This window comes from Urocitellus parryii, chromosome 1 (genome assembly GCF_045843805.1).
Source record: "Urocitellus parryii isolate mUroPar1 chromosome 1, mUroPar1.hap1, whole genome shotgun sequence".
In the NCBI taxonomy this organism is placed as follows: Eukaryota; Metazoa; Chordata; class Mammalia; order Rodentia; family Sciuridae; genus Urocitellus; species Urocitellus parryii.
This window is the reverse complement of record NC_135531.1, coordinates 200463723-200535811: the sequence shown is the minus strand read 5'-3', so window position 1 is coordinate 200535811 and position 72089 is coordinate 200463723.

Below are 72089 nucleotides of genomic sequence, written 5' to 3'. Positions count from 1 at the left end.
CTTTTGCCTTTTGCTTTCAAATAACAAAGAGCATTCCTCCTTTTTTTTTTTTTTTAAAGAACATGAGGGTGTGGAATAAGGAAATGGCTATAAGCTTAAGACTGTTGTAAGAAACTGAATTAATGTGAATAACTTTGTAATGATTGCTCCTAATTAAATAAGGATAATGTTCAGAGTGTTCCTTTTTTTTTTACCCCCCTTTAGAAACCACTAGTATTTAGGTAGTATGCTGTACATTGCTTTCTTTCTCTAGACACCCCTACCCTAAATAAATGACAGCATAAATAGATACATAAACTCCATACGAATCATTAGTGTATGAGATACTGTTACCCTGAGGCTGCTGTAACTCACATATATTCCCTTCTATTTCAAATCTTTAAAATATTTTCTTTTCAAATACTTATAAAAGCACGTATGGTTGAAATAAAAATAAAGCACATACAGATGATATTTTTAAGCATAGCATTCTCATACCAGAAGGGAAGTAGTCAGACATGTTCTGTTTCTCTGAATCCTATATGTGTCCAGGAAAAAATGAGAGCTTAAAAGCAGGGAGGACCAAGAAGAGCTTGTAGAAACACTTTGAGGTGTTGCAACTGTCATTTATAAAAGATTTGACATAGCCCATGCAGTCTACTTTCTTAACTTTAACATTTATGACAGAATGTGCATTCCATTATCAAAATGTAAGTGTGTAAAAGCACGTGTGCCCCACGTGCAATCACTATCTACAGATGAGAGGTCCCACACAGACCTCAAGCAGTCAAAATTATATTAGGATAGAAAAATCCCTTTGTTTAAAAAGAGTAGTGAATAGTTTGGTCTAAACATATCTGTTCATCAATGTCATGTTTCAGCCAACCTCAAGTTATTGGAAATAAGCTTCAAGGTAAAGACTTCTATAAATCCTGCAAATGCAACACATGAAAATCTATTTTCTGAAAATGAGGGACCTTCTATTAAACTCGTACGGCCCCTCCCACTTCAAGTCTTTTCCAAACTATTAGCATGCAAGCATTCTCGTGAGAGTTAAGCCAAATCCTGACAGCATGTAAGAAGAAGGTTGAGCATATACCTGAATGGTTTAGCGCGTGTGTGTGTGTGTGTGTGTGTGTGTGTGTGGTGTGTGTGTGTGTGTGTGTGTGGTGTGTGTGTGTTTGTGTTTGTGCGCACGTGCACGCAAGCGTGGGCACACACGCTGCAGAATAATAAGGAAATTCTATAGGACTCCTTGAAGACAGCAAGAAAGCTCATTAGTAGGTTTTTTTTTTTTCCCTAATCTGGCAGATATCTATCTCCCTAAACTGCACTTTCCTTGACAACATTGAGATTTAAAGGAGCAACATCCTTTCCATCTAAAGGATTATATATCAAATGCCTTGATCACCACACAAAACTACTCATAATGAAGACAAAAGAGTGCAAAGTAGGTGCTACATTAAAATAAGAGCCCCAAGTCTGCACTGCCAAGCTAAGTCCATGCACTGAACTCTTGAAAATGTTGCAGAGAGGCTTTCCTGAAACAAGAAGGCTGTTGCACAATAGAGCCACAATATAGCGTATATTTAAGCCATACAATCACAGCAATGTGTAACTTGGCCAAATAGATAAATAAATTAACTAGAAAAGTTCTGCTTATGTAGAAGGCAATTCTGCCAACTCTTTCTACAGAATAAGCATGAAATAGAAGCCACTCTTGCATCAGCCACTTCTGGTTCTCCGTGCCTCTCATATAGTAAACAGCTTTCAGCACTGAGGTGATGCTAGCATTTAGAGATAACCATTCTTTCTTACAGCATGACCCTAAATACAAGCCAACTACCTTATTTATGTTCAAGTTAAAAAAAAAAAAAGTCTATTCCAGTTTTGGAGGAAAAACCTAACTATCTGAGACTTAAGAAACAAAATTCAAGTTGACTGAAGTGGCAGCTTCCATGAGGATTCCTAATACAATTGCCTAACATTCTATTCTCCTTGTGCCCTAACTTCAGCTCTTTTCCATCTACATAGAAAAGTCTCCATACATTCTTTTTTTTTATTTTTTTACACAAACATTTAACGTTGCCAAGAGAACTGATCACTGGTACTCATTAAATAAACCAATTGGCAAAACAAAGAGATTTTAATGAGTGTCTACAGTATGCCAAGCTTGATGCTAGGGGCAATAAAAGAAAACATACTATATGATATCAATCCTCAAGTACTTAAAAGATCATGCATGAATGAAATTGCAGAGACTAGATCAATATTTTAGTATATAACAATTGTGAATCATTTGTGAATCATTGTATTCAATGAATAAAGTTCTAGAAAGGATAGGCTAAACTGTTTTGCATGCTATATGGTATGATCCAAGATTGTATGTACACGGTGCTCAGGAAGAGTGTTTAGTGAGGAAGTAGGGATTAGACAGAGTGAATGAAGTTCAAAGTTAAATGACCAATGAGGTCAAAATAGATAATCTAGTTTAGAACAATTTCTTAGCACTGAAATAATGATGAGGAAGAAAGCAAGGCAATATATTCAACTATAACAAATTAATTATCCATTCTATTTGGGGATTCAAACAGGAAATATTTTAATGACATTAGAATGTTCTTTGACTTTCAGAGGAAACCATTGGTCTAATGCTGTGCACTTATCAGTAATGGCCCTTGAAAGTTTCACCAATGAATTGGGAACGACTCCACCTACACACAGAGGAGGGTTTTGTGGGTTTTTTATGTTTTTGTTTTTGTTTTTTTGGTACTGGTGATTGAACCAAGGCACACTTTACCACTGAGCCTTATCATCAGCCCTTCTTATAATTTATTTTGAGATAGGTTCATGCTAAGTTTATTAGGGTCTCATTAAGTTATTGAGGCTAGGCTCAAACTTGCAATCCTTCTGCCTTAACCTTCCCAATCTCTGGGATTACAGGTGGGTTCTACTGTGCCTACCTCCTAGGAAAAAGATTTTTTGGTAGGAGTGCAAAGACAAAAATTCATGGTGGAAATCCTGAAAAAGATCAAAGTAATGAATGTGCATACAGTACTATTAAAAAATTATTTTAAAAGCCAAGATTTTAACAGAATACCCCCAAATAGTCATTAATTTCTATTACATTGGAGAGAGGCTCAAAAAATGAATAAAGCATTTATAAAAAACTACAGTATAAGGAGGCTGTTTCCAGTTTTGAACACCTTTTTAACCAACAAAATATATGACCTATCCAATGATATCCATGAGAGTAAGTATGGAATGGCACAAGCAGCAACATTTCCTTCCATCATTTTCAAAAAACATATCTGCCATTCAGGTACAAATGAATATACTCAAATCAATCCACTGTTATAGATGTTAGTTGGAGCTCTGTTAACTGACCACATGAAACCTGAAATATGGCAGAGTTTACTAATAATCATCTCCAAAAGAACAACAGAATATACTCAGCAAAAATCAACTGAAGATGCTCTAGTCGTCATGAAATAACAATATCTGGAAAGAGATAGGCCATTAGTGAGGTTGCAGCAAGTAGAAAGGAAGGTATCTTATTTTGATCAAAGTTACCATGATCCCCCAAAAACAAAGAAACAGACCAGCAAACAAAAGACTCTATAATAAACTGCAACAAATCTCAGAAAGTCTAGAGAAGCAAAGAGTCAAGCAAGAATTGATTGCAGGAACCTGCATCTCTCTTTCTGGGATTAATGCCCATAAAGATAGCAACACCACCATCAGTGTCATCTTCAAAACAAAGGGCCACAGTATAGAGAGAACAATATTAATTATTGTCAAAATCACTTGTGCACTCAGCAATCTCAATAGGAACAATCAGTTTAAGTGGCGGTGGCAACTTCTCAACGTAAAACACACTCCCTGCAATCCAAACTGGATTTAAAGAGAGGTGAGCAAGCGCTTTGGTTGTTTAATCTGGTTATATTTGAGCTAAAGTAGTTCACATTTTTAGAATGAACGAATCAAAGGCGTAATTGTTTTTGTCATCTGCACAGCAATTTTACTCCTGAATGCATTGTTTTAGGCAGGAATTAATAAAAATTGCATGCGCTTCAGGTGCTGGGTAGATCACCCTTTTCCACACAGCCCAGCCTGAAGCTGTGAATGCTCCTTTTCTTATTATCAGTTAATAATTCTCTCTCATTGAGGCAAATTAGGAACTTGACTGTGTTAGAGAGTCCAGAACACTGCTAGAGGCAAAAGGGGGCTAAATGGCAGAAATTCCTCTCTGAGCAAGATGCATGAAGCACGACATTGTGTCCACCACAAAAGCCGCTCTGTATTTTTGATCCTTTCTAATTTAATTAGCCCAAGAGGTAGCGCATTAATTTGCCAAGAATTCTTCTGATGCGAAAGCTGCCCTTATTGCAGTGAAGGGAAAAAATAACCTGCGTGCTACAGTGGCATGCCAGTAATGAAAGGGGGTTATTTTTGTGTTACAAATGGCATTGCAGGGTTACAAGAGACCTTTAAACCTTTTTATCTCTGGTTAGGTCATATGTAACACAGTGCAACACAAAGCACTAATTAACCAATTCTGGTCCAGAAATCTTTTAGAACACTTAAAAGAGTTACCCAGTTAGAACCCAGGTCAAACGAATGGCTTTGTTTTGCAATAAGAACTGAAAACATCTTCTGGAGTATATGTTAAAAAATAGAAGAAGAAAAAAATCAACAATCAGCAGTTCAGTTACTCTACGGCCTCAGCACACTAGATATTTATTCTGGTCTTTGTTTTCTTTCTGTTTAATGATATTCTTTATGTGGGCAAGCTGGAGCCTTGAAGTCCCTTAGAAGGTCTCTGGGCTCTTTATGCTGTATTTATTTGGTAAATTGTCTCCATGTTAATCTTCTTCATCAAATACTTGGAGTCAGTTTTGAAAAACTTTGATCAGATCCTCCACCACCAAGCTTCTTCGCTGCCATGTGCTTCTGATATGTGCTCGTGCATCAAATGGGTCATTTACTCATTAAAGAACAAGAAACATTCGTCCTACCATGATAAGTTCTCCCTATTACTTTGAACTGTTAATTAAGCCTATGTAATCATGTCTGCTGTTTGCAGAACTATTTCTTTTCTGGAAATTACAGGATCCTGTTTAGGGACTTTCAACACCCTTGTCGCTTTCCCTCGCCACTTTCCAATCCTGCTGCCCGGACGTGGCTGGGTAAAAACACTCACTTCTAGAAACACACTCAAGAAAACCTGATGATTACTATATTTTACATTTGATTCTCTTGTTCCTTTAATGAAAACCAGTGGAAGACAATGGCTTTAATGTAAGGCACAGATATTTTCCTCCTGGACTGCTTCTGGCTAGAACTAAGGAATGAGGGCATTTTGAGGATTTTTGGTGATGCCTTATGGATACCCAGAGGCATCAAGAGTAGCCGGTTTATGGCATACTGTGAGATTTAGCAGCCAGGGTAAGAGGAGGAAATTAGCATTATCAAGAGGTAGGACAGGGCAGATGTAGGCGGGAGGGAGTGGCCAGGGTGAGAGGGCCAAGTACTGAGGAGGGAGAAGGAGGGAGGGATCTTCTTAAAAAGCATTTCTGTGAGCAAGAAGGTTTTAAAAAGTGAGAGTAAAACAAAACAAAACACCATAGTAATTGGGTATTAATTGCAAAGGAAGGATAAAGGTTGGGGGGAGAATTAAATAGAAGACGTTCCTAGTCTGGGAATATTTTCTTAAAGACAAAAATATAAATTAATATAAATATAAATATAAATTAATCTAGTTTCTTAAAACAGCAATTATCTTTTCAAAATATATATATGTATTTTTTTTTATTTTCAAGATAACTTGCTTCCTTGTGTCTAGATATTTTTGCCCCAACCTAGAGATACTTTTCAGATTATACTATATAAATTTTTTTAAAGTTATTCTGAATATTTTTTTATATTTTATATTTTCTTTTTCAGATTATGTTTAAAAAATCCATAACTTAAATAGTAAAATAACATTTTTTTTTCAAATTTACAGGTTCTTAAATAGTATTATTACTAAGAACAAGATAACTTAGCTGAGAATGTGCCTTTATAGATACATGTTAAACTGTTCTGAATTTTTCCAGGTTGTCCAAAAGATTTGAAAGGGTAAAAAGATTTTTTAATACACAGTAAATACTTCTGAAATAGTGAATTAAAATGAAAAACAGATGACACATTTATTCAGCTTTTGGCTTCTGTAACATCAAACAGCACATTTTCTTCAAATGGTTTCATCAGTGGACCGGTAACCTCTTAAATTGATTGAGTCTAACCTGTCACTTATTTGATGGTTGGAACTTCATAAAATAGTCTCTAGTTTTTTTCATCTGTTAACCTGTTACCTATTTCTCATAAGAGACTAAAAGGTAGCATCTATCTTCATGCTTTCCCGACATATAACTTTAAGTTTTTAACCAAAATGAAGATGCAAAGCAAAAAGGAAGCATTTGATTTCCATTAAAGTGATATCTTAGAATTTACAGTTAATTGCTTTTAATAAGAGTTTTTAAAAACATTGATAAAGCCAATCTAAATTCTGCTCAAAAATAAAAAAGCTGAACAATTTGCTTTTACCAGAGTGATATGCAAGCAAACAAACTAATTGAAAGCAATAGATGATATAAAAATGATAGGCAAATCTACATTTGAGAGGGAAAAATATTTATTAATTTGAGCCAATGTTTGATAAGTGGCACATCCATGATGTGACAAAATAGAAGTTTCTTCCCGTGAATTCAAGGTACCTCTATAATCTTACTGAATACACAGCAGAACTCAATTTACCTACATCTGCTTTCAACATAAACCCAGTACCTTCAAATCTCAGTCTGTCTTCCTGAAATACCATGAAGCCCACACCAGAGCACTCAGTCTGAGAGCATGTGGGTATTCCTGGATATCTTCTGGAAATCTGCTGATATTTAAATCATAGCACTCTCGGCTGAGAAAAGTTGAAGAGAACTAACAGCATAAAATCTTCCCTGGAGAACAAGGAAGAGTGAGAGATCAAAAGCAAGAAACAGATTTCCCCCTAAACATGCCAGGAATGAAAAGCCCACTTACTCATTTACACATTGCCCATTTAGCGTGGACCCGAGAGAAATGTTCTGAAGCAATGATCAGATGGTGCCTCAGCCCAAGCAGATGACACAGTTGGAGGTCGGGCTCAAAGAGATGGGCAGGGAAACGACCCAGGGATGGGAGGCACCTGGGCAAGTGACAGCAACGAGCTGGGACACGGGAGGCCTGAAGAGTCAAGGGAAGGAGTAGGTTACCTGAGTCCAAAAGGTGGTCCGTACCAAGGATGACTCAATTAACAGCAGCTATGGCTCTGCTCAAAGGTCTCAGTCAATCCACAACCACTTACTACAGAGGGAAGTAAGGGGACAAATACCCTGACCCTGCTTTCCTCCCTCCCTTTGCTCTACCATTACTGTCAGTCTGACAGAGACCAACTAGAAGGCAGAGGGCAGTCTTGGGTGTCAAATTCTCCAGGAGAGAGTGGACTGAAGGGCAGCCATAAGATATCCAGCGCAGGTGAGTGACTTCTAATATTTAATTGTGGAGAGGAAATATTTTGTATCTTATCAGGGGAAAAAAAAATCATATCCTTGTAGAAAGAACATGTGACATTACATAGAGATTAAAAATGCATAATAAATTATTTTCAACACAAAATTGAAAGTCAAATGATAAATTTAAAATATTATAGGATAAATTGTTGATGATTATAACAATAAAATATCAGATTAATTTTATTCTTCTACAACCAGCCTCAGTTTTTCTGCTATTAAGACTACAATCTAAAAATATCTAAAAAAAAAAAAAAAAAAAAGACTACAATCTATCCTGTAAGGTATTATGGCATCTGAGGACCTTAAAAGAATAAAGAGGGAAGAAAAAGTAAAACAAGAATGGACAATCAAAGGGAAAAAGGAAATGAGGTATGGTTCTTTTCATTTTCCTGTTCTGGAAAGTTTAATTCCTAGAAACAGGAATCCAAGTAAGCCCTGAATTCAACTTCTTTGTAGGCCACGTCAAGGGATGAAGATGCTCTCCCCTACTTTCCTAAACAATCTCAGAATGAAAGCACCTAGCGACATAACCGTAGTGTTCCCCAGTCAGTGGGAGATGAGGGATGCTGAAAACCTATTTTCATAACCAGTGAAGGTGGTCCAGATCTCTATTTCTACTTTCTGTCCAGAGCCTCTATTTCTACTTTCTGGCCATGAAGGAATCCAGATCATGGGTCATCTCAAGACAGTCCTTTTGTGTGCCTTGTGGCCAGTATCTGCTGAAGAGCCTTCTTTCTATCTTTCCTCACCCTGCCACACATATGTGACTTATTCCCTCCTGGTGCAGAAGTAGGTACTAGTGCCTAAAAACATCTAAATCATTTATTCTGTCCTATCATGCTAGATACGATCATCTTTCTTCCTTTCTCTTATCCTTTCCCCCTTCCCTCTTTTCAACATGCATGCATGCATTTCACCCACAGATACTGAGCACCCATATGCTAGCCATCCTGTGAGGATGAAGATACAAAATAATAAATCAGGATCCCCGATCTTGAGCAGCACACAGTGCAGTGAAAGAAAAGCACACATTATAACATGTCTTTTCTCACACCCCTGGAACACAGCAACACAGCATAGCATATTTGCTACATATATGTACCATATGTGAGAAGCACACATAGTCTGACCCTGACAGACCTCCAACTCCCCTAGGATCCTCCCCCACTTACCTCACCCTCTCCTGGCCTCTTCCCTATATCTTCTGTCTTTTATGTCAACAGGATTTTAAAGAGCTGAACATATGCAAGGATGCTAAAGCCCACTCAGAATGGCACAGACAGGAGCTCGTTACTAGGGGAGGGTTAACAGTGGTAGGAGTTGTTAATCAGCTCTAGAAGAAAGGGAAGAAAGTAAATAAAGGGACGATATATGGGCATGGGATTATAAAAATGTGGAAGAAGCTAAATACCAAGATTACCTTCAAAGTTGTCTTCCTTCCAACTTGTCTTTCACTAGGAACAGATTTTAAAGTTAATATTTAGGTCCTTGGCACATTTATTGATTGGGTTATTTGTTATCTTATTGTCTAATTTTTTGAGTTCTTTGTATATTCTGGTTATTAGGGCTCTATCTGAAGTGTGTGGAGTAAAGATTTGTTCCCAGGATGTAGGCTCCCTATTTATCTCTCTTATTGTTTCTTTTGCTGAGAAAAAACTTTTTAGTTTGAGTAAGTCCCTGAACAGACACTTCTCAGAGGAGGACATACAATCAATCAACAAGTACATGAAAAAATGCTCACCATCACTAGCAGTCAGAGAAATGCAAATCAAAACTACCCTAAGATACCATCTCACTCCAGTAAGACTGGCAGCCATTAGGAAGTCAAACAACAATAAGTGCTGGAGAGGATGCGGGGAAAAGGGCACTCTTGTTCATTGCTGGTGGGACTGCAAATTGGTGCAGCCAATTTGGAAAGCAGTATGGAGATTTCTCGGAAAGCTGGGAATGGAACCACCATTTGACCCAGCTATTCCCCTTCTCGGTCTATTCCCTAAAGCCCTAACAAGAGCATGCTACAGGGACACTGCTACATCGATGTTCATAGCAGCTCAATTCACGATAGCAAGACTGTGGAACCAGCCTAGATGCCCTTCAATAGATGAATGGATAAAAAAAATGTGGCATTTATACACTATGGAGTATTACTCTGCATTAAAAAATGACAAAATTATAGAATTTGGAGGGAAATGGATGGCATTAGAGCAGATTATGCTAAGTGAAGCTAGTCAATCTTTAAAAAACAAATACCAAATGACTCCTTTGATATAAGGGGTGTAAACAAGGACAGGGTAGGGACGAAGAGCTTGAGAAGAATATTTACAGTAAACAGGGATGAGAGGTGGGAGGGAAAGGGAGTGAGAAGGGAAATTGCATGGAAATGGAAGGCGATCCTCAGGGTTATACAAAATGTCATATAAGAGGTAAGGAGGGGTAAGTCAAGAGAATACAAATGGAAGACATGATTTACAGTAGAAGGGGTAGAGAGAGAAAAGGGGAGGGGAGGGGAGGGGAGGGGGGATAGTAGACAATAGGACAGACAGCAGAATACATCAGACACTAGAAAGGCAATATGTCAATCAATGGAAGGGTAACTGATGTGATACAGCAATTTGTATACGGGGTAAAAGCGGGAGTTCATAATCCACTTGAATCAAACCGTGTAATATGATGTATTAAGAACTATGTAATGTTATGAACGACCAATAAAAAAAAAAAAATAAAAAAAAAAATAAAAAAAAAAAATAAAGTTAATATTTGGAAATATATTTTATAAGGACAAATAATACATAAGAAAACCCTTTTTCTTAATGGAGTCCTCTCTTTCAAAAGCACCTGCGCTTCAGGACAGAATACATATTTCTTCAGATCTATTAGAATCACCTGGGGAACTTTAAACACTATCAGGACCAGGCCCAAACAAACCAATTAAATTAAAATCTCAGGGAGTATGTCCAGGCAGCAGTGTGGTTTAAAACTCCCTAGCTGATACTCATGTGTAGCCATCATTGTATGTAATAAATATATATTTAGACATATAATTATTGTTGTATGTCTATCATCCCTTAGCAAAAGTAAACTATTCTAAGCATTTGTTTCATTTTTGATAATGTCATTATTAGAAATTTATATGTATAGCTTTAAATTCCCTTAAAAATTAAGTAGATATTTAGGAGTTTGATCATATCAACATTTGAATAAGATATGCAAGTTTTTTTAATATTTAAAAATAAAATGAGCTTCCTAGAAAAATAGCAAAGTCTTAGTGAGCAGATGGAGCTTGGGCCAGAATAATGATGCAAAATTTTTATTCAAGCTACTACCTTCCACCCACATCCTCTTTTTGCTCTTCTATTCTATATCTGGGATCAGTTGTGCAGAATTTAGATAATTTAGCAATCTGAAATACACGTAGGTTTGGGTAATGCTGATTAAGAACTCTAAAGTCTCTTTCATCTAAATATTCAATAATTTCATGACTGTGTGCATTTTACAGTCAAAATACAAGCCAGGCTTGCACTATGTGCAGGACAACTACTGAGATAAGAAGCACTTAGTCTTTAGAAGTAGGCTTGCAAGGTATAGAAACCCAGATTAGCTCTGGCATGTAAACTACGGAAAACGTTCTTGTTAACTGGGCAACATGTTTTCTAAAGGTGCAGAATCCACTCTGTTTGTATCACTTGTCAGAGTTAAGCATAAATAATGTACAAACAAACACACTGTGCCAGTATAAAATGTAATATTTGTTTATGAGACTCTTCTAGAATCTGACAGTGGCCCTCTGTTAACAATATTTAGGCCATAACCATATTGGACAAATTTTACCAAAAAAAAAAAATTCTTAAGCTTTGGATGATATTAAATAGCTTCAAAACTTTCCCTGTATCTGGTTTTTAATCTCAGATATAATCATGCCAGAATTACCAATTTTAATGATGACATTGTCACTATAAATTCTAACCAAGAAGAACAATCACTAAGAACCTGTTTTATAAGCTGGCTAACATTCTCTTAATCCTAGCTTCCATAGACTGTTAGATTTCTCAAACCAGTAAAACACCCTCCAAAATGTTACCACTAACTTCTATATATATCTATATCTATCTATCTATCTCTCTCTCTCTCTCTCTCTCTCTCTCTATATATATATATATATATATATATATATATATATATATATATATATATATATATATTATTGTTGGTAGTTCAAAACATTACACAGTTCTTAATATATCATATTTCAGTTTGATTCAAGTGGGTTATGAACTCCCGTTTTTACCCCATATACAGATTGCTGTATCACATCAGTTACACTTCCATTGATTTACATATTGCCATAGGATAGACAGCTGAATACATCAGACACCACTAACTTCTTAATCTTGCCAAGGAAGGACATTGGTTAGAGGAAATAAATCTATACCCACTGTTATCATTACATCATTGTATCATATAAACACCAAAAGAGTAGCAAGTACAGAATCTCTCAGTAAAGGATAAAGCTACACTTAATGAATTTTTTTTTTCCTGGAATATCTTATTTCACAGTAATCCAGTGAAAATGTCATCACAGAGGAGTGTAAGTCCATTCAAGACTCTTCTGAGGGTGTTCATTCAACCTCCGTCCTAATTTCCAAGAAACCTCTGCTTGCAGTGTCACTGACACCTGGGCAGAGATTTCCTCTCAGCTCATTTAAAGGGTGCCCAGGGTGTCCATGACAAATCCGAAGGGAGAATTTCTCTATTCAGTTCAGAATTCAACCAGAGTTTAACCAGAGCTTGCAACAACACTGACAACAGAAGAGTCCCTTTCCTCAAAAACTGCAACCTGAGGAAAGGTACACTTTTGTTTGTTTGTTTGTTTGTTTTAAATAAAATCTTAGGCAGCGACCCAAAACCCAGAACCTCATCCCTGTGAGTCAGAAAAAAAGAATCCATGTCCTGCCACTTTTATCAGCTTGGGAAACTCCATATTTTATGTGATGTTACATATTTAGCTAAACCATGGAAAGATTCCCTTATCCTACAAGGGCATTTGTTACATGATATTCAGGACAAGAGGAAGAAAAAAAATTCTTGTTCATGTTCTACAGCCACAGGACTATAAACCTCTAATCTGTCATTCCTGAGATAATTTAGTGTCACGTAATAAATATATACTCCCCAAACTGGGCTGGTGTGTCTGTAAAACTACCTGATGATCTTTAGTTTTCACAATAAGATTCAGATTCTTTTTTTCTCAAAAAATACTTTATTTCAAACATCTGGGGGAAAAGTTGTCTCGTTCAATTTAAAACACTGAAAACATTCACAAATGAGCATAATCTAGATTTGAGCTACAGATTTTTGGTTAAGTGTATCATCTATCTTTTTACTGGTTTCAAATTTTTCTTAAAAGAACTTAAATTTACAGTGAAGAGCTAAAATAGCTTTGTTGGTTCTGTTAATGTATATTTCTTTCTTCATTGATGTGGTTCTTCTTTCTTTCCATAATGATCTGAAATCCACTGTTGCATTTCGGGGATGCTAGCACCAACACACAAATGGATTTCTCCCAATTTTCCATGATGATCTTGGGCCTTCATGTCTCTGCAAGCATTTACAAAGAACAAAAGGACCTCAGAACAGTTCATAATAGAAGGAAACCTTGTAGGTAATTTTTCCCTCCTAAAGTTAACGGCAAATACAAAATGACCAAAAGACTAATACATAAAAAAAGAAACCCTACCAGGAACTCTGTAGATAACAGGAAGAACTAGACAAGCAAAGAGAGACAGCTAAATGATATTTAAACTTATTGTGGATTAACTAGCTGAAACACCAGAATAATGAATACATATATCCATACATAAATATGAAATTAAACAGTTTAAAATTTCTCCATCATGGATGGGTTTAACCCCCAACACCATGCCAAAAGAGAGGGGGGGGGAGGGATGGAGAAAGAGAAAGAAACAAAAAAATCTCTCTCAAAATTCTAATCAAGAGGTTTATAGTCAAGTATTTTATCTGGAAAAAGAGTAGCATAGCTCTACAAGGAACCTCGCTTAGTCTGTGTGTGCTGCTAGAATAAGAAATCTGAGACTGGTAAGTCATAGAGAACAGACACCTTCCATGGTCCTGGAGTCTGGCTAGTACAAGATCAAGGTCTAGGCAGGGTTTTTGTTTGTTTGTTTGTTTTGTCGGGTGAGGGCTTGTTCTCTGCTTTCTAGGTGATGTCTTCTTTTTTTTTTTTTTTATTGGTTGTTCAAAACCTTACAAAGCTCTTGACATATCATATTTCATGCATTAGCTTCAAGTGGGTTTCTGCATTGTCTGAAAAAGGCCTAGCTAAGTTCCCTCCAGCCTTTCACAAGACAACAATCCCATCCATGAGGGCCACCTAATGTCCTCACCTCTTAATACCTCTGCATTAGAGATTTAAATTTTTAACAAGAATTTTGGATGGGAAACAGACATTCAAACCATTTTCTACTGTCCATGCTAAACTGGAAGCAAACCAGTGAACAGAGACATGCCCTAGTCAAACAGAACCTGAGAAAAGGCATCTTAACAGCAATACATAATTTTAGCCTTTTCTCTTCTTTTCCTCTGTCTCAATTGTTATTCTCAATACTCCTTCCTTTCTTCTGTGATTGGCATAAATAAAAATTTAACCTGTTCGCCTAAAAAGGTTTATTTAATGCTTATTTACACAGTCATCTTAAGCAGATTTTTTTTAATAGTTGAAGTTTAGAACTGATTTTGAGAAAATTACTATAAACAGTATTTCAGAGAAGACATGTATACCTTGAAAGAGAAAGGTCTCCAAGTTCTGCAAAATTTGATTAAACTCGAATTGACTATACTCACAAACAAAGGTAAAAACGTGTACATTCAAAAGTGAGTTGGTCAGCCATTGAAAGGCTTTTCCAAAGAACAGTCACAAAAGCACATATTGGTAGAGCTTTCCAATTATGTTTATGAGAAGTCTATACCTAGCCAAAGTTTCTGAGCTATCTATTTCTGGTGAAATGGAATATATCAACCTAAATCCATTTGCTGTTTGATTCATCTTATCCTTCTGCTTATTATAGGCTCACCAAATGCATTTCTGTTAACATATTAGATGGCTATAGATAGGCATTATGTCTGACTTTGATGTTAGCTAAGGTTCAACACCAGGATCATACACAAAGACCAGAACCTGGTCTAGACCTGTATCTTGCCCTGTTCTCACCTAAGACTTTCATTAGTACTTTCTAGACAGAAAGACTACCATAGCTGTAACGGTATATATGTTAGTTCAATATACCTAAATATGTATATAAATTTAAATATTATTACCTCTTAGTAAACTGGCATTATTTAACTTACATTCTAAGATATACTTTCTTCACATTAAAAGCAAGTAAATGAATATTTAAGATATCGATGTAGATGGAGTGGTCAGGAAAAACTTGGAAGTGTTAGTTAGATTGAGCTCTATAAGATCTCAGAGAAAGACCTGGTGGAAAAGATGTCTAGGCAGGATAGATGTAAAAAGTTTCAAAAGCAGGGAAAAACTCAGCCCTCTCTAGGAGCTGAGACCAGGAGGGAACTGAAAGACCACCAGGGTGGGTGGAGTGTCATCCAGGGGGAGAGCAGCCAAAGGCAGCCCCAGGATTTGGTCAGGGATCAGAGCACGAAGGCCTTCTCAGCCATGGCAAGGGGTTTGGATTTTATTCTCTGTGTGATGGGAAACCACTGAAAGAATCTAAGCAAGAGACTGACGTGATTTAATCACTGTGGCTGCTCTGTGGGGAATGGATTTATGAGGAGACAATAAATAGGAAGACCAATTAGGAATTTATCACAGTGGAGATAAACACAGGAAAAAAAAAAAAAAAGATGATGATGGATTAGCATAAGGTAATGGCAGTGGTGGGGGGGGGGTGGAAGCAGATGGCTCCAAAGCCCTTTTGAAAACCAAATTGACAGGAGATGCTTATCCAATTAGATGTAAAGGTGAGGAAGGGAGCAATGGTGGGAATGACCCCCAGATATCAGAACTGAGCCACACAGGGCTTGCAGGGATCTCATCCAGGTCTTCTATTAGATAGGCCCAAATGTACCAAATGCATCAGTACTCTCTAGGCAAACTAGCCAAAAGGCATCTCCTTTAGAAAGGAACTCCTCGGGACAATTTCTATTAAGGTATACAATCTCTGAAATAGTCGATTAAATTTGAAGAGTATATTGGGGTGATATTGACATTGTCTAGTGTTCTGAGACCTCTGTGTCGTTGTCATGTTTAAGTACTATCAATTTGGGTTTTTTAGAAAATTAAATCAGTAACTGTTGCATCCCTTCCCTAAATTCAGAACCAATAGGAAAATGGGAACCATTTCTACCCCTAAAAAAAATATAATAATAAAGACAGTTGGCCAGAGGTCACCAGGGCTGATTTGAGGAGCAGGCTGATCTGTGGTCACATGTCAAGCTAACACTGTTCCCACCCGACTCTGCTTGCCTTCTCCACTCTAGCTTTAGGAAAGCCTCACTATCTTAAGAAAGAAGTGTGGGTTTCAAAAGTGGATGAGCTAACTCTATTTCATTGCCTTGCACGACAAGAGGATCCACGGTGCTTATCTTTTTATTTTGCCCCATTACCCCTAGGAAACAAGTACCCACCACGGCCAGAACCTCGGGTGTACTCTAACTACTCTCAGCACTGAACAAGAGCTTAGGTTGAAAATGACCAGAAGTCTCCTCCTGGTTGTATCACTCAGGCTGTGTGTTCTTGGGGACAGATTTACACACTACTAGGAATAAAACACAGTAATTAAAAAGAAGTGCTTTGGGAATTAGTCAAAGGTATGGATTTATTTTATTCATGTACTACAAAAAAAAAAAAAAAAAAACGAGGCCACTTAGTCCTTCCCTGGGTCATTCATACTTTTTAGGTACTATTTTCTCACATATAAGATGACAGGGTATACTTGGATGTCTTTTTCTAACAAATGGAATCCTTTCTTCAGATATCTGAGCTCCCTTGGGATGTGGGTCTGGATTCTAAGGATACTCAGAACATCTTGAAACTCCAACAAGCATAGTGTCTGCCTTCCCAACATTCCCTGGGCATCTGGTGGCTACTCACTCATTTCTTAATGATGAAGTGGCCACCTGTTCAAAGAACTAAACAGTGGTTATTCTCTTTGAGAGTGCATGAAAAGGAGCACATCCATCTCTAATTAACATCAAGTAGAAAAAGTCAAGAAGTAAATGTGGGAAGATGAGGGTTCCTCTCAAAACACAAAATGATAAGAATTATCAAGGATCTACTTGTGTAATAGTGAAAACTTGAACTGAGCTTAATTTTATTTCATTTGTTAGTTCTACGATTATTTTTGTGCAAATTTCTGCCTTTTTTATGCTATTGACTTGCATGTTTTCACTTCTATGATTGGCAACGTTCATTTTAATACAAAGTCTTTGCTATTCCACAGGAAGCTTAAGGGGCAAAAAAATGCAACATTTTAAAGAAACATGTAAACAGAATGCAGACTCCTAAGCTGCAGAAAACACAGAGGTTCCTGGCTTCAGGAATTCTCATTTCCCCTCAAATGTTGGTTTATCCTGCACTGAATTAGGCTGCAATATTCTATTATATGATAAAAAGCATCATTTAACAGGAAGTTATACTCTTTTATGTTGCTTTTGAATTTCATTTCCATGCTACCTTTAAGAAAATAAGTGCTAAGTAGAAGCAGAACAGGTATTTGTAATTACTCATGAGTCATTTGCTATCACATAATTTAATATCCACAGATCTTTAATATTTATAGCACATGTTGAAAGGATTTAACATATGTAGTGATCTTCACCAAGTAACTTTATACTCTTCTTGAATACAAAGATATAAATTTTGTCACCATTTATGCAACCTGCTAAAAATCTTGCTATTAATTCATGTGAATGAGTTTTTCCTCTAAAATTTTAATTAAAATACAAACACTTTGCACACTTCAATCGGCAATATCCTACACATGCATTTAAAAAAAAAAATACTGACTGATCAGTTGGATAACAGGGGATTTCTTTGTAGTAAGATGTTTTCTTATACCTGAAAATTCCCACAAAGGAGTTACTTGTGTGAAATTCCAGTTAGGAGCCAGTAATCAGCACACAAGACGGTTTCAGTGATAACAGCATTAAATTCAAATTCCTGTCTACACATAAACATGCTCCAATACAAAAAAAAAAAAAAAAGAGGAACAGAAATCTAGGAAGGTATATAGTTAAAATGAGCCTAGAAAACTAGGCAAAAATATTCAACGTTAACAAGAAGCATGAGCACTAGGCTATGTACCATCACAGTCAAACTATGTATAACTTAGGATTTCTACCAGAGTTGCTATTCAATGCAGAATACTTTTATCATCCGTTATAATGATATCAAGGAATTCCTTTTCAAGCCCTAAATGGAAATTATGCCAAAACTTTCTAGAATAATACAACTAATTCACATATTTTAAAAATGTATGGTCTAATATAATTTTTTTAAAAAATTTATTAATTTTTAATTGGCTAACTCTTCCCCCAGATTAACAAAAATAGTGAGAGTAATAAGATATTATATTACTATGTCCAAAATCTTATCAAAAGAAAGAAATACTACAACAAACCACATCTTTTGTTCCCCGTGAACCTTCTTTATGGGAAACTTTTCAGTTATGTCATTATTGTTACAAATCATTAAAATAATTATAATGCTGTATACTCTTTCACCATCCAGTTTTCTTCATATTACTGAGAATTTCATCAATAATTGTGGGGTATTAGAAGGCAAAAAGTAAAGATTTTTCTAAATGCATTTTTCAAAGCCGAAGTGTACATTTTCCTAAAGGAATGAGAGAAAAATGTTTGATTAACTGACACTCAGAAATCATTCCTGAGCAATCTGTTAGAATTTCTTTCCCTTTACAATGTTTTCTGTTCTATGCTATCAAGAACTATGAATCATAATTTCTGGCAGCTAAAACCAAAGGGGGTGAGAGTCTATTAGCATCCTAAAAATATGCATGTCCTAATGCTCTCTTAAAATATGTCTGCTAAGAGATGTTTCAGATTTTCTCAGCCAAGCAAAATGACATTAACTAAGACCCTGGCATGAAGATTTGCTTATTTTAGTTTGCTTAACAATGTAACCATAGCACAAAAATATTGCTACTCAATGGCAGATAAGTTATTCTCTCACATTCTGACCTATTGGCTTGTTAACATCACATGATAAATGATCAGATCCCTTATGATCACTAATTGTTATGAAGGCAAATAACTGAAAGTGTATTGGAATGAGTTCTTTCTAGGTTAAGAGAGCATTCCTTCTTTCTATTTTGAAGGGGGGTCTAGTTAAATCCTTTAGCCCAAACCAGGAATAATTGAGAATAATTAACAATTTAAATAAAGACAGCATAATGTGTCTACAAAAATAGCTGATGAATTTCTGGAAAATTCAAAAGTAATTCTTGTAAGTTTCTTGCATTCAGTAGTCCACAAGAAAATGTGCCTTTATTTGCCTTTTCGCTCAGAAAGTTTACTACAGGATTCCAGGAAGAATTTACTAAAAGGAAACAATATCTGGCAGGATATTTAGCTGACTCTGAGTAAAGGATGAGTAGGACACAGAGGTCAGACTGAGTCAAAAGAGGATGTCTTGTTATTCTGATGTTACACCTTTGAGGCAAAGGCCTAATACCTTTCCAGAAAATAAAAAGCAACAAATGAATACTTTTCTCTGCTAGAGACAGCAAGAGGACAAGGGTCACGGAATTGCTTCTCTGGATGCATTGTTTCACTCATTTTCTCTTTTTTAATAGAAAACAGCAAATTAATCAAAGGAACACTGCCACCTGTTTTACTTCATATAAGTGGCATATTTTTATACTTGCAAAAATACAGTATATTTTAAGCAAAGATAAAATGAAATGTTAGAGGAATTTATTGGAAAACCCAAAGAAGTTTATTTAATAAGCACAAGTACACAAAAAAAAAAAAAAGTAGCAAAGAAAACAAAGAATTCTGGAAACAACTATGATGTCAGGGAAGATGGAAACCTGGAAAGAGAAAGGGAATTCAAACAGGACTTGGAGAACCGAGCCCAATTAACAGTTGAGGAAACAGGAACAAAACATTGTCAATAAAAAGCCTTATCCTTGTTTCCTGCTGGGATCGTACCTAGAAATTTGCAGTTATTTGCAGTTATTCCATGAGATCCGTATTATCCAATGATTATAATATATTCCCAAATATATATTATGTAATTACATGTATTGTCAAAAAAAGAAATTTATAATCAAATTCTTGGAATATACTGAATTAAGCAATGTCTAGTAGATTTATTTATTGAAGGACTTTTCATAATCTTTAAAATTTTAATAAATTTTCATAAGATAGATACTACATGGTCACATTATGCTATTTTCATACACTTTCATTTAATTTGCTAATACTTTGATGATTTTGCATCTATTTTCATGTGAGAAGTTGATCTGTAGTTTTCATGTATTATCCATCTGTCTTTTTATCACAATAATGCCTACCTCATAAAAGGACTTGGAACTGTTTCCTCCTCTTCAAGCAAGAATGAAAGCTTAGTTTCATCTTTCCGTGTCTTCTTCCTCCTCCTTCTTCTCATTCCTCTTCTTTTTAGGTACTGCAAATTGAATCCAGGGGAGCTCAACCACTGAGCTACATTCCCAGTCCTTTTCATTTTTTGCTCTGACACTAAATTTCTCAGACTGGCCTTAAATTTGGGATCCTCTTGTCTCAGCCTCCCAAGAAGCTAAGATTACAGGCATATGACACTAAGCCCACCTGTTTTTGTTTGTGTGTTTGTTTTGTTTTGTTTTCTTTGTATGTGTGATAGAATTCAGCAACAAAATCCTTTAGTCCTTCAGATTTCTGGGCTTTTTTGTGTGTGTGGGGCGGAGTTTCTAAATAATGAATTAACTGATTTAGTAATTATAGAACTATTATAGTTTGCAAACAATGACTAACTTGCTTAACTTATTGAATTATGTACTTAGCTTTATTCACAGTATTCATTTTGTCCTTTAATCCCAGTCACCTTTCATTCATGATATTAGTCATTTATGTCTTTCCTCTTTTGTCTTTCTGCTACAGGTACATCAATTTCACTGATCTTTTTAACGATTCCATCTTTGATTTAATTAATATTCTGTGTTTTCTATTTCAGTGTTACTGATTTCTGCTCTCATATATTTATTGCTTTTTACATGTATTTTCTTTGAATCTAGTTTCTTAAGATAGAGCTCTCTTTACTGTTTTGACACCATTCTTGTTTTCTAATAGAAGCTTTTAACACTATATATCTTCCTCTGAGCACTGCTTTAACAGCATCCTCCACAATTGGACATGATATAGTTTCATTTTTCTTGAGTTCAGAATATTTACAAATTTCTCTTGAGCCTTTTCCTTTGACACAAAGAGTATACAGAAATGTATTGTTTAATTTCCAAGTGTTTGGAGATTTTCTTGTTACCTTCTGTTATTGATTTCTAGATAGAGTCTATTATGTTCAGAGGACATGCTTTATATGATTTTAATTATTTGGAATTTTTTAAGATTTGTTTGTGACCCGGCATCTGCTTTTCTTTGTAAATATTGTATGTACACTCAAAGAGAATGACATTCTTCTGTTGTTTGGGGGAATGATCTGTTTATGTGATTTAGGTCCAGTTAGTTCATAACAAGTATCCTTCATAATTTTATTATTAATTCTTCAGAAAGGAGCACTGAAATCTTAGTGCACAGGCAGATTTTTTTTTCTCTCTCCTTTCAACTCTGTCAGTATGGTGTGGTGGTGCATTGCCTATAAGCCCAGCAATTTGGGAGGCTGAGGCAGGAGGATTGCAAGTTTGAGACCAGCCACAGCAATTTAATAAGACGGTCTCAAAATAAAACAAAAGGGGTAGAGATATAGCTCAGTGATATAGTGTCCCTGGGTTCAATCCCCTGTATACAAAAAAAAAAAAAAAAACAATAACAAAAACAAAAGCTTATGTAGAGAAATGTTAAAAACATACAAAAAAAAAAAAGGAAGGAAGGAAGAAGGACTAAAAGGAAAAAAGACAAGACAGAGACAGTAAAAAGTTGCATAAAACAGAGAAGGACGAGGGAAAAGGAAGGAAAGAAAGAAAGGAGGAAATAAGAAAGAACCAAAAGAGAGAAAGGAAAAAGAGGGATGTAGAAAGATAAACTTTAATCTCCACTACCTGGCTGGAGGGCAATAAAGACAACTTCTTTAAAATATGATAAATTGCTTCCTCTGTCTGGGAAAGAGACCACAGTGAGGAAGCCACCATGTAGAAGCTGTGCTCCTCATCACATAGCCTTTGCCACAAAGTGGAGCAGAAATGCCACTTTAAAAAAAAAAATTAAAAGGCTAAAATTTAATGAAATGTTATCCTGAAAACCCTGGGGGTTGAGGTGGAAAAAAAAAACCTTCCTTGCAAAGCTTTCAAAAAATAAATTCTCATGGGTTATTAAATTGAAGAACAAAGCATAGCATAACCTCAGGGCAGGGGGGCAGTTGGCAGGCCCAATTTTGAAATGTCTCCTCCAATTTTTTTTTTTTTTTTCTGAACAACTCTAATAGGTTAAGAACTAAGGAGTTTTAGCTTGGAGAAAAGTTTCAACTGACACCGAGTGTGAATGAGAAGATATCAAATACTTCCACGTGTTTATACGCTTACATTTCATCCTATGGTGTAGAGATTAGAAATCTCTGTCCATTATGAATTGGATCTTGTAAGCATATTTAAATGATAAACCAACCAAAGCACCATTCAAGTCTATTGAGACTATTCTAGATAAATGACCCAAGTTGCGCAATCAAAATGTGGGCTTTGAGCACATCATTCCTGTTCTATTGTGTCTTTCTTAGAATGGAAAAGCTGGACTCATGTTCACAGTAACCAGCTTCAGACACCGAATAAGGACAAAGTGAAACACTGGCTTGTGTATCATCTTTAGATGTGGTGAAGAGGAGGGCTTTCAAGAGACGGAGTTAACACAGAAACGTAGAAATATATACATCTTGTCTTGGCCTTGCCACCTCTCATCTCCACAAAGCTGCCACAGAAACACTGTCGTTAAAAATGACGGGATGAAGCAAATTGACCATTATTATTAACTTGGATTTTTGTTTCCAATACCTAAACAAAACCAGAATTCTATTTGGCTGGAGTGGACCAGTAGAAAACTCCCTTTGCCCAATTAAAAGCAAAACAGAGGCATAAATCTAAATATACTGACTGACCTACAATTTTTTTTAAGCCCACATTGAAACCTCAGATTCTACTTCTGACTTTGACATAGAGTTATGGGGAGCCCAGACTTCTTGTCTGAAAAGTGAAGCTATTGCCCAGAGACTTAAGCCACCCACCCAGGCACTCCTAGGCCAGGACACAGGCCTGAGGCCTCTCTGCCTCATGGAAAGTGAAGACAGTATTTAAAGAAAAAAGTAGTAAAACACCCACAAAGTGGGAGTAAGAAGTAAAATGAGAGCGATATGACCAAAAATGGCTTAAAATCGGACTCTCCAGCTTCCTTGTTAGAAATCATTTGGGATTTTTGAAACTGACTAATATTTTGGGAGAAGTAAGGAATAATAATAACACAACAAAGAGGACATCCTTACCCTAGGGGGGTCGAAACATTCTCCAAGAATTGGCTCAGCATTCTTTTACCTTTTTAATGCACAAACAGCTAACGGATCTTTTAGAGAAGTGTCACTATAGCAATTGTCAGACATTTATCCTAAATATAAATAAATGTCCAAACTTCATCTTTCAAATTTTCATATTTCATAGTTCTAAAGAATATCTATGTCCTTGTTCTCATCCATAGTGAAATTGATCAGTCATATTTATGCCAGCTTACACAATCAAGCAAGATCTCTCTCCCATTTGTCTTTATAACTTTGTATTTTTTTCCCACTATATGATTTTCCTACTGTTGCTATAACAAATTACCACAAACTTCACAGTTTAAAGCAACAAAAATTTATTATCTCTATGTTCTGGAGGTCATGAGTCCAAAATCCATCCCACTGGACTATAGTCAAAGATGTCAACAGGACAGATTATTTCCATCTGGAGACTTCAGGGAGAATCATTTTCTTTGCCTTGCCCTTGCTACTAGGGGCTACCTACATTCCTTGACTCATGAGATGCACTTTGATCTTTTAAATGCATTGCTCCAAATTCTACTTTCCATATCAAATCCTCACTGCCTTCCTGTCTTCTTTTTACAAGGTACCTTGAAATTACATGGGTTGACATATTTTACACAATATCTCACCCCAAAGATCCTTAGCTTAGACATCCTTCTTTTGCCATGTGATGTGACATGTTCACAGGTTTCAATAATTGAGACATGGACATCATTGAGTAGATATTGTTTATTTTACCACAGCAACTTGAAAGTTTCCTATAATGAGCATATTTAGAGAACTTTACTTTGTGCGCCCTCTACCAGATAATTTCTCAAAAGTTTAAATAAAATTAATACTAGTTATATGGGTCAGTTATATCACAAAGTGATGCAGACAAGGAGAGTTTAACAGGTATTATTCATAAATACGTGAGCAAGCTTGAGAGAAATCCATAAAGGACTGAGATACACTCCTAGATTATTAGTAATGGTCCAGAGCTCTGAAACTCAATGTCAAAAGGAAAAAGTAGTAACTAGAATCCCAAAAGAATTATAGCTTTGGGAGATGTTTCCTTCCACATGATTTGATAGTGAGGAATATTTCTGTTGCCAATCATCAAACAATAATAAGGAAAGAACCAGAGAAGTAAATATGTGCCTGTAGGTTTAGCCAATGTACTGCCTGTTTTCCTGGCAGTACATTGGCTAAACCAGTCAGAAGTCCAAAAACAAGGGAGCCTGAGTGAGCCAACCCATTGAGTCAAGTCATCTGGGGCATCATTGAAGATAAAGAAGGGTGAAGAGTGAATATGGAGAGACAAACAGAGAAGAGCCAGTAAGGTCCTATTGTTTACCCTTCATCATCCACTCTTGTCCTATGTCCAAATGAAAAACACATTTCACTAACATAGACGAAACACAGTGTCCCATCTGTTACACATTATTACAGAATTAGGCCAATTCAGCTTTATTTCCAACAAAAACCTAAAGCATATAACATATAAGATAATCAGATGAATGAGACAAAGTTGAAAGTTGAGGATAAAGAAATAATTAAAATCGAGCCACTGCTATAGTCTTGTTACAAAGTGGATAATAACATCTTTCTTCATTTTCCACCATTGTTCTTTTCCATGTCAGCACCTGCACTATTCTAGACTTTCCTTGATGGAGATCCTAAGCCTTCATTCCCAAGAGATATGTATTCTTAGTATTACAGTCTTTCCTGGACTGTCATAATTTCCCATTGACCATTATTGGTAGACAAGGGAGGATCATGAGACATCCCAATGAATTCTCTAAGTTTCACACATGATGCTCTTTATCCCACCTTATGTGGCAATCAGGTTTTCCCTGGTTAACCAGTATCGACCCTTCCTGACAGTACAGAGGTATTATGGTTTTGTTATGAGGTGTCCCCCAAAAGCTCATGCGTGAGACTATGCAACAAGGTTTTGAGGTGAAATCATTGAGTTATGTGAGCTTTAACCCAATCAGTGTGTTGATTCTCTGATAGGATTACCTGAGTGATGACTGTGGGCAGAGGGGGTGTGATTGAAGGAGATGAGTCAATGTGGGCATGACTTTGGGATATATATTTGGGGAGCAGAGCTTACACTCTCTCTCCCTCTGCTTCCTGGTGTAATATCCTGATCTGCTTTCCTCTGCCACACTCTTCCACCATGATGTTCTGCCTCACCTCAGACGCCAAGGAGTGGAGCCAGCCATCTATGGACTGAGTACTCTGAAATCATGAACCCCAAAATAAACTCTTCCTCCTCTAATTGTTCTTTTCAGGTCTTTTGGTCACAGTGGCAAAAAAATAAAAAAAAAAAGGAAAGAAAAAGCTGAATAACAAGTGGCCACATTCTTTGCCAAAATGCCAGTGAGAAATATCACCTTCCAAAGTAACAGAATATGACCTTGGTTCCTGATGAGGACATTCCTTTCATGAAAGGACTTCCAAAGCCACCCAACCCAAATTCATGGAATATTAACAAAACCATGTCAAACAGCTTTGCTTTATTAGGTGCAGTATGAAAAACTGCCAGTCTCCTTCCTGGAAACATGAATTTTGGCTATGGAAAAGACAGCACCCATATTGGTTGCAACTTTAAAGCATAAGGCACATCATTTGTAAGAGCAGTTCCACCTGAAGAGAAAGTAGAACACACAGAAGCAGATAATAATACATCCTTATGTCAGCATTGTAGTCTACTTCTTCAGAGAGCTGTTCCACCCTTAATCAAGAGACTTTGGGTCTGTGAATTGGATTAATTCAAGAAACTGAATATGAGGCCATTATGTATGCTAACCTTGGCAACCCATGTCAAATTCCTGCCAACCAAACAAGGGCTTCTTCACACATGAGAGACAACACCTGAGAACAGTACATATCTATTTTCATTTCTACTGATTCCATAATCAATGAACCATTGCCACAAGTCCCCATGAGTCAACCACTTCATCCTTGCAGCTTAAGATAATTGTGCTTAACTTGTTCTTGCTAGTTAAGCAGTGACATATGCTCTACCACTCTGTGGACATTATTCCTTTGAAATCCAAGAGTCCACCGTCAATATATTCTCTCCTACTATCTTCACTGGTCTATGGGGAACTGACACTACAGATGCTGGTGTTTTTCCTTATGAAACATTTAGGAACACTCTTGTGAAGGGAGTTTCTTATTGGGTTCTGTTTAGTGGCCACCTGAGTGAGTTTTATATAATACATTCATCCCAACATTCATACTTCCATAAGGCTTTAAACTCCTTTCTACAATATTCCAAAGGCGTTTGAAGCATTTCTTCCCCAGTGAATCTAGACAGCATTTTGTCTAGTCCTTACTTTGCCATGTTTGCATCATTCCCACATAGTTAACTCAACACATTAGTTTTATAAATCCAACTACAGTCAACTATATAGTAAACTTGGTCCTACCTAAACTTATATTTTTCCTCCTCAATTCCCTTAAATACTATTCACATATGCTGCACAGACTCCTACTGATATATTTGGCAATGTCCTGAATCCCTTTAGCATATAATCTCTTTCCTTCTCAACCAGATGTTGTACTTCTCTGCCCACTCTCTCTTGTGAATCCCATTCTTTCATTGATGACTGTGTGTCCCTGGGCAAGTCACTGCCTGGATATGAGCCATGACTTTAAAATGATGGTAATAATATCTATCTCATAGGGTAGGTGCATGAAATAAATGAGCAATATAAGTTTAAAAAAAAAAAACTTCTCTCAAGACCCTAGAACACATGAAGCATAAAAAATATTGTAACATTTCACCCCTTTAAAGATTCCCTTTGAACCATATTCCCAGACACAAGCAAAAATATCAACGAAAAACTGAACCAGTATAAGTTGCAAAGTTTCCTTTTTAACGTGGAGCTAAGAAAATCTTAAGCATTACAAAACTAATTTAGTTTAATGTAGACTTTCTCACACATAGTAGGCATTCCAAAACAGTATTTGTGGAATTAAGTTCTAATCCAAAGTTTGAATCTGTATATCTGTCCTTGGAATTTATTCTCCTTCAAGCAACTATGTCTGAGAAAAAAAAAAAAAAAAAAAAAAACTCCATAGGATTTCCAGATTTACCAGTAAAAGACAAATGCATCATAAATTGATATTTTAATTACTCATGAGTGGGACTGATGCTGAGCCTTGAGTATACTTAACAGGTTTTGTTTTTCATGAAAGCCTTCATTTCCGTTGACATTGGCAATCAGATTATGAATCTTAGCTCCAGTGCAGCAATTATGTCAAGCTCAGCTTGGGAGGGTAAAAGTGTTCAGTAGAGAGCAGTTGCCCTTGTTCAGAAGGAAAAAGTACAAAAAGGATAAATGATTACTTATTAAACTCACCCTACTTGGGGAATGATAAAGTTCTTATGGAAACATATTAATAAATCTATCCTCAGAAACCTACTTTCCACCTTGCATGGCAGAAGTAAATAGAAAGATAATAGAAATGGGTCACAGAAATTTCATTTATTAACTATCATATTTTATTTTTCTATTGCCTAGGAAGAAAGTGTGAACATGCTGTTTCTCCACATGTTTTAATTTATACTAATACGTTCCCCAATTCAGTTGCTGGGGAATGCCCTTTTAAAAGCAATGCATTTAAGACTAGCTTGCCATCTACTTGTGATGTCAGTGCTAATGGTTTTAAGAACCTACAGTTTGGGGAAATGACCATATGTATGTGTTGCAGAGTCCATATTCATTCTTTTGGGAAGCAACTTTCCTAATAGCAAAAAGGTGCAACATATAAACTCATAGTCTAGAGTCGTCTATTAGAAATTCATTTGTTCCAAATACTTCCCCAATGTGTAAAACTGAGATACAAAACAACCGTTCCATGATGTGCTTCAAAAATATACCAGATGTATTTCTCCATTCTTGTGGGAACCTGTGGATTAGCCTCCCCACATGAGCAATCCCTGGGCAGGAAGATCATTTCCTCCTCCTTTTCCCACGAACTCTGTTGCAATTTGCAGGACATTATGGGAAATTTGCCACAATATGTGGGACACTTTGGTCTCTCCCTGGAATTTTACAAGCATGCGCTGCCATGGTTTGAAGCAGGAATCAAGATATTTGTTTCATATGGTGAGATCTAACATAATATAACACTTCATGAGGGGACCAGGGGCTTGCCTCCCCTTTCCAAAGTCATTAGATCTGACAGTACATGCCATTCATTTAGTCAAACTGCAGAACAGAAAGGCATAACCATTAGCTACAGATATCCCTGCTGATTTAACAGTGTTGGAGATTGCAACATCATATCTCGGTACTGGCAGGGAGGAAAAGGAGTTGGCAAACCCATCCAAAAATGGGTTCTCCTCTTAAGAGAAGTTTAAATTCTGCCATGCTCTATGCTGTGGAACCCACAGAAGTTTGAGCAACAACAAAACATAATTTTTATTTTTTTTATTCCCTTAGTGGGCCTGTTAGAACCCAAAGCAGGGTTATGATTACTTCTAAACAAAAACCTGAATTGTTTAAGAAACATTCATTCATTTCAGATCTTTTTTATAACTGTTTTTTTTAAACAAACAAAATTATCCATCAAAGTATAAGAAAGCTTGCAGGCTGTATCTCAAAGAAATTGCCCAGTAAAAGTAGTTGATATCACCAACTTCAAGTCATTGCTCTACACTTATGTCTTGACTGCTGTGCTGTTCCTATGAGTCACTGACACAGGGGTTATATCCAGATAGACTCACAAATGAAGTGATTATACTGAACTATGGTTGATCTAACTACCAGTGGAGATTGGCTATTAATATGGAGGGAAAATAATTCAGTCTGAACAGGATGCATTCAGTGGCATTGCAAAAGACATGCCTATAATCACAGGTAATCAAAATTGTAAAAAATTAAAGTTCTCCCAAGTTGTCACAGTGGATTTCAGTATGGAATTCTTTTCAAAAAGAAAACAAAACTAATCAAATTCTAACTCAGGTTTTTTTTTTAATTTCAATAATAAACAAAATCATATACACCTTGAAAGCATTTCCAAACTGCTCTAAAACTTGTGTGAAATACTTTGTTTTAACCACCCACTTAGCAACTGTGTTCATATCTCTTCTTACACACATACACACATACACTAGGTGAAAGCAACTTTTTATCTTTACAAAAAATAAAAATGACATTAAATGTAACAGACATATTTTTATCATTCATCTTACTTAACCTTTAAATAAAACGGGCAACTCTTTACTACTGTCTTAAAACTCTCACTACCATTGACTTCCATAAAAGGTCATTTTCCTACCTTTCTTTTTATTCTGGCAACTTTATTGGCAGACGCTTTCCCTTCTTCCCCTGGGCATTTGTGTTGGTGTTAAATCACTTTCTCTTTTCAGTATATATTCTCTACTGCAGATATCCCCTTGAAGTCCCTCAGTCTGGCTTGAATATGTCCCCCAAATTTTCCTGTGTTGGAAACATAATTCCCAAAGTCATATGTTAATGATATTTGAGAGAAGGAACCTCTGCATAGTAAATGAGTCATAAGAACTATACCCTCATGAGTGGGTTAATCCACTTGTGGATTAACAGATTAACAGCTATCATGGAAATAGCTTTGTATAAGAAGAACTATCACATTTGCTCTTTGTCACCATGTGATGCTCTCTTCCATCTTAAGATGCAGCAAGAAAGCCTACTAAATGAGGAACAGATACCAGCATCATTTCTCTTAGACTTTCCCAGCCTCCAGAATCATGAGCTAAAGAAACCTCTGTTGTTTATAAATTATCCAGTCTCAGATATTGTGTTATAGGAACAGAAAATAAAATAAGATACTCATGCAATTTTTATGGAGATAAATTTGGGTTTCTTCCAATGTTTCCTGATGGAAGCACATTGATCCAGTGGTGCCAGCCAGAAACCTAGGAATCATCTTTAACAGTTCTCTTCACCAATTTTCCCCCATGTAACCACTCCATCAGAAATTCCTAGGAGATTCCCCCTAATTTCTTATTGATTTCATCCATTTCAGTCCATCTCTGGTGCCACTACTCTTATTAAAGCTACCATTACATCTTATCCAGACCATTAAAATAATTGAGCTTTATACTTCTACTCTTGCCGTATTCAAACTAAACCCTCACAAAATTCATAGTAGCTTAAGTAAACAATAAATTTGCTTATAATACCCAGGGCACAAAGAGCAAGGCTCTAAATGGTTCCTCCTCTACACATCTCATTAGCATATCTCCCATACATTTTCTTCCACAATTTCTGCTGTTGGTATACCTACCCTATTTTCAGTCTCTAATATGCCATGTTCTCACCTGCCTTGCATGGTGGTCTTTTTGCCAAATACTCTTTTTCTCTTGCATCAGAAAGATTCTTCATGCAGATCTCACCTCAAATGTCACTTGTCCAGAGAAGCTTTCCATGGCTTTACATAAGCCAAACTTCACAAATATGACCTCAGAACATTCCTATACCTCTAATTTATGGCATTTTAAAGCATTATAATACTAAGATTATCTGTGTGATATTAGATTTATGCACATAAACAACAAGTTCCTCAAGAGTAAGCAGTAAAGAATCTATTCTATTCACCATGGTATGCTCAATTTCAGTACATTGTATATGTTAAATCAGTATTAGTAGAATAAATGAGTGAATGAATTACATGCTCTGAAAATTTAATAAATAAATACAGATACTCACTAGAATTATTGATCAAACAAAGAACAATTACTTAAGTGATTATAGAACTTGATATTCACAGTGAGGCTAATGGTGTTGATAATTATTAAAATGAAGACAGGGACATTGATAATACCGATGATAAGGGGGATGTTAGCTGACAAGGCATTTTGGACAAAGCTCATGAACAATGTGCCAGTAAAATCTTCATCCTGACCCTAAGATTAAATACTTCTGTCCCCTTTTATGAGGGCACTGAAATTCAGAAAGATAAGGTGATTTGTGCAATTACTATCAGTAAAATGTGATAACCATCTCAAGAATGTTTTTATTATTTTTATCTATGGAGTAGAAGAGAATTTCTCATTCCTTTTTCAGTCCAATAATGCCAACCTTTATACATTTGGTGCCTTTGGCGAAAATTGCTGACCTTTAATAATGAGCTTGGGAACAAGCATTGCCAATAATTTAAGTGTGTTGTTGTTCATCATCAGCAAATGGAACTTTCCTTTTCGGTACTGCAAAAGTATTAACTTCAAACGTAATGTTAACGTTAAATTAGTCAGCTAACTTGAATCTTACTACAGTGTTTTTTCTATTTAAGACCCAGCTTCTTGCTCAGTTAAACAAAACTTTAAATTTTTACAACATTACATAGAAATTGAATGCCTAATCTAGGAAGTAGAACTACCCAAACATTCATAGGAGAATTTCTAGAAGGAAAAGATGAATTTATTATGACTCTATTGTACATGTTCTAAATGTTTTCCTATGTGTTATTCCAAAGTAGGCTATAAAATGTAACTATAAAATATACTGTGACAACACAGAACATACCAACATAACTTAAAAACCACAAATAATTGTTATTCCTTTTCTGAACATTCACCTTTAGAGACTGACATCTTCTATGGCATGGCTTCCACCCAGGAAAGCTGTAAAAACACTAATAAGCTGAAGCCACAACTTCTTGATAGAAAATAAACTTCAATGTTTGCTAAACTCTAAGTGTCAGAAAAGGATTCTCCAACTCTGGCCAACAGCCCCATCATCATATGCATGATATTGCAAGATATTGGGTTCAACATCCCCTGATCATCCCAGCATTTTTTGTATATAAATTATCTTATATGAACCTTCTGTCACCTAAATTTTTAGAATATATAATTAATAATATAAACTATTTGGATAAACCTGTGAAAATGACAGCTGATCCTGTTTTAAGAAATGTGTCGTTCTGTCTCACAAGAAGTCATGCAATACTGAGACCTAATGATGGTTTTACAACTGTTTTCCAGCATATTTTTACATTGCATGCATTTTCACTTCCAGCCATGAATCTAGTACTTAACAAGACAGAAAATTAATAATTCAGTTGAACATGTTTAACCAGGTAATGCAATCACAGCTAACTCTCCACACGAATGAGCTTTATTTTGTTTTTCTAGACAGATTTTAAGTCATCTGATACTATGACCAAAGCAACTGAAATTGTAATACACCTAAAACAAGAATAAGTATACACCTCAAAACACTTTTGTTCTGTGTTTACATGAAACAAGGGAGAGGGAAGAGTTTGGGGAGGGGGAGTGGCAGGCTGTCTATGCGTAACTTGTTCCATTGTATCTCGTTATTGCAGCACATATGGCTTGTACCATGCCGATCTGAGATCCCTCCAACACATAGGAATAAGCAGAAAAAGTGAGGAATTAAGTGTTAGCCTTCACTTAGAGTTTCCCGACTTTGGAGATTTTCTCTAAGAGTATTATTTAAAAGTTGTTAATTTCCTTTTATAACAGTTTTTTTTTTTTTTAATGAAAGAAATTCCTGATGGAAGTGTAAAGGGGATGCTATGATAGACTAGACTGCAAAAGGTTCTAAAGATGTGTAAATACTTACTTGTGGACTGTCTGAAATTCAGAGTATGCAAATATTCATCAAGGACTTTGAAACATTATTGATCTGACTCCCTCATTTTATTTAGACTATTAGTATCTGCCTTTAAAATACAAATTGGATATTTCTTTTTTAATGAGTAGGTTACAATGATTCTACCAAGTCTGTTTTATATAAATATTTAGAACATTTTTTGAAAATTTGCATCCCAAAGCACAGCAAAAAATCTTTAAGCAAAGCTTTTCCAATCATCATCATCATCATCATCATCATCCAATCATGGTTTAAATATCAGCTATACCTTTAGTGACCCATCATCATACTTTGCACCATTAGATATTCTCTAATTTCCCATAATACCAGGTCACTAGGCAGCTCTTTCATCTATGTCAAAATGGTTTGGGAATCTCTTCCCCAGAAAAGTTTTAAGTAGTAAGTTCTCCTTGTGAAAATGGCTTTAGTTACCTGTCAATTGTCTTCCAAGATAGTTTTGAGATTGAAAATCAAGTTTTACCAACTTTGACTTGTTCTACAACCTAAAAATGCAAAATCTACTATATGTATAACTTTAAGCCTTTCATTATATTAGCTTGGATGTCAAAAGGAAAGTGCAGTTTTAATAATTTATTTAGAAGACAAAAGGGATAAGATGATTTTATTTACCTAGAATAATTTAAGTGAAAGATAAACCCTATCTACCATGCACATGAACCATTTAGATTTTTCTGCTTTAACAAATTCAAATAAAGCAAGTTTACAATTTTAAAATAAGTGTATTTCTTATTTAAAATGTCTCCTTTCTGTCAGGAGCACATGCCTGTAATCCCAATAATTTGGGAGATGAAGGAAAGAGATTCACAAATTTGAGGTCAGCCTCAACAACTTAGAGTGACTCTGTCTCAACATAAAAATTAAAAAAGAAAACTAGGGTTGTGGGAATATAGCTCAGTAATAGAGCACCCTGGGTTCAATCTCTTTTGCCCAGAAAAAAAAAAAGAAGAAGAAGAAGAAGAAGAAGAAGAAGAAGAAGAAGAAATAAAGAACTCTCCCATTTACATTTTACCCAGTCACATAACAGAATAACAGATGTGATAATTCAAATATAAAAATATTTTAGTGCTCTATATGTGCAACAAGAATTGTAATGCATTCTGATGTCATTTATTTTTTTAAAAATCAATTAAAAATATTTTAGAATTCTAATTCTAGGGTAGCAACTTAAAAATAACGTTAATTTCTTTAGCACTTATTTATGTGTTTTTCATGTATTCTATATATTTGCCTAACTGTGTAAAGAAACTTTAAAGAAATTTGAACATACATGAGTGAGTACTCAACAGTTAGGAAGATATTAAGAGCAACACTGACTCTAGTTAGAAAAGACCTTATCATTGTTGAGAAGCATGAGGTAGGAAGGAGGGGTTATTTAGAGCTATTTATTTCTAATTTTAAACTGATTCTACTGGTATAGTTTATGTGTCTTTAGTTGGAAATAAGGTAGAGGAATGAAGAATTCAAAGCTGATTCAGAATTTCTAGTGTTGAGTCTAATCCAAACATTGATTACAACCAAGATTGTCTTGAACAAATATTAACTTCCTATTTAACAGGGAAAATACATTTTAATAGCATATCTGGGCCCCTGCTTGAAGGGCAGCAGTATCATATCATTTTTATAAACAATTATGATTCCGTAAATACATTGGAAGCAAATACATGTGGATGAAATTTCCTTGACATCATTTAAAAATAATTAAGGGAAGGAAATACTTGGGATAGAAAGCATTTGGAATTTTATTGAAAACAAGCCTTTTGTAGAATAACGGAGATGCTTAATGAGCCTAAAATGTGGGTGTGTTGGCAAATCTTCGTTTTGGATTAATAAACTTTTTATTACTAGAGCCTGGTGGGTATACATTCCTCAGATCTAGTGTCAGCATTACCCTCCTTCAAGAAAGAACACTGGGCCTAAGTATGGACTATATTTGTAGTGTCCTTCAGGCCTGGGAAGGAATCATAGCAAAAAACATCATAATATGACACAATTTTCTTCCTGAATTGACTTGCTCTTAGAGATAATCATTATGAGGGAAATGACTTGAACATTGGACTTATACTCACAGTAAACTTCTTTATCTAGTGTTTTGAGTTATTTTAAATGTACTTATCCTGACAGAATAACCCATAATCACTGGGAAATAGTTTAAGGAATAAAAAAAATGATATGGAAACACAAGGCCACAGACTCTTGCCTATTTTTAGGCCAATCCTGTTCTAGAATGTGGTAGTAGTAACTTTAGTTACTATTTTTTGTGAGTGTAGGCCTCAAAAAATTCAAAAAGTAAGAAAAAAGAAAGAAAAAATAATGGCTTCCCAGTATCAAGGACTGATAATACAATCCTTCATTTAGAATACACTTGGATATTAAACTTTCCATGCACAAAAAATACTTTGTAGGTTAGAAGATACATCTGCGAAGTAATCATTTGGGTCAATCCTTAGAAATATTTTACATTTTACTTAATTTAACAGCATTAAAAATCTTTTGAAACAACTGTTTATCCATTCTCCAAATAAACACTACAAGAATTCAGAGTTTTGGTGTGCTTTTTTGTTTGTTTGTTTGCTTAAGTCAAAACTAGAAGAGGCAAATGTACTGGAAGAGGAGAGACTCAAAATATGCCTTTAGAGATGCCCTAGGATTTGGCAAGGCAAAAAGATGCAAAAGAAAGTAGGCCACTGGACAAAGCATTGGAAAACAAGAATCCAAGCAAAAGACTGAGTTTGCTAGCAAGGCAGAGGTTAACCTGACCAGACTAAGGGAATGCAAAGATGAATGAAACATAAACATAAATGAAACATAAAGCATAAAAGCTCTAATGCTGAGCCGAAAGGTAGGAAATAAGGCAAAAAGAAAGGGTACAAATGCTGAGTTCAGAAATGTCACAGTGAAATGTTTGCATTAGAATATTAGTGTGGAGTTACAGGTACACAGAATGGATTGGAGTAGAGACACTCAAAGCAAGAAAATGAACTAGAATGTTACTGCAGAACTGGGAGCATAAATTGATTAAGCACAGAGATGTTAAATCAGCAGTCACCAAAACCAGTGGAGCAAGAACATTACCAATATGTCAAAGGCCAACATAGCCACTTTAGGGAGATAATCCGGGCATATTATTATGGGAAAAGTCTGGACTGAGGGCTCAGATGAAACTTCACTTTATTATTTATTAGCTCTCTATCTTCAAGTAATATAATCCCTTCAAAGTCTTCATTTCCTCATCTGGAAAAATAGGGATAAAAATACCTATCATGCAGAGATCTTGTAAAAAATAAATGAATACATAGAAAACACCTGAAAAGAAATAAATAATAGTTTGGATTTTTTTCTTAATTAAAAACCCCATAGACAAAGGAGATGTGGGATTTCTGTGATTTCCCATCTTAGCCAAAGATGTTTTTAAAGTATCTTCTTTTGCTGACCCTAACAGGTATACTCCAGGGAAAATTTTGATGGATTGGGGATCCCTGTTTGATGAATACTTTTAATCATCAATTGCAAAAATGCAAGTTATTTTCTGTTCTGATTCTTGCTGTTATTCTTTCTCAAACCAATGGCTGAGAAAAAAATGAAAACTCAGCAGGACAAAACAGAGAGATATAACTTAAGGAACATCTGGACGCAAATGAAGAAAACTACATTTCTCATATTGATCAGTTTTTGCTTCAAGAACTCCAGGAATTCTTTCTGGTCATGGTAACACATGCCTATCATGTCACCTACTCTGGAGGCTGAGGCAGGAGAATCACAAGTTGGACAAGTCAGCCTCAGAAACTTAACAAGACACTGTCTCAAAATGAAAAAAAATAAAAATAAAAAGGGCCAGGGATGTAGTTCAGTGGTAGAGACCTCTAAGTTCAATCCTCAGAACTACAAAACAAAATAAAACACAACCCTTCATGTATTCTGTGTGATAAATATAATAGACGCTGCTCTTCTCTTTTGTTTTCCTGTAGCTAAACTCCGTAATTTGTAAGCAAACATCTACATACACAGAAACCAACCTCCTAGAAAAGTCAAAGTTTTAACATACCATTTTGTAAGTGGCATTGACCTTCCACAACTCTGAGTGCAGAAGTTGACTTTCACCTGAAAGGCACATAGCTACCTTTCCAGGTCTGGTAGTGTTCTAGAAACAAGTGCAATTAAAAAAATAAAACAAAACAATGTAAATAAAAAATAGGATTTCCTTATGTGTCAACAACTCTACCAGAAAAACATATTAGTGTTGTCTTTCTAATTTCAAGGAATGGAAGAGAGAGGAGTTAAAAATATTAAATAATAATATAATATTAAATAATAACAGTATGTATTATTTAATAATATTATATAGTATGAAATTATAACAATAAAATATGATATTAAATAATAATATTCTGTGCCTTAAACTTGTTTAATCTTTAGCTAATTTTTTAATTATATTCTATTTCCTAACATTAGGTTTTTAGGTGCATACTTTTATGAATTACAGTTAAATAGCTAATAAAAGAATAGAAATGGGGCTGGGGATGTGGCTCAAGCGGTAGCGCGCTCACCTGGCATGCGTGCGGCCAGGGTTGGATCCTCAGCACCACATACCAACAAAGATGTTGTGTCCGCCAAGAACTAAAAAATAAATATTAAAAATTCTCTCTCTCTCTCTCTCTCTCTCTCTCTCTCTCTCTCTCTCACTCTCTCTTTAAAAAAAAAAAAAAAAAGAAATGTAGGATATTCCCATCATCCCAAAAGTTCTTTTGTACCCCTATTCCCAGCACCAGGCATCTACTACAATAATATTTGTCCCAATAATTTCCCTTTTCCATTTAAATGGAATTCTAGTATGGAGTAATACAGTATGATTGCTTTAGTATCTGGCTTTTTTTCACTTGCTATTAACTGCCTTGAGATCCAACTGTGTTGTTACATAAATCAGTAATTAGTTCCCCATTTTTTGCTGAGCAAAGTTTCATATATGGATATGCTACAGTTTGCTTATAATTCCAGCAGTTGATGTACATTAGATTGTTAACCATTTTGGAGAGTGAATGAATAAAGCTACTATAAGTGTCACATGCAAATTTATGTGGTCATGTTTTTATTTTTCCTAGGTAAGTGACTTCAATAGGGACCTGCTAAGTCAAATATCAAATACAGATTTAATTTTATGAGAAAATTCAAAAACTTTATAAGAAAACCCAAAATGGCAAAACATTTTTGCATTCTCAATGGCAATGTATGGAGTGTTCCAGTTGCTCTACATTCTTACAACAGTTTGCTATCATTTTTAACAAATAAATAAACAAAAATTTTAAAAGTTTTACCTTTCTAATAGGCATACCATAGTTTCTCATTATGGTTTCATTTTGATTTGACTGATGTTCATAAGTTTATTTACCATATGTACCTTCTTTTTGATGAAATTTTCTAATCATTTGCATGGTTTTTTTCTTTGTTCATTTCAAAATTTTTATTATACCTGAGTTGTGAGGTTCTGAATACATGTCCATTACCAAATATGTGTTTTGAAAATATCTGTTTTCATTTTTTAACATCAATTTTTGAACATCAGAAATTTTAAATGTTGATAAAATCTAAATTTTCGTTAAAATTTCTTCTTTTTTGTCTATTTTCTAAGAAATATTTGCCTTGACCACAATAATAACGTTTTCTTCTAGAAATTTTACTATGTTTTTCTTCTAGAAATGTTGTAGTTTGCTATTGCTCTTTTAAGTCTAGCATACATTTCTAGCTAGCATTATTCCCTGGATGTATATCTGACATTTCAACAAAATCATATCTGTTAAATTCAGTAGTATTGTAGTTAGATTCTCAAATAGTAAGCATTGAAAACTGCTTTGACTATTCTAGGTCTTTGCATCTCCCTGTGAATCAATTTAAAAATCTTACTCTTGATCTTTACACAAAACCTTGTCAGAATTTTTATAGGCGTTGCATTGTCACTATATAAAATGAGAGAGAAAAAAATCTCAAAAATACCAAATCTTTTATCTGTACACATGGTATAACTCTCCTTTATTTCAATCTTCTTTGATTTCTTTAAATTGTGCTGTAATTTTTAGCACACAAATAATGAGACATGTTTAGTTTTATCCATAAAAGTTTACATTTGTGAACATTATTATAAATGGTGGTTTTTTTTAAATTTTACGTTCTGATTTTTCCTTGATGCTATCTAGAAATTCAAGATTATTTTATCCTCGTATCTTGCTAAACTCACATATTAGTTCCTGTTTAGTTTTTATAGATAAATTAGAGTTTTTGTGTAGACAAGTTTTCAAATACAAATAGTTTCATTTCTTTTTCTTTGATCTGAACACCTTTCATCTATTTATGTCCCTGATGTATTGGCTAGGAACTTCAGGACCATGTTGAATAGCAGTGATGAAAAGGACCATCCTTAACTTATTCCTCAGCTTAAAGGTAAAGAGTTCAGTTCTTCACTGTAGAGTATACAAACTAGACTTTTTCATAGATGCCTTTAAAAAGATGAATGATGTTCAATTCTATTCCTAGTTTCCTGAGGGTGTTATTACGAGTAGATGTTTGTGTCAAATATGTTTTTGCATCTATTAAGATGATCAGACCATTTTTCAACTTTTCAGGCTGTTGATATAATGAATTTAATTGATTGGTTCTACAAGTGCTGACCTAAACTTTCTTCTCACTGGATCACAACTTATTATTCTTTTATATATGACTGGATTACATTTTCAGATTTGGCTCAGGACTTCTGTGCCTGTGTGGATAAAGGATGAACTGACTAGTTGTTTGTTTTTTTTTTTTTCCTGTTATGACTTTTTCAATTATTACCTTCAGGATAATGCTGGCCTCATGAAATGAGTTAAGAAATTCCTTTCCTCTTCAATTTTGGGTACAATTAGTACTATGTTTTCCTGAAATGTTTAGCTCTTTACCAATGAAATTATCAGGAATTAAAAGCAGTTTTTAACAATGAGTTTAATTCTTTCAATACTAATAATTATAGACATATCCAAGCTATCATTTTTTCTTGAGTAAATTTTGGTATTTTATGTCATGAAAGAGAGTTGGTCTGCTTCATTTATCAAATTTATTGGCATAAAGGTCTTCATACTGTCCCTTGCTATCTTAAGTTGGGCATTTTCTGGTTTCCATTACTGGAAATTGGTGTCTGTTTCCTTAAGTCTTCCTAGAGGTCTATAAAAATTTTTTTTCACCTTTTCACAAAACCAGCTTTGGGAGTTATTGACTTTCATTATATTTTTTGGTTCTTTCTTCATTATTGTCTCTCCTTGGCTTACTTTGGGTTTTATTTGCTCTTCTTTTCCAAGTTTCTTTAGGTGAAGCTTTCATTACTGTTTGAAACTTCTCTTGGTTTCTGATCCAAGCATTTAATACTATAAATTTCCCTCTTATCACTGCTTTGGCTCTGTCCCATAATTTTTATATGTTCCTTTTTCATTTTTATTCAACTCCAAATATTTTCTAATTTCCTTTGTAACTTCCTCTTTGACATGAGTTATGTGAAAGCACAGTGTTTAATTTTCAAGCATTTGAGAAATTTCTTATATGTCATTTTCTCGATGATTTCCATTTTAATTCCATTATGGTCAGAGAGACTACTCTGCAATTTCAACTCTTTTAAATGGGTTAAAATTATTTCATGGTTTAAAATATGACCTATTCATTCTCTTGTGAAGAATGTGCCTTCTGCTTTTATCAGGTACAACGTGCAAAAATGTCTACTAAGCCATGGGGGTTGATAGCGTAATTGATGTCTTCTATTCCTTTACTGATTTTCTATTTCTCTTATCAATGACAGAGGAATGAGTATTGGCATCTCTAAAAGAACTGAAAATTATTTTATTTTTCCTTTCTAGTCTGCCGGTTTTTGCTTCTTCCATTTGGAAACTCTGTTTTTAGGTGATTGTGTATTTAGAATTGTGATGTCTTCATGATGAGTTGATCCATTTACCATTAGGCAATTTTATCCTTGATAATATTAATATTCCCTACTTTGAACCACAATAGCTTTCTTTTGATTCTTTTTTTTTTACCATATGCCTTTTTTAATCTTTTAACTATTAAACCATTTATTTCTTTATAATCAAAGTGGAATTTTTTTAAATATATAGTTGAGTCTGGCTGTTTTAATAATCTGTCTTTTAATGAGGTATTTAGATGATTTTATTTTAATGTAATTATTAATATGGTCAGTTTAAAGTCCACCATCTTGTCAGTATTATTTTATTTGGTTAAATTGTTCTTTGTTTCCTTTTTCTCTCCTGATTTTTTTTTAATTAAACACTTATTTTTTATAATTTCATTAATTTCCACTGTTAGATTTATTTTTGATACTTCTGATTTTGGGGGATGGTCATTAGATTTACAATACGCATTTTAGCTTATCACAGTCTACCTTTCAGTAATAGTAGACCATTTCACATTTAGGGTAACAATTTACAGCAATATACTTTCAAATCCTCCTCCCCATCCTTTGTTATTTTATGTTTAATGTTCTAAGCATACTTTTTTATCATTACTGCTGTAGGTAAAGTTATCTTGTAATTATTATTATTATTATTGTTATTGTTGTTTTTGTTATTACAATTTTGGTACTGGAGATTTAACTCAAAGGTGCTTAACCACTGAACCAGATCCCAGATCTTTTGTATTTTTGTTTTGAGACAGGATCTCACTAAGTTGCTTAGGGCTTTTTACTAAATGTCTAAGGCTGGCCTCAAACTCCTGTTCCTCCTGCCTCAGCCTCCCAATTTGTTGGGATTACTGGTGTGCACCACTGCACTGCCATATCTTCTAAGGTTATTAAATATTTTTCAAATGTTTTACATTGACAGTAGTTTTTGTCATTTATTTTTGTGTAGATCCAAGTTTTCGCTTGGTGCTATATTTCTATAGAATTCCCTCTACATTTCTTATAATGCTGAGAAATTGGCAAAAACTTCTCTAAAAGTTATTTGAAAAATGTTTTCATCTCAGTTTTATATTTGAAAGATAATTTCACAGAGTATAAAATCATAGGTTGATAATTTCTTTCTTTCTTTCTTTGTTTCTTTTGTACTTTAAAGATGTTGATTCATTGGCTTTTAGTTTGCATGCTTTCTGACAAATATTCTGGCAGAATCCTTCTCTTTGTTTTTCTGTGTCATTTTTTTCCCCCTTCTAGAAATAAGATTCTCTTCATCCTTGTTTTTCTGCATTTTTTTAACCATGTGTTTAGGTGTGGTTTTACTTTATTTTATTATTTTTGTACTTATCCTGCTTGGTGCTCTTTGAGCTTTTAGATTTCTGTTTTGATATTTTTTAAATTATTAATCATTCTCTCTTACATATATCTCTTTCCCCATAATCTCTCTATTGTCTCTCTAAGATTACAATTATGCTTATATTAGTTGTATATAATTTAGGTACTCAGTTATGTCCATTATTTATTCTTTTTTTTTTTTTTTAGAGAGAGAGAGAGAGAGAGAATTTTTTAATATTTATTTTTTAGTTCTAGGCGGACACAATATCTTTGTTTGTATGTGGTGCTGAGGATCGAACCCAGGCCGCACACATTCCACCCAGGCCGCACACATTCCAGGTGAGTGCACTACCGCTTGAGCCACATCCCCAACCCATTATTTATTCTTTTTTTCTTCTGTTTTACTTTGAATCATCTCTGTTGTCCTCTGTTCAACCTCAGAGTGTCTTGCCTCAGATGTGTCCATTCTAAAGATGATTCCACTGCCAGGCATGGGAACACATGCTTGTAGTTCCAGTTACTCTAGAGGCCAAGATGGGAGAATCATGCAAGCCCATAAGCTGAGACCAGCCTGGGTAATATAGTGGGATCCATCAAAGGAATTCTTCATCATTAATAACATGTGCCATGTGTCTTGGTTTGGTGGGATTTGTTTGCTATTTGTTTTTAGCATTCCCATTTGACTTCCTCTTATAGTATCCATACCTCCACTAAACTTCCTAACTATTCAGGTCATGTACACAGCTCACATTTTCCACTAGTCTTCTAACATATTCTCATTATTTAAAAATCCCTTTCTAACAATAGCTCAAACATATGGGTCATCTCTAATTCTGGTTTTCTTGATTGCTTTATCACCAGACGATGGGTAGGATTTTCCTGCTGTGTCCTGTAATTTTCTTCAGTGAATATACTGACATTGCTTGGGGAGGAATGGTAGAAGCTGGAGAAGATGGACATCACCCTTTTGCTGCAAAGATTAGTATGAGGGTTTGAGTCAATCTAGTCAGAAATTGCGCTGAGTTTGGGGTTTGTTGTTGTAAGCTAATCCTAACTTCAGTGCATTTCAGGCTTCACATTCCTCAAGCACTAGAGGAATGTCACTACTGTCCCTTTGGATTGAGTTTTTATCAGTGTTCCTGTTCTCCCATCCGCTTTCAGCCTAGCATGGAGGCCCAGTCCAGCTATGCCTCTCTCTGCATACCCTCCTCGTTCCTGCTCTTGGTAGCAGATTGCCATCGCTTGTTTTCAGCACCTGGCTCTGATCTGATGGCAAAGAAGTTCTCTCTTTTTCCTAGTCCAGCCTCATTTTTAGGCAGATCCTTTATTACTGGGCTTTCTCAGCATTTTTGCCCTTCCTACTCATGTCACCTAAAAACTCTTCCTTGTACCAGTAATTGAAATGGGATTCTCCACCTCTCCCCAAGAAGTAGCAGATCCCTACATTTTAAATATACAGGATTCTGAGCCCTTGATGGGTTCCTGCTGCTCGCCCAGAGTAGAGTGGGCTTTTGTTATCATTGTTTCTTTTTTCCTACAGCCATGGATTTTTTTTCCGCTTTCCTTCCTCCTTCCTGTTTCCTCTCTTCCAAAAGCACAGAAGTTTTAATCCTATATCTCCATGAAAGAAATTCTTAAAACTAAAAAAGAGGATTTACTGTCCTTTCCTTTGTAGATTTTTGTTTTTCCTTTATAGGAGAAAAGTGTCCAGGAAACAGTTTTGTGTCTCCAAACCCAGCTTCCAGAGCAGCCAGACACCTCCTTCAGACCTGAAATATAGAAGGGGACTCTCTCCTTTTCTCCTTTATTCCCTCAATTTTTCTTATGTGCACCCAGCACATACCTATGAAGAAATGCTTCTGAACGAGGGTAAATTCCCTAGTGTCTGGGGCTCCATACAGTACCCAAAAGACTTTTCCAGTGTGACAATTTCTCTGATATATCAGTTTGACTGGTAAAGTTTCCAGTTATGTAATCAAACATTAATTTAGGTGTTGATGTAAAGTGAATTTACAGACATAATCTATAATCCGTTAACCTAGATGAGGGAAATTATCCTATGTAATTTTCAGGGCTGTTTCAATTCTTTGGAAAACCTTAAAAACAAGGCTCATCTTTCCTGGAAAGGAAGAAATTCTGCCTGTGGATAGCAGCTGAAGCCTAAGCCTCTGAATTTCAGTCTGACTATGATCTTCACTTCCTGAAGACTTGTCCTTTGGGTTTCAGACTTGCTTGACAAGCTTTCTCATCACAAAAGGCAATTCCAAAAGATAAAAGATGACAAATCATAGATTAAAAGATAGATAGATAGATAGATAAATAGATAATCTCCTGCTGATTCTTTGGTTGAACCCTGACAACATAGTACCTGATCTCCATAGTTTTACATTAGAAACAAAGAGCAGTAAATTTATAAGCAGGTTAACAAAGAATAAAAAGAGAAGATATGTATGGCAAAGGCAAAAAGCAAGACAGTGTCTCTGATTTAAGTAGTGTTATCAAGAAAAGGCTTCTGTTGATGTGACCTATAGACAGCTACATAAATGATGCGAGGAAGCAAAGTCATACTTGTATTTGAGAGAAGACTATTTCTCAAGTAGAGAACACAAGGACAAACTCATGATAGCATACAGAGTGTTGAGGGAGAGAAGAATGGAAGGGCTAAAGTTAAAGACATGAGAGAAATAATAGAAGAGTTAAGGTCATGCACCAGGCGGGGTACAATCATATAGGATTTGAAAGGTCATAGAAAGCTTTATTTCTTGTTTTGAAGCTTTATGCGATCAGGAGAAGACATGGGTAATAAATACCTACCTGCAATGTAGAAAAACAGAACACAGTGTGGAAGAGAGATGGCAAAGAGAGCAATTTGGGTGCTGGTACAGCATTCCAGGAGAGAAGTGGTGGAAGTTTGGTGCAGAGTAATAGGAATGGAAATTGCAAAAAGTGGTTCAATTCTCAGGTAGAGATGAAAGGTCTCTATTTTCAAAATAATTAAATTTGCATGAAGGCTGTGAGAAAAAGCAGAGACAAGAACGATGTCAGATTTGGGGGCTCAAGTCTCAGTTCCCTCCAGAGGCCTTACCAGATCTTGATGAGGGCTAGTCCATTGCCTTACTCTCTGGATGACAAAGAGTGATCATCCACCATTCCCTGTTGGCCTGTTATCTTTCTGTAACTCAACTCAAGACTGCAAGTCTCTCCAAGGCTATGGCCCTGATATCTTTTTCATGGCTATAATCCCAGGAGTTAGTAGGGCATCCTGCTGTCACTCAAAAACATGTATTGAATGAAGTGCTATGCTTTTTAAAATATACAAAGTTTGTAATGAAAGAATTTTATCTTTTATGAATCTCAACCTGTTTATTTTATAATATACTAAATACAGTATTTCATTTTATATTCTTTTCATAAATTTGCCATTCTTTACTTTCACTTTCCACTTTTAATTCTTTCCTCTTCATCAGCTGAGGTGTTAGTTTTAATAGAAACTTGGATAAAACCCTTTCATATTATAGATATTAACTCATCAGTGACATCGTTAGCAATATTCCTTATTTGTTGCATGTATTTCATTATGGTGTTTTTGATACTCAGAAGTAGCTTTCATTTTTCACTTCTAAGAAGTCAAATCTATTGATCATTCCCTTTAGACTTTCTTTCAAAGTAATTTTACACCTATAGAGCAAACACACATAATCTGTATCATCCTTCAAGTTTTTATGTTAAATTTATTTTGATTATCCCTGTTTTATACCTCCCGGGGCTTATTTTTAGGTGATAAAAGAGAATTTAGAAAACTGATCTTTCTCAAAAGCAACTGAAATAAAAAGCAATTGAAAAGTATATTGAGTTCTAATCTGTCCACAATTCTTTTTTTTTTTTTTTTTTTTTTGAGAGAGAGTGAGAGAGAGGGGGGGGGGAATTTTTTTAATATTTATTTTTTAGTTCTCGGCGGACACAACATCTTTGTTGGTGTGTGGTGCTGAGGATCGAACCCGGGCCGCACGCATGCCAGGCGAGCGCACTACCGCTTGAGCCACATCCCCAGCCCTGTCCACAATTCTTATTTCATTTTGTAAATCTGAAGCAATGACCATGACTTTTCTGAAAAAAAGTATAGCTATTCCTACTGTTAATACTGAGATATGGGAAAATGGCATTCTTTTTCATAAGGAATGCATCAATAAGTATCAAACATTTATTTAAATTGGTTTACTCAGCTAACATGATGGGAAAATTTAGAATTTAAGCACAAACAGTTATTTAGTCTTCTCAGATAACCTTCCAGTACCTGAGAACCCCCAAACTAATATAACTGAAAGCAAGGCTTTATTTTGATATAACCAGGCTTAAGGATAAGATAATTTCCAGGCATTCTTACAAGCTCAGCAAAGATTGTACTGATTCTACCTGCGACCTAAATAAGGCTTAATTAAATTATTTAATAGCATAACCTAGTCTACTGCCATGTTCTTAATTTAGCACAGCCATGAATAACTGAACACGCTGTCTTAGCTTTTTTATACCTGTCAAAATTCAACACAAAATGGCAAAGTAATAGTGGAGACTAAAATATACAAACATAAGAAAATTTTTCAAACTTAAAAACTCATAATATATTTGAGGGCAAAGGTTGACTACTATACCAAATGTGTGAGTTTTCATAGTTTGGGGCCCTAAATCCCTTGGGTCACAGAAATCCCCAATACAACATATTTTCTATTATTAGCACTTTCTATTTCTAATCCTGTTCAATTTCTGTTCTAATAAAAATACAGAGATTTATAAAGCTAGTTTATAAGATCAGATGGTTTTCATGTGCCAAAGTATTTCAAACTCCAACTCTAGGTTAGGGTTTTAAAAAAAAATCAAACCCATAATCAACTTATCCTAATTTTAATCAAAATGAAAACATTTACTGAGGAAGGGAAGTGGCTGAGAAATATGTTGGAATTTCACCTTTGTCATTTTCATTTAAATCAAGTAAAAGAGCATCCATGTGGCTTTCAAAGGTACAAATAAAACATGTTAAAAATTTTAGCTGACTTCTTTCTTAATGACTGGATTTCTTCTTATACAATATTAAGTTTTGAAACATAAATCTAACTTCCATGTTAGAATCTTGGCATCAGGACACTCAGCAAAAACCTAATAGTCCCATTCAGAGAATATCCATTGGTAAAGAAGTCTGAGGAATGTTAAATGACTGTCAAGTGACCGACAGAATCGTCTGAAAATTCCAACTTGTATATTGCATAAATAGGTACCTTCTCATTTGTTTCAGTTTCTACCAAAGCAATGAAGGGCTTCAGAAATGAAGACACATATGCCATCGAGGAGATGATATAATATGAAATTTTAAGTTACATCATCTTGAATAAAAGTACTTTATTTCAAATGTTTAGATAAAAAATAAATTTAACCATGTATGAAAAGGGATCATCTATGCATAGTTCAAAAATTCCCTTGTTATTTAAAGCAAAAACCAGAATAATTCATGAGGATAGACTAAATGATATCTCCAGAGCGCATCAGGTGTTTTTACTGAATACTTATTTTTTCATGCTTGGCCTAGAAGACAACAGTTCTCTTCCTTGCCAAATCTGAACATTTGGCTTTAAAATCGTGATCACATTCAGGTCATCAATGGAGACTATGGCAGCGGAAGTAAAATTGGGTTATGGTGCATTTTAAGTGGCTTATTTAAATGCTTCTTCTGGTGGGCTAATAATATCTTTTGGATCTAAAAAAAATGAATTATGTTAACAGTGATTTTAAAAATCTACACAAGTGTCCAGATTTCTGATCACCTGCATAACATCTGAGTGTAATGACAATTTTAAATCACTTTTAACTGCCAAAGTCCAGGTTCCCTTGTCACTCCCAAGCTGAAACACTTAACGATAAATTGGAAGGACTCTAATAACTTTCAATCATTGTGTCCTGCACATGCTCAGAACTGATCACTTCCAAATTTGAGAGCATATAAAAATTTGAAGAGCTTCAATTATTTTAAATCACCATGTGCAGCGTAGAGAGAGATTTAAAATTGTTGTAGTGCCTCACATTTTTTTAAGCACTTCAGTTTGGAAGCGAGTCAAGCAGCATTCCGTCTGGAAGCTCAAGACACATTGGACTAGTTTGACTCATCAGAACTAGAAATATATACCTAAAAACCGAGGAACAAGTTTTTTAAATTACACAATTTGAAAGGTGGGGATCTTGAAAAAAAAAGAATAAACACCCTGTTCCAATTAGGAAACAGGAAAAGTAAGAAATGTGGTGGTTATTAGGCCAGGCCAGGGGAGAAAGATCCAAATGGTGTTGAGAAAGCAAGGATTGGCTTTCCTTCAATTCTAAGCAAGGCAGTGGACAAGAGACACAAAGCCAGAGAAAAGGAAGAAGGTCTCCAGGTACGGCCTGCAGATGTGTGCACTCCCACAGATGAATTTTAGTAGCAGTTGCCCTCCCCTCACGTGGTGTTCCTTGCCTCAATTTGCCCAGCGAAGCCTGCTTTCTGGTTCCCACTTGGCCTAATGATTGTACGGCCTTATGTTCTACCAACACTCTCGTGCCACTCTTTCTATATTCTCTTTGTTTGATTGTGGGAGAGGGTGAGCACTTTGACATTTAACACAGCTCCGAGTTCACTTTTGACATCTAAATCCTTAAAGAACCCAAAAAATTATATCAGCACAATCAGGCTATTGAAAGATGGCCTTTCTCCAGCAGTTTCCATCTTTTCATCTAAGTATAAAGTTATGGTCTCCTTTGCTGCCTTTGGGTTTTCACGTATTTTAGGCCTGGCACTGCCCAGTGAGCAGGACACTTTTCATAATTCTGTGTCAGTGAAAACATAATGTCCTATAGTTAGTCAGGGGAAAAAAAGAGTAAAGGGGAAAAAAATGAAGAAAAAAAAAAAAAGAGCCCGAAGGCACTGGAATAATTAAGCAAATGCAGTGACAGCTGTGGCAGGTCCTGGGCAGCACTGGCTCCATGAGCTGAATTAATGACATCAACAGCCCAGTATCTCCATTAACACTTGATCATTAATTATTACCCTCTGACAGTAAGAGCCTAAACCTTCTCAGGAGTGGCCTGTTATTAATCTACCTTACCTGCCCTCAGTACTGACTTCTCGGTGCAGTTACTGGAGCTGGTTTTCATTTCTTGCTTTTTTTTAAACTTCAACTAATGCTTAATTTACTTGGATAAACAGTGATGCCCATCGGGTTATGAAGTCTGTTTTGGATTACTGGGTTTCATGTCCTTTTATCTAAGGCAGGGAGGGAACCTACCTGGATCTGCAGCACTGACATTTCTTTGTCAAGTTTTCGATGGGTCAGGAGGCACGGTTTACCTGAAGAAGTTCACAAAGCAGCAGAGAAGTAAATCATTCACAGCTGTCTCCAGATCCAGCCCTACAGACACCAGAACTCTTTAGATTTCCTCAGAATCCATTCTGAAGCTGTGGTAGGGGACATAACTATCTTTTCAGTTCTAAGAAATTCTGCACTTAAAATATTAACCAAACGCATAGAGAAGTTTAATTTTATGAATATAGCATCAAATATTCCCCTCATCAAATTCAGATCACCCTCCAGACAAGTCACATTCTCTCTGTTTTACAATGAAAACTGCTTGGATTTTCTTTTACAAATGAAAGGTTCATCCTATAGCTAAGTGTTTCTAGTGAAACTTTAAAACTTAACAGAGCCTCAGCTATATAATAGACACACACACATACACACACACACACACACACACACACACACACACACACCAGATAATCTATAAAATTTCAGGTGGAATGGAATATTTTTTAAAAAATCAAATAGCCTGTTAATGTCTAACAATGCCTCAATTTCCTCTCAACGAGATTTGTCCTTACCACACAGCAGAGCATCTCACTCACTGGTGAGGGGAAAAAAGGACATCAGGGCATGCAAACACTAGCTCACGTGTTAAGTACTCTCCTTGTGGCAGCAGACCTTACAATATTGGAGTTATAATTAACCTTTACCAAAGAAGACTTCATAGAAGTCCAATACATTAATTTGCTGATTGTTCTTTTCCCGATAGAGACATACTCCAGAGTTCACTTCCTAGTCATAAACATGGACACAATATAACTTAATAGAGTGTCTGTTCCAGCTAATGACTATGAAACTGCACTGAGAAAAATCCCAGAGTTTCTCGGTCTGTTATCATATATTCCCAGTACGTACAGTGAATCTAAGATATAGGGAAACAGTGGTACTACAATCTCTTCATTCTGATACTGGCACCAACATTGGTGTGTAGTTGTAGATTCTTCAAAGATAATGATGAGAAATAAACAAATTGAGATTAATATATATGCTGATCATTAACTATATATCACTTAATCATGAGGGCCAGATGCCCCTCCCTATTTGCTATCCTAACCCTTAAAGAACCGTCTTCCCACCTAAGGATAGACCTCCATTTCCTACCTGTATTTACAGTGACTTGTAGGTTAGTCCTCCTGGGTTCTTTAGTCAACTGTGTTTCTCAGCAGCCTTGTGGTTGAAAACCATTACTCAGGAATCCCATTACTTAGAAATTACAGCATGTGGAATGAAAATTTTGACTAATGCCAGTACTTCATTATCCAATAAAATAAAATTATAAAATTGAAGAAAAAGTGATTCAATTCTAAGGACTTTATTTCTTGCATCTGGAAAAATACCATTTTAAAAAAGTGAACAGCATGGCTCCTTGTAGGTATAAATTTGAGACATTTGTTGATAGACATATGCTAGTATAGCTAATGCCAGAGTTCTGAAGGAAGAACCCAGAAACAACAAGTGACCAGGACTAAAGCCAATTTAGTAAAAATTAAAAGAAAACAAAAAATGAGAATGATCTTTAATGTACAAGGCAGCTTTGTGAAGACATAATCAGTGTATCCCATTCATGAGCCATGTTCTATTTGGCTCATGGAAATTATCCTCTTATGGAATCAGTCTTTCTCATCAATTGATCAAGTAAACCTGTTTCTGAATATTTTTCTCATTCTTTATGCTTTATGGTGATTCCAAGGAGTTATCCTAGTTTTACTTCATTTCAGTAATATGCTGATGCTCCTACAGTCACCCCAATCAATGACCCAAACGTATGTCCACCCCCTATAGATTATTCTGGACTGATTGATACAAATATGCTCACTTTAAAAAATAACTTTCTTACAACTGCACTCAAGTCTTCTCTTCTAATGTAACTCAAAATATTTGTAAATATAGATAACATATATCTTTTAAAAATTCCTTTTACCCTTTAGTTTTCTTCCATAACAGTAACACTATGGTGGTTTGGATTCTTAAAACTTGTTCTATCAAGTTTCCTCTACCTGGTTATTGATATCATCTGTTCCCATAGCATGTTAATTTTTTCTGTCTCATATTTGTTTTAGTTTTCTAGAGTTTTCTTGCCTTAGAAACCTCCCTGAGTCACTTAAGTTCACTTCAGAATCTTTAGCTATAAATACTGACTTCCAACAATTCTCTAATCATACATCATCCATTCATACTTGAAAACACTTAGTAAAAAAGGAAATTAATAAACACAAAACATTAATGCACTATCTTCCTGATACTTATAACAAAAGGATATTCATTTCCATGAGTGATCCCTAAAGAAAAAAAGTCGCTATATTCAACATTCTCTTATTATAGTTCCTTATTAAATATTTTCCTGAATTTTCTTCATCTTATGCCATGGTCACAATGACTCTTTAAAAATTAAAATCTTGCATTTTGATTACCTCTTTTTTTAGATTTAGTAGAAGATTACAGAGCAGATATTGTTTGACATTGAATTTCTGTTAACCATGTCCTCCACTGGAGCATAGTTGTACACATTGTTTCAGAGCTAACATAATGGGGAATATTTTCAAAGAGGGCTGTGTTTCAAGCCAGATGGTTTATCTGCTGAAACAATTCTCCCAGTAGAGAAATAGTGGCTGCACAGTTGCAGTAGTGTTCATAAGCCTAGTGCAGGAGATTCATTTGGCACCCACATTTTGGAGTCAAACAAAAGTGTGGTTTGTGTGAATCTCAGACTCAGACGTTCATAAGTGAAAAGGAGTTTTCTGCAATTGCACATTGTGCTTTATTGCAAAGGCAGTAGTGTGTTTATACACAAGCTCAATATGTAAATATGGTATAATTTTTGAATATATATCAATACTTTCACATAGAACGATGCAAATGGACAATACTAGGATAATCACTTCAGAGATTAACAGAGTCTAACCCCAAAAGAACCAAATTGTCTTTACTTGTGTGGAAAGCAAATGCATCACCAAAATTTAAGTCCAGTATATCTATTAAAATTTGAAGGAAAAAAAAAATTAAGCATTTATCTTATTTAGGGTTTTTAGCAAAGACCAGCGATTACCTCTGAACAATCAAGAGTTACACTAAGTGTTCTATCCATGCTAGAATTACAGGGCTCTTCCCACCTTCTCATAAAGCTCTCGATTTTAAAATCCCAATTAAAATATCCTGATTTTCAAAGGCCCCTTAAAGGAGGTTTTGGTGGTTCATGGAGTTGACTTCTTTACCAGCAATGGTCTTCAGAGTTTATCGAGATGCACACTGGGAAGCCTCACCCTCCTTTGCATAGGAACAGTGAGTTCCCTGTGTACTAATACTGCCCACATCTTAAAAATAAAACAGAAGAGTTAGAGGATTCCAACAGGGGGTTACCATGCTCCGAAACGTCTCAAGCATGTAGAGGGATGGGAAAATCCCTGAGATTCCAGAGATTTAAAAAAATAGCACATGGGAGGTTCTAAATAAAGACATTCTTGGGTATGTTGGGGAAGTTGGCACCGGCCTTGCAGTTATTTCCCTCAGAGACTATTTTTGCTTTACTTATCGAGGGAGCAAGTGCAAGAATGGATGTGCATGGATGTGCCCTTTTGTGTTTAAAGAACTCAATGAACATTAATGATGCTTCCCTTTCTCAGAAAAATCACACAAAAAATATTATTCTCCCCTGAATCATATTTATGCCCAAAATATCTTATATCTCATTACTTTTCATTTAAACAAACCATGTTATGCACTTCAAAACTTCAGGATGAAGAAAAATAAAGAATTATGAATCCAGAAACTGGAGTAACCACTTTTCTACACATATACACACAGACACACACAACACACACACACACACACTTTATGCCCCACACCAACTCTGAAACAGGAGAAAAATAAATAAATGAACATACTAGGATCTTAACATCCTGAAATTAATAGGTTAATTGAAAAAAACATATTAGCACTGAAGGCCATCAAGTATGAAAAATCCAAAACAGAAAATTTCAATCCAAATTAATGTGTATATTAAATGCAAACAAATGTTAGAGACACATGCCAAGATGAAAATCTTTATGTTACTGTTTCCAAAACAGTACCTGTGGGCAAATCAAAATGAAAAATATAAACACCTGCTAATTACCTGCATCATTTTGGAGGCTACCCAATTTATTTCAACACTTTATTTCATCTTAGTTGCAAATACACTGCATCTTGATCTTTTTGAGTAAGGGTTTGCCAACATAACATTTAGTGTAGGTATTGGATATGCTCAAGCTAGCAGAATTGCGGGATTCACTTTGCAGGAATGCTTTGGGGATGTTGGGGTACTTTTTGTTTGTTTGTTTTTGCTTTTCTTGTATCATCTTATGAATGCTGTCATATACCAACAAGCATATTGTGGTGCAGATTCCAAACAGAACTTTTAAAAATATTTGGTAAAGAATCTGGATATATATATATATATATATATATATATATATATATATATATTAAAACAAAAAAAATCCTATCAGGTCAGATGTTTAATGCTTGGAGTCTTTGAGTCGTTGATGTAGTATATCTTTAAATACCTCCATGTCCTAAATACCAGGAAAACTGCCAAGTGCTTCAGCACATCATTGGGATGGTTTCCTTGTTTGCTCTTGACATTTATATCACTTCGAATGACTTTACCAAGCAGAAACCAGGGTGTGTATTATTCCTACAGTTTTGGTAGACAGTGTCATTAAAACTATATATATATATATATTCTCCAAGAAAAGGGGAAAAATCACTGAAGGACAAGTCAAATGCAATTCAAATATTTATAGCATCAAAAGCAATTGAATATTTCAAAAGGTGAACAAATTTAATCATTCATGAGGGCATGATTAAGACAATAAAACTATCTTAACTGGATCCTTTCTGATAGTTTGCATAATGGCAATATGAAGTACAATTAAGATTTCTAAATATAATATACAAAGAGAGACAACAAGTCTGTTGACTTCACAGATCAATGTTTTTGCAATGTAATTTTCTTGACAAAACAACTCATTTTCAAAATGGAAAAAAAAAATTCTTCAGGGATATTTGAAGCTTTGAAAGATATTCAGGGAATCAGGAAACAAAGGACATTGGGGAGATCCCTCTCAACTCTCTCCACTAGAGTGGCTATGAATCCAAGGTCAACTTTCTCTTCTTCTGTGTGTGTATATGTGAGTGTGTTTGTGTGTGTGTGTACATGCACACATGCACACACATGCATTGGGGATTGATCCCAGAGCCTCATGCTTTACACTGATTTTCAAAGAAAGGACATCTATCATTATTTACGTATGGACAATGGTTGCCCTATGTTCTGAAGAATAGACTTTGTGGATACTCCTCCAGCCCAATAAAAGAGAAAACCACCAAAATTTTCTCTCCTATATCATGTCTATGATAGCCTTCCTATATCACTATTCCAGCACTGACCTGGCTTCCAATAGGAATGTCCCCAGTCTGTCAGGGTCTTTCTGATCAGGGACCCTTGAACCCTTATTTACCCTTCATTCTGCAAGCATGCCAAACTTCACCCCTGACTTGAGCCATGCTTCTCTATGTGGGCTGAAGTTTCCAAGTGGCTTGTGAGCATGATGATTATGCCTGGCTTCAAAATAAAAACAAATTGACAAACCCTTACCTCACCCAAACTATGGCCAATTTTTAGATAAAATGTCTAGTGGTGATATATTGCCAATGCAAACTGCCAGACTGACAGCCCCATTTACCTACTAAACAGACAAATCAGTCAAAGCTATGTTAACTTGCCAGTTCTACCAAGTATGTTCTAGAAGGCATTCCAAATATCATATTTGTTCTGTTAACAGCTTTCTTGTCTATGTGTATTGGAAAACAAAATATCTAGATGAGCCTAATGGCTTAAGAACATGGCCATTCTTCCCTTAGAGACATCCCAAGATCATCCAAACTCATTTTCCATAGATCACATACTCTTCCACTCAGGTAGGAATGGTCCACCTGGCTTGAATATCAAGCAAAGATGCAGAACTGAAAGAATTTCTTTCCTGCATCTGATGTCATCTCTGGGGCCTGTTTCCTACCACTTCCCCAGGGAGCAAACACCTGCCTTACTGATTCTCAAGAGAGACCTCTTCCTTATTCCTCTCTGACCTATAAATAATAGCACCTCTTGGTCAAGGTGTAACTTTTAAATTACTGATTTAGGCCATTTTTGGCTATACCCACCCCTATTACTCCCTATCAAGATGATCTTTCCTGCCATAATAAAGTGTATGAGATTTTTTGTTTTGCTCTGGTCAAAAACACTTTTTCCTCTTCAGCACCAGTAGTTCAAAGGAGATTGCTACACATAATGTACTTTTTAAAACAGGGAAAAATCCAGTCATCAATTCCTATTTCTTTAAGATTACAGACAAGCTAGACTGACAAATGAAACCTCTTCCAGTCTTACTTAAGCTGCCCAAAGTGACTAGTTACCACGTCAATGAGAAGAAATCTTTTATGTCTCATCTCAATGCCTCTATGTCACTTGTACACAACCCTCAAAACTGTCTATAATTCATCAACCATTTTCTTCATGCATTATTTAATAAACTGTTTAGAGCATGCCTAATTACAAACATTTGTTATAGAATTCAACCCTAGAACTGTGTGAGAATATGCTAAATTGTTCGCTACCTAAAGTTTTAATGAGAGTATAATACCTCCGGCCCATATGCTTCAAGAACGTTATCCTTAATTATGTAACACGGGTATTTTACTGATATCTGTTAACTGCTCCAGCAGCTGTGGTTTTCTGCTTTTTTGCACAGCTCAGGAGGAGCAGCGAGTTCAGTTTCCCCTTTTTGGGGGGTTGCAAAATCCATGCCCCAAACAGGTGTGTGCAATCACGAACCACAGTGATGAACCCAAACTGCTGCCTTTCTAAAAATTCCACCAGCCGGTGACACACGCTGGTCAAGGTTGCACAACCTTGTTTTCCACCGGTTATTTTGATGATTCATTCCCCTTGGGGAGGTGAATTTCAGGCATTGTTACTTTGCTCCTGTTTCTGATAATTAGAAGGATTGCTTCCCCATTTCGATGATTTCTCTCTCTCTCTCTCTCTCTCTCTCTCTCTCTCTCTCTCTCTCTCTCTCTCTTGCTCTCTGCCTCACTCACTCCATCTTTCTTTTTTAAAATGAATGCTGAACTCCTGGAAGGTTTTTTCCTAAACTAACTGTTCTGTTCTTCATGGACAATGATGAGGAGAAGAAAGCTAAAAGAGACACAAACACACATCACATGCTACATATCTTAAAGTTGACTTCACTAAAGTGAATCTGTCTAAATCAGATCTAGATATAAAGCAATCATTCATTAAAAATATAAGAACGCAAACCAACAAGCAAGAACAGTCCACTTCCAAATAGTGACTTTGCAAAACAGTCCACTGATTCTATTGATTATTCAAGAGAGTTTTGGTGGAATTGTCATCATAGCACCCATCATATGGTTTTAAATATCAAATGAAGCAACTTGTCCTCTTTAGAAAGAGCGCTTGACTAAACATCCAGAGTTTCTCCAGAGCCCAGTCTACTGATAAATTAATCTAGTATTCTATTACATAAAAAGTTCAACTATCAAATAATACAATTAGCTCTGTGAAAAATAAAAAGAAATCCAAAATTTTCAAAAAAATAGATGCAATAACATTTGAACAGTGGTAAATATCACTGGACGAAATCTGGTCTTCCTAACTCAACTACCCTGGAGAAGACAATGTTATTTTGTAAATTTTGTAAGCTTACTAAAATTATACAGTATAATTTTACCCTCCCATCTGGGTTTTTTCTAGAAAACACAGCATCTCAAATTAATTGATTCTTTTTCTTGTTAAAATTTTTTTAAATACAATAAGAATACTCTATACAAATTGCTTTTTTAATTAATGGAATTCAAAAAGACACAAAAGTACATCAATCCATTTCCCACTGCCCTAAAGACGTGTGTGTGTGTGTTTGTGTGTGTGTGTGTGTACATGTGCTAGAAAATGGTGTTCATAAGAGTACAAGCTATGAAACATGATCATCCAATTATTACCTAATTTACTACTTACTGTCTGTTACCTTGAGCAGGTGACCAGATTTCCATGAACCTTATTTTTCTCATTTGTTAAATGTGAAAAATAATACAATCCTGCCATATGTATGAGGATTAAAAGTTTAAAATACCTCAAAAAGAATACCTGGCATATAACAGATGCCCAACTTACGGTGACTTACAAGGCTATTTCTATTATCTAGGAATGTTCTCCTCCACAGTATGAGCCACTGAAGGGCAAGTACCATGTCTGAGTCATGTTTGCTACCCATCATCCAGTATCATGTCTGGTCCATATTAAGGTTTAATAATTGTTTATTGAACTAAGCTGAATATAGCTAAAATTTAAAATTGGAAATTAAACAAATGGAAATATTTTAATTAATTTTTCTGAAAATCTAGTACAGTGGTTAGGATGATTTGGTTTAGTTTACAATATAAACTTTGATTCTGATTGGCTCATGGCAATCAGAGTCAAAACAAGAGCATCAATATATTTTTTTTAAATATTTATTTTTTTAGTTGTAGTTGGACACAATACCTTTATTTGTTTTTATGTGGTGCTGAGGATCAAACCCAGGGCCTCACACATGCTAGGCAAGTGCTCTACCACTGAGCCACAACCCCAGCCCAATATATTTTTTAAATATCTATTTTGTTTCATCTAGACTTTGCCTTCTTCAGTATTTTAAGAAGCTATTTGTTGCCAATGCAAAATTATTTCATTAGATATAATAAAAAAAAAACAAATATTGCTTAGGTGCCTCTAGGTATATTGAGTATATAATAGAGCAAAAATCATAGGTTAGTTCCAGATGGCTAGGTGGTGGGAGGAGAAGTTTGGATAGGAAAAACTTTAAGCCACTACTTCTATAATTCTTGGTAGCTGTAGGGGTGTGGGCTCCATAAGGGTGGTGGAGCACTGAAGCAAAATCACACTTCCCCAAACACAAACTCAGTGGGGTGAAGTCTCCTCTAAACCTGCCCCACAGAAAAACTTAATATTTGGCCCTCACAAATCAACCATGTTAAATGACTCTACTATCTACCAGGCATTTCCAATTCCGTTGTTACACAAATAAGTTATCAAATATCACTAAATTTTCCCCATATTTTTCCTTCTTTTTCCTGCCTTATGACTCTATTTTTCAGAAATCAAAGGACTCTGGAAAGACATTAACTCAAAAATGAGACAACCTTAGGCTCAGTAGACAATGGTAAAATATGTCCTTTGCAGATCCAAAGCAATTGCTACTTACACCTGCATAAATTGAAAGGCAGAAAGATGGATGGTCTCTTTCAAGTATTATCTTACTACAAAAGCTGAGAACATTGTAACCACCCTATCATAACCAAAAGTCAAGTGTCCTGAACCTGGTTGGATCTCTAGTCTATACCAAAAACAGAAAAGAAAATGTCTATGGAACCAGTGTATCTTCCACAAAAGGAAGGACAGTGCTCTAGAACCCTTTAAAAGGATGGACAATAAAAGTGGAACATGCACCCAAGTCTTCAACTCTTCACCACTAGTGAGAATTTTCCTTGAACATTATATTGCTGTCTTGTTCCTTCTAAGGCATCTGGTTACTAAGAACATTAAAAAAACACATTCAATTTGCACATAGGTACCCTTTAAAAAAAAAAAAAAACTTTGCTTTGTCACAGCACTTAGAGAAGAAGTTAGATAATCGTGTTTAGGAGAATTACAAACGAGGAACAGAAACTTTGGACTTTTTTTTTTTTTAATCTTAGGTTGGAATCTCATGACCCAAGATTTTGCAAGTCCTGAAGGAAATTCAGCTCAGACAAAGGAGAGTCTTATGATACATAACCCTGCAATCTCTTAGTAGTTAAACCTCTGATTCATAAAGGAAAAAAAGAATAGCCATCAAATGGAAACCCAGAATTAGCATGCAAATGATAAACACACCCCAGCTCACCTGACAATCCATCATTTCTCTTCTTCAATCTCATAGTTTGGGTCCACCCTCAAGTTATAACCCTTCTCATCCTTGTTTTATATGTTTCTGCCCTACAGTCTGTGAGCTTCTTTAGGGCAAGTACCAAATCTTATACTCCCCTATAACCCCAATTCCTGGCATAGAAATGGGCCCAAACAAGAGACTCGATATTTGATTGATTGACTGATTGATAGATAGATAGACAGATAGATAGATGGATAAATCTATCTTAGTCATTTCCAAGTCTTTATGAGTAATAACACATTCTGCAATTCAGCAACAAATACTACATAGTAAGCAAAGACAGTTAACTCTCTTACATAGAAGATGGTGGCCAGGCTCCTTCATTTCTCCTGCCCATTTTGATATTTGCCTCCAATGCCACCATTCATCAGTAGATTGACAGCCATAGCTGGAAAACTTAAGGGCCAGAACTGAGGAAGGAATGGGTGGTAAGTCCATGGGTGGACTTAAAATGCCATTGTTTCAATTGTGCTCCTTTTATCCTGATAACCAATCCCCCACCAAATAAAAATGATTCCCTCCATTATCTGCTCCATCTCAGTTCTAACAGTAGATTCCATCCTTTGCTGCTCAAACTAAAAACCCTAGCACATCACTGTCTACTCTTTCTCCCTTTTACCTCATATATAATCAATTAGGAAATTCTGTTGATTGTAGCTTCAAAATACATAAAGAATTCAAGCTCTTCTTATCACCTCCATGCTACAAACTTGGCTCAAACTGTCATTATATCATGTTTGGATTGTAGAAATAGGCATTAACAGGTCTTTTGGCCCACTTTCAGTCTGTTGGTTTTGTTCTTTTTAATTTTCTTGGTTGAATTATATTTTTTCATCATAATATCTTCTCTAAGTATTTTCTTTACTCACTGACCATAGCACTGTTGGATTCTCCCCCAGGCCCTCCATTGAGACTGGGAAATATTTTATTATAGTTTTTATTAGTGCATTTTTATTATACAGAATAATGAGTTTCACTGTGGTATACTCATACTTGCACATAACATACTCTAATCATATCGATTCCCTTCCACCACCCTCCTTTACCCTTCCTTCTCCCACTTCCCCATGCCCCATCTTTTCTAATCTTCTCCCTCCTATTATCATGTGATCATTTTCTCTCCCCTGGATTCCACTTATGAGGCAAATATGAGATGCTTGTCTTCATAAGTCTGCCTTATTTTATTTAATATGAAGACCTCCAGTTCTATCCATTTTCCTGCAAATTACATACTTTTGCTCTTCTTTATGACTAAATATTATTCCATTATGTATACAAACACCACATGTTCTTTTTTCCATTCATCTATTGACAGAACCCAGGCTGATTCCATAATTTGGCTATAATAAATTGTGCTGTGATAAACATGGGTATACAGGTATCTCTCAAGTATGCTGACTTCAATTTCTTTGAGTATACACTCATGGGTGGTATGACTAGATCATATGGTAGCTCTATTTTTAATTTTTTGAGGAACCTCCATACTGATTTCCATAGTGACTGTACTAATTTACATTCCCACTAACAGTTTATAAGCGTTCCTTCTTCCCCACATCCTCACCAGAATTTATTGTTTTTTTTTTTTTTTTTTGTATTCTTGATAATCACCATCTCAGTGGCTTGAGATGGAATCTCAATATAGTTTTGATTTGCATTTCCTTGGTCACTAAAGACATTAAACATTTTTTTCCACATGATTTTTGGCCATTTCATCTTCTTCTGTTGATAAGTGTCTGTTCATTTACCAATTTATTTATTGGATTCTTAGGGGTCTTTTTTTATTTGGGGTTAAGTATTTGCATTCTTTATATATTCTGGATATGAATCCTCTGCCAGAAGAGTAGTTGGCCAAGATATGCTCCCATTTCATAGCCTCTCTCTTCACTCTGTTGTTTCCTTTGCTGTGTAGAAGCTCTTTAATTTGATGCTGTCCCATTTGTCAATGCTTGCTTTTTTTTTTTTTTTTTCTCTCAGCTATTGGAGTTCTATTCTGGAAGCCATTGCCTGTGCTATTTTATTTGATTTTGTAAGGGGTGAGAGATAAGGGTCATGTGTCAATCTTCTACATATGGATATCCAGTTTCTTCAACACCATTTGTTATAGAGAATGTCTTTTCCCCAATGTATGTTTTTGGCAACTTTGTCAAGAATCAGATATCTGCATGGATTTGTCCCTGTGTCTTCTCTTCTACTCTGCTGATATACTTGTGTGTTCCTATGCCAATACCATGCTATTTTTGTTATAATGGCTCTGTAGTATATTTTGTAATCAGGTATTATGGCTATTCAGGATCGTTTTTGCTTTCAAATGAATTTTAGGATTTTTTTTTTCCAGTACCAAGGAACAAACCCAGGACCTTACACATACTAGTCAAACAACTCTGCACCTATGCTACGTCCCCAGTTCTGTTATTGGTAGTGTGATGTGACATTGCATTGAATCTTTAGATTGCTCTCAATAATATGGCCATTTTAATTACATTAATTCTGCCAATCCATGAACACAGGAATTGTTTTCATCAATGTTTTTCAAGGTGTATTTTTTTTAAAATGGTATTGTTGTCCTTCTTTCTTTCTCAGTAGGTTCAACATTGATTTAGAGAAAAGCGATTGATTTTTGTATGTGGACCCTTCTACTTTACTCAATTTGCTTATCAGATTTGAAAGGCTTTTGAGATTGAATCCTAGTGCCTAACCACTGAGCCACATGCCCAGTCCTTTTTATTTTTAAATTTTGATACAGGGCCTTGCTAAGTTGCTTTGGGCCTCACTAAGCTACAAAGGACTGATCTTGAACTTGTTATCCTCTTGTCTCAGTTTCTTGAGTCTCTGGGATTACAGGCATGTATCACCACACCTGGCTTCTGGTGATGTCTTTAGGGTCTTCTAAGATAGGATCCTATCATTTTGCAGTCTGTTCTGTAATGGTAGAGCACCCATTACTATCCTTATCACCTTATGTGTTGTACCTAACACTAATAAATCATATATTTTCTTCATTTTTCCTGGTTATTGTCTGTCATGCCAAATAGAATACAAATTCCAACATGGCAGGGATTTTTTAAAGTTTGGGGTTTTGTTTGTTTGTTTTGGTTTTGTTTTCACTTCTGCATCTGCAGAATATACAGTAGTTTCTGGAATGTCCCATATTCCAAATATATATACGAAAGAGTAAAAAAATGAATGAATATGCATCCAGCCACTGCATCATTAACAAGATCTGTAATTCCATTATTTAATCTTTGATTTTTCTTAATATAATGCCAAAATGATACAATCTTGAAAAACTACTTTTTAGACAAATCCATAACAAAATGCAATGTTGATTTGTTTTACTATGAAGTTGTATGCTTGCTTACTTAGGGAAAGATGGTCAACAAATTTCTTAAATTTGTGTCTTAGAAAGGATCAATGATATAATATATTTTAAAGTGTTTTTCATACAAAGATCAGGAGGAAAGTTTATCTTTATTTACAAATAATGGAATCTTTAACTAAAAGAATTGATTGGAATCTCCATTAGAAAATTTGTAGTTAATTACATTAATTTAAATAGTAAATAACTTTCCTTTATAGAAACAATAATCCACATAGAGAATGTGATGGGGAAGAATGATCCTATTAATGACAGCAACAAATTACATGAAACCTTATGGGGGAAAAAAAAAAAACATTAAGAACTGTTGTAAAAGCTACATGAATAAAATGTGAAAATGCCAGTAAGCATGGTAAAATAATTTAAGTAATCAGAAAGCTACGTCTTTATTAAATTAGTTTTTAAATATTTATTTAATATCCAACAAAATGCAGTACACCTTTCTAGTTTCCACAGATTCAGTAATAAACAAGGAAGTTTCCTGCCTTGTGATGACTTGAAGGCACTAAAAGCTCAATCACTCCAAAACCAAATTCATTATGTTCTTTCTCTAAACCCAGTACTATGTCAGTGGCCCCACAGCTGAGAATGGTACCACCACGTATACCAACCAAGATTGTGGAGTGATCTTTGACACTGCTCTGTCCATTTCCATGCAAACCAAAGCTACCAACAAGCTCAGCCAACTTTCTCCTGTAAACTTTTCTAGAATGTGTCTCCTCTCCATCTCCACTACCACCACCTGAGCCTCAACCACTGATCTTTCTCTGGACCATGAAGACAAACTCCCAGCACTATCTGCCCCATCATCAACCAGCCCTCCTAAGGGGAAAAATATTCTCCTTTCTGCAAGAAAGCTTTCTAACACTTCTTCATCATTAAGATCTTAAGTCAGACCTCATTTCTTTGGGGAAGATAATTCATGGCTATGTTCCCATTGTACGACTGACCATTCTAGCTTGTTTGTTGACTTGGCTGGCATTTGATTGTGTGATGATTTAATTATTATTTTCTCTCCTACAAACCTATAGGCTCTATAAAGATAGAGTGAGCACCTATTTTGGATCTCTTTGTACTTCTGGTGTTGAACACAGGATCTGGTATATAATAGGTATTCAGGAGATAATTGTTAAATTCACTGCTGCCCTTAGACTTGGTTGAGATGTGTCTTGGTTGAGATGTGATAATGGTTCTATTATCTAGAGCTTCTTTTTATACAATGTGCACACACTCACATACACACACAATACGAAACTAAAGAACATGCAGACATCTGCGTATTATGGCTTTCAGTACTCATACAGCCACAACACAATACAGTTCGTAGCCCTGAACATCCACTCTCAGAGTTCTGCCTTCAGAATCAAGGGCAATGCTTCCTTTTCACTTCCCGCCCTAATGTCAAAGCAAGAAGAATGTGTTTGAGGCTTGTGTTGATGCTGACACTGGAAAAGAACTCTGCTTCAAAAAAGTGGAAAATGCACACTAAGGTGAGAGAAAAGGCAACTTAATCATTTTGTCAAATCCCCACTTGCTGACAACATGAATGCAAGAGAGTCTCCAAAATAAGTATAATTTCCCAGAAATGTCTTGTTTCTTTCTTGCCTCTTTTTTCTGTCAAGCATCTTTCTTGCTTCTATTTACATTCCAATTCATAAACCCTGGCAGGTACTCACAAACCCAGGCAGTATTTAATGTAAGAATTTTTCACAAGTCAAGATGGCAAAGTTTAAACCAGCTCAAGGTTGAGGAATGTATAACAGGCACTTTTCATTGCATTATGGTATTAAAACTTTGTAATTTTTAAATATTCATCAAAATCTAAAGTCACATAACCTGGAGGGAAAATATATCCTTTTTATTCTGATTCAGTCACTTCCTTGTCCTGAGCAAGTTATTAACATCACTATGCCTTAGTTTCCACCTCCATAAAATGATGACCACAGTAGTAATTACATCATGCATATAAGGTTGTGAGGATTATAAAGGTACTGCCTGTAAAGTGCTTAGCACAGAGCCTGGCTCACACTAATAATACTGGATAGTAATCAGGCATCACCAACTTCTTCTCCTTTCTCCTTCCTCTCTTCTACCTCTTACACCTGCATTACCCCCAAACACTCTCATTATATATAATTTTATATCTTTAAAAATGAAAAACTCTGAAGTTATAAATCATAAAAGTAATAGGATATATTCACATGTGCTAACAGAAAAAGTTGCTTACTATTTTGAATTAAAAAGCTTCCAGAGTAAAAATTTTATGGTATAATTCTATTCGAATATCATTCATAGTATGATTACTTGTGTGTGTGTATGTGTGGTGCTTATATATAATTAAAAGAAAAAAATTTCCAGAATGATAAACCGCTAAAAGTGGCTACATGTAGGATATCTGAATTTAAGGAAGGATTTTTCTAAGCATTTTATAATCTTTAACATTATTTGAATTTTTGTCATGAAAATTTATCTTATAATTTAAATTTTAACTTTTTAGGACCCTATTTTTCATCTTCTGTTTTTTTAAATTATTATTATTCACCAATTTCAGGACTTGTCCTTTTTTGGTGCATGGCAAGATTTCCCATTCTCCTGCAGTCTGGTGGAAGCTATGAGACTACTTATGGTCAATGAGCCACAAGTCAAAGTAACTTGTATCACTTCTGGAATGAGGGATTTACAAGGTTGCATGATATTCACATGCTCTATCTTCTTGTGCCCCAGCAGGGAGACCTACAATGCCACTGGTATACCTATCCGATAAAGCAGCACAATCCCTAAAAACACCTTGAAAAATATGACATATATTTTTCTTTTAGACTCTCCACATTTTAAGGACAGTCCTATTACTTTTTGTATCATAAAGGTACAGCAAAATGCACTGCACAATTGAAAGGGTCTAATAAATATTTATTAATGGTGCTGTTCATTATTGTCCTTCCATATTCCCAGACATGAAATATTCTAATTTAACTTGCAAATTGTAGTAAATATTATTACTTTTGGAGGGAAATTTTACTTGATAATTTTGAATATATGTAAGAAATTAAAGAAAACTAACCATAGAGCATTTGGGGTAATCAGGTACATTTAGATTGCTTGATATTCTTACCATATGTAGCAAGCATCCAATAAGCAAGGCTCAAACATCAGTTTGTATCAGGAGCTTAGAAAACAGACAACTAAGGCTCAACTAAGATCTTGCCATATCTATAACCCAAGGAAAACCTGAAACAAATAACCAAGACATAGCTTGGGTTACTGAGGCTGAATGAAAGAGGGAGTGGATATCCATTTCTTGTGATCCAGGAATCTGTCAGATGGAGATTTTTCACTCTTTTAAGGGAGTTTGGGTAATGCATGCAACAAATTTAGCCTTGAAATTTGACAATACCCAAAATAAAGGTGTTTAAAATAAATCATGATATCATTTTCCCTTTTATACTGAGTAGAACAGAGTGAATATTTTGAGCCATGTTTGCCCATATTTTCTCATAAAGATGTACTTCTATTTAATTTGGCTCTATCTATAGTTAAATGTAAGTGTTTGTACTGCTGTTTGAATTATTTGATTACTCCTCATTAGGGATTGGTAAATAGTGGTTTAGTATTTTAAACACATGAAATTCAGTCCAAAATCAGATTTATGTCAGTCTGGTAATTTAATTGAAAGCCCTGGCTACAGCTCACAGAGCCAGAGGTGTGATCGGATTGCATATTGAGCAGTAAACGGTGGGATGCTTACACAGCCTGTTTGCTTCTTATCCTGTTTCACCAGTTGAGGCGCAGGTAGAAAACTTGCAGGTCAAAACAGCACAACCAAATAAGACATACATTAAATGAAACCTAATATTTAACACGCATTTTATCCCTAGCTACTCCCTAAATAGAACTTTCCTTACCACCTGAACTCGGAGTTTCACAACTGTCCCCCAAAAATATCACAAAAATTTAGCTTTTCTGTGAAGCACAAAAGCTCCCATCAGGTAGAAGTGGCAATAACTTAAGTGTATATAAGCTTAATGTTATGAAGTCACTACCATGCCACTAGTCTTGTGTCTACTTTGTTAAACTACGCTATGTAATATAGGGTATTTCTTAATCCTGTAAGTATAGACAGTACCATCAGGTGTGACCATGTCAACAGTTTTCAATCTCATTGCAAAGACTAGAAAAGCAGTATTTTTTTCTGTTCTCACATTCTTATCTGGTCATACTGATGTTACAGCTCAGTTCTTTATCCTTCCTCTACATTATTCCCTTTCTTGGACTCCCAGGATGTCTAGCAGAAAACATAAATATTTTCTGGTCAGCCATTTAATCTGGGTTCTGATATTACGTCTAAAAAATAGGATCTTATTTTTATTGTCTCTGCTGATAAAATCTTCAAATCATTATTCAGACCTGGGAAATATGTGTATTTAACAATAGGATATGAATTTCACTTCTTGAAAACCTTTCTAAGAAAGAAAAGTCAAAGGTGAATATGGTGATGTTCATCAAGGCATTATTTACAAGTGTAAAACATTGAAAACAAACTAAATGCCCCCCAAAATGGAATCATAAAACAAAACATTATGCAATCATTAAAAAAAGTATCCCTGAGTTTGATCAATGATAAGAAAATATTTTCTATGTGCTGTTAACTAGCAAAATTAGATTATATTTTTAAATGTTATAATGAGGGTGATCCCATGTTTATAAATATTTGCACAAAGAAGACCAAAAAGGCATGTAATAAAATTTTAGTACTTGCCATTTCAGAGAAATAAAAGAGTAAACTCTTTTCATTTTATTTTTCAATTGTTTCTAAATTTCCTCATTAGGCACAAAATTGAAAACACACAATCTGTACTTGTACATAGTTGTACATCTTTCTCCAGGGTTTACTAGGTCTTACCAGTAAGTGCCATCATTTCTTAAGTAGAATGAACCAACTCATCCTGGAACACTCAACCACTGTTTAACACAGAAAGGAAAATTATCCTGAAATCCTCAAGAACTCGTCCCGGTTAGAAAATAAGAATTACTTAAAACCCTGACGCTAACACTAAAAATGTGTCTATACCACAACAAGGCAGTCAAATGCTGACACTTCAGTTGCAAAGGCCCTGTCAGTTCCTGTTGGTTCAGATCCTCTTTGGGATTGCTGTTCTAGTGAAAATTAACTCAGTTAAAAAAAAAAAGAAAAGAAAAGAAAAGAAAAAAAAGAAACGCTATACATGAACCCTAACCCTTGCAATACCACTTGACTAGGTAGTAGGACACAGGTGATAAGGTAGAGCTCACTAAGGTCATTGCCCCTCACATGAACTGTCTCTTTCCAGATCTGATGTTGCTCAGTTCAGTGGTTCCCAGACTTTTAAATTGTGTGAACTGACTGATTTCAAGCAAAAATAAGAGACCTTCATATTTTAAAACCTTATTTGGCTACCTTCTAGTTTCATCATTATTTTACAAAAGAAAGTACATTTTGACATGAAAAAATTAAATGGGTAATCTCAAAGTAAAATATCTACCTTCTCAAGAAAAAAAAAATGTGTCAACTGCATACTAAAACATATATGCAACATCATCCAGTAATTTTTTTTTTTTTTTTGTAACAGGAATTGAACTCAGGGCCTCAAGCACTGAAACATCCCTAGCCCTACTTTGTATTTTATTTAGAGACAGGGTCTCACTGTGTTGCTCAGTGCCTTGCCATTGCTTATCCTGGAGATGCTGGAATTACAGCCACTAAGGCCAGCTTCCAGTGAAAATCTTTTATCAACAGACAAAGATGTTCCAAAGAGTCCTCTGGGATGCTTCCCCTTAAAGGTTAAGATGGGTCGTTATTGAACTAAAGATTTTCTTATAAAATGAACTCAAAGAACAAAGATCTTTCTGTCCCCCAGAATTTACTTCCTCTAAAGAACAATCAAGCAAATGGTTTTGTGGCAATCATAAACCAAAAACTTTTCTGGAGGATACAATGAACACCAGGGATCTATCTTTCTTAAAATAACATGTACTGCCCATCATCACAGACTTTGGAGTTTTAAGTACTGGTGGTGTTACCCATCAAATAGTAAATTCAGACACCTTGCTGGAATCCCCAAGCTTACATAAGCACCAAAGCCCAAATAAACCTACTGACCTACAGATAAACACAAACATGAGAAACCAAGCAACATGGTAGTGAGTCTTCCCTGAGCATTAGAACAGACTCATTTCACCTCCACATGAACACCAAACAATATGAAAGATCAAACTCTCCATTCTAAATCTCACTTTATTGCAGCAAAAACTGCTCATCAGAAACTGGCAGAATCTTTCTTCATTGCTCTCATTATTTCCAAAGCCACTCAGATCATCCAAGAAGGTTTTCTAGCCTAGTTCTGGCTGACTTACTAATTACTTGCTTTGATTTGTTTCAAAAATCATCATGTAGTAGTTTGGAGACAGTGAAAGTTTTAACAAAAACTAAGGAACAAAAATAAATAAATAAAGGTAAAGTAAAAGTAGATTCCCTGCAGACATTTGGTTTTAGCTAATGGGCTCCAGGTAGTACTGAGACAAGGTCAACATTCACAACCCTGTTTTCTTCATAGTTTCTTAATCCAAATTCAAAGGTAGTGGTTTCTTTTATGAATATTTTATCAGACAAGAATAAATGCAACATTTTATTTGGATTACACCACTCAGAGAAAGGGGGAAATAAAGAAAGGCCAATAAATCTTAAAGAGTTAATTATTTATACAGAGAAAATTTACTTTCTGTGTTGTGACTTGTTTTATTGGTACACTGCAGGTCAATTTAGATTAAGAAGCAGAAAGATTATTGTCTTCCAACAGAGACATATCATAAATAAATACAGCAGAGAATTTTTTATTTGTGCCAAACCATCTACAAATATTAAGATTAAAGGGGGAAAATGCATTTCTGAAATTCTTCATTTTAAGCTCTTGAAATAACAATTAACTACATTTAGCACCAAAAATTTAGTGATGGGGCTAATCAGGGACAGATCCTTTTCTAGAGGTGATGCCAATTGAAATGGTAAAAACATAATCAACCCATATTCACTAGACTTTTTGCTGACTCTCTAAGTCATTTTATTTTACCCTCAAAACTACACAAAATACAACATTATTCTGTGGGGAAGAATGCACTATAATGTAATAGGATTCTCTGATTGTCAGGAGGGTCCTGCTGTAATCTGAACTATGGGTCTTTGGTTATCATTACTTGTCAAAATGAACTTAAAATGTCTGTTACCCTATTAAAAAAAATAAAGGAAATTTGAAGAAAAATTACAGTCCTTGACATAAAATAGGTATTCAATAAATATTTATTGAATTAAATGGAGGGATGGATGGATGGACAGACAGACCAGATGGATTGGTGAAGAATGGTCAAACCTGAGATTGTAGATGTCAGCCCCATGTCCCTTAGAGAAGTCCTAAGAGATGTAGTTCTCTTCCAATATGTCTTGACCCTAAGGAAAGTAACAAAACCATGCTGAACAGTTCAAAACACTGCCAGTCACCCAAAGGCTCCAGATTTTTGGAAGTTCTCTGGATATAAATTAATTTCTTGAATTTAAAATCAAATTATACCTTCAAACCCCCTAGACTTTTACTTCTTTCTTGCCTCTTCACTGAATATATCTTGCTATAAACAGATCTAGGAAAGAATTCTCCTATTACATGCAAGTCAATTTATTTCTTAATTTTCTTCCAGGGTTATAAAAACAATAATACCTAAAATATACCAGCCTCTGTGCAAAGGATTTCATTAATATGACCTCAATTGATGCTCACAAATACTCTCTACTTACATTTATTTGTTCAACAAAGGTCAAATATCTTCTATGTATCAGGGAATGTTCAAAGAGCTGAGAAGCTAATGAGACTAAAATCCCTACCCTCATAGAACTTACATGTTTGTCAGGTAGAAGAAAGTGTTAAACAAAATACATGATATTTATTATTATTATAATTATCATCACTTTAAAGATGGAGAAATTAATGTCCAGATAATAACATGACTCTTCAAGAAGACAACTGACAGTCAATGAAAGATGTGAAAATTCAATCTAGGACTCTCTAGCTCCAAAGCCTATGTTTATGGTCATTGTGTTACACTGCTCCACTCAGGACTGAGCCAGAATGCTGCTGAGTACTTAGAGTCCAAAACAGACTGTACTAGGCATGGTGAAGCTTAACTGGCTCCATGGTACACACGGTCCACTTCCAGTCATCTTCAAAGCTGCCAAATAAAACCTAGTTTTTCAACATCCCTATTATCAGCTGAGATCAAGGGCCCCTGGTAATCTCCCTGCCACAACCCTTTCTCTAATTCCAGTCTACCGCATCCAGGCACAGGAAAGACTACATTTCCCATCTCTCCCTTGGTTACATAGGAATGTGTATCTAGGTCTGGCCAATGGGTTTTGAACACAAGCCTGGTATCCCTGATAGGACACAGCATTTCATTTCCAATTCAGGACCTTCTGGAACTCTTTTCCCTCCTGTATTAAGCCTTTGAATGTCTAAGATGCTGGTTGCTCCTTCAGTATGATGAGTAAATACAATGAACAGAATTTTCCTGGTGATGTATTGAGACAATGAGGATGAGTGAGAATATCACCTTGTTCTATAGGCATGGCTTTTCTTAGCACAACCTAGATGACCTTCCATTTATTGGGACACAGAATATTTCTAATTTGTTTTTCTCAATTATAATGATGTGTCAGTGAAGGCAAATTAAATAAAGCTGTGAAGCCCATAGTCTAGGAAGTAATCATTTGGTATCTAGTAAGAAATACATTAGAAAGCACAGAGAGAGAGAGAGAGAAAGAGAGAGAGAGAGAGAGAGAGAGAGAGATTTGAGGGTGAAAAAGAACTTAGGAGAAACATACACTCTAAAAATACTAATGATCAAAGAAAAACATACACAGTTTTTAAAAAATAGTCAATTATTCTCCCTACTCTAAGCCAAGAGCTTAGTTTCATGCTCAGTCTTAAAAAATTAATAGCCAGTCACAATGACACACACCTATAGTTCCAGCTACTTGGAAGGCTGTAGCAGGGGGAACACTGGAACCCAAGAGTTTAAGAGCAGCATGGGCAACACAGCAAGATC